Below are 59,930 nucleotides of genomic sequence, written 5' to 3' on the forward strand. Positions count from 1 at the left end.
TTGGGCATACTTTGGCTCAATGTTAGAGGGTATTATTGGTCCAATCCGATGGTAAAAGGAGTCCCGGATCTTAAAATTATATAGACTACCAAAATGATGATACATCGAAGTGAGACTTATAAACTCGCCATTGAAAATGCAGAGTTGTATGATCTTATATTATTCAAATAGTTTTTTGAATGTTTTTTTTTCTTTTGATACATACTTCATTTAAAGTCTATATAGCCCCGTTGATAAGATTTTCTATGAACTCAGAATGTTGATAAGGAGGTAATTTGACTTTCCCCTTGTGGCAACATAAGGAGAATAATATATATGTGTGTCCCTGTTAGTCCGTTCTGACTCTAAATTCATTGATTTGCAATAGTGACAAATCCAATTTAACAACCCCAATTTAAAAAAATCGGCGTTTTTTTTTTTGGAACCTCCAGAGCACATTTTACTCCATCTCTGCTATTTACTTTTTAGTTTGATGGTTCTCCACGTTTTTTTTTTGTTCTTATTTCTTCTTTACGCACAGTTAATGACTTACCTACCTTTTCTTTTTCTTTTTGTACTTTTCACACCATGGGGATTATGATTAAGTTTTGCGTCAACTTTACCTTTAAACATCAAGTCACACACTTTTTCGCCAGAACCGAAATCGTAAGTCACAGCTTCTCAACCGACTTCCCTGTGTACTCGAAAAAAAGTTAGGGCATAGTATAAATCTCAATACTTAGTTCAAAAAGTAAAAAATATCAAGTGGTTGTTCGTTTGGAAAATCGTAGGAGGCCCTTCACTATTTTTGAGATTTACTGAAAAAATGTTTTAAATTAAATTACATAAAACAACCCTAAATTATTTTTGATTCCTATAGCCAGTAAATAAGTTATGCACTACTGAAACTTGAATTGACCAGTTTTCAAATAATATGTGTAATATTATTTTCTATAGCACCCGTAAAGGTTTTTATATTACGATATTTATTTAAGCTGACCACGAAAAAAATGAATCTAAGGAAAATCAGTAAATAGAATTTTATAAAAACCCAACAAGCAATTAATTATTTGATTCAACGTAATCAGTACGCCTTTCCTGACCAGTTAAACTTATCATATACAAACGCATCAAGTTTGTATCATTAAGCCTAGTTTCTTAATTGGGCTAAAACTGATTAGACGAGCAATAAATTGTTATTCAACTTTTACGGTTATGACCGACAGAAGTCCACGACCTTTTTGCTTAATGAATATGCAACATGAGGAATAATTGTTGATAAAAGACGGAAGGGAGATTGGCCGATAAGCAACGGGTAAAACAAAACGTAGAATCCCTCGTAGCATCTGCGCATGAGTTGTAAGAGTTTAAATTACTTCCTTGCTTTCAACTTGACAAGGCTTAAACTTTTAATTGATATTGTAGTCATTGATAAAAATATCCAGTTATTTTTCTTCTCTGGAAACAGTTTAAAAAACAACTTTTTCCTTTGAAGATTTATGTCGACTGATACCTACGCAGTGAAGTTCGTAGTGTTTTGGTAGGTTCTAAAGGTTCTACCAATAATATTTCAACCAGCTGTAATTTGTTAAATTATGTTCTATCTGATTTGCGAACAATTATTTCAAATGCCATATCATAGCGTCAAATTAAAATATATATATATTTATATCTGAAACCAGGCATTTTAGCCATCTAAAACGTGAATACAAGCATAATCTAGATAGGCCCTGGTGTAAGAAAATATTATCATTATTTATAATTTGTAATTCTGCATTAACCATTTCCCAATCAAATCTAATATATAAAATTCTCGTGTCACAGTGTTTGTCTGCAAACTCCTCCGGAACGACTTCACCGATCGTTATGCAATTTGGTGTGTAAATTCTGTAGGTATGCGAATCGGACGTAAACTATTTCCCGTTTCGAAATTCTTAAAAGGGCTCCGCCCCAGTGGCTCTGGAGTTTCCCATGTTAACCTTATGAGAAATGGAATTAATGAATCTTAACAGCTGTTTCAATTAAACAAGTTGGTTCTGTTCTATGATGTTCAATAGCATTAAAGTTACAAGGATTACCAACAGGGTGCAGCACTATTATTTCTTTTACATTTATGACAACAGCTAATTTGCAACCAAAAGGTGAGTGAGCGTAGCGAACGAACTTCAACCTGGAGGCGAGTTAGCGTAGCGAACGAGCTCCAACCCAAAGGTGAGTGAGCGTAGCGAACGAACTTCAACCTGGAGACGAGTTAGCGTAGCGAACGAGCTAACCTGAAGGCAAGTGAGCACAGCGAACGAGCTCCAACCCAAATGTGAGTGAGCGTAGCGAACGAACTTCAACCAGGACGTGATTGAGCGATGCGAACGAGATCATCTTGAAAATTAAACGTAACGGTACTTTCTTTCCATCGGTCTGTCTTAGGGGAAACCTATAACTTAGGCGATACGAAGTTCGCCGGGTCAGCTAGTCTTTATATAGGAATCACTACTAAAAATAGGAAATTTTACCATTAAAAAAAATTCTCAAGGCCAGGTAAAATTGTTTTTGACAACTTATTTCCAAAATATAATCAATTAGTTCCGGTATAGTTTGAGAAAATTTTCACCTAAAAAAGGACGTCTTACACAGGCTTACAGGGATATTATAACCACCCTATTACATGGGAACGACAAAACCAAGCAGGCTAACAGTACCTCAAGATCGTAACGGCACCGAAGATGAATTACTCATTGATATTCAAGGTCTGTGTCTGTGTAGAAGTGAATTGTACGAACAAAGGACGGAAAGGAACAAGCTGTCAAGCAATGTCCAGTGGGGCCAAACTGCATACTATCTGCATATCTTGAATCTGGACTGGCGTGCATACAGATGTCCAAAACTGCGGGAACGTGGGACCAGCTTTTGTGTGGTGGCCTCGGGAATTCGCTTGTTTAAAATGTTTGAAATTTGAACCATTATCGTTCTTGGATAGCTAAGCGGCTGGTGACTTGTGCACTGTGCAGTTTATGCTAACACCAATGAACGTGACCACTGAATTCTTGTGAAAAGATTCTATTAGTTGTGACTAGGCGTGATAGTAATTTTAAACTGGTGTAATTATACTCTGCTTAGCACAATGGACATTGATTCCTTACTCAATTTATATCTTGAATGACATTTCAGTGCCTTGTCACTGTTTACAATAAATCGTGGAAATACACAAACCAGTGTACAATCAATTTGTTTTAAGCTACTTGGATTTGGGATATTATTTTTTATCCTCATTAAAAACTTAATAGGTCTTGAAAAGATGTGGCTGCTGTAGACTACTACAACAATAAACATAATCTTTTAAACCATGTAAAACATACAAATACGGTGCTCTGCCACCTTCTTCCCATTCTATACCATTTAACTTTACTATCTTTGAGGGCAAATAAAAAAAAAAATAGTATAGAATCAATAATAAAAATTAAATGAAAATGAAATAAAAAAAATTACGGGAAAGTTTAGTTTCATCTAGAGGTTAAGTGTAAGAGAGTGGCCCTAACCTTGCCTGTATAAATAAAGAATTTTCATTTCATAAGTTTCTTACCGTTACTGCAAAATCAGCCAAGCTTGATCGTCGTGGGTCAGTCCAGCGCAGTATCGTTCAATGGTACAAGGACAAGTATGACTGGGGGTCCATCTTGAGAAGATGTCACGAAGCATTTTAATATCGAAGGAAGCTATTTACACTGGATAGCTAGATATTTCCTAATTTGGATGTTTTGCTCACTTAGTAGTTGGTTCCATGAACTGCAAGACTGACGGGTTCATTCCCGGTCAGTCTTGAAGGATTGGACATTTTAAATGCCACTGACAGAGCATCTAGCAAGTGGCGGGCCACGGGTCCAGGTGGGTTGGATGACACTTGTGAGTTGCGCCATCTGTAGAGTTGGTCCATGGTCCAGGTGTGTATCTCTGACTCCAGCTGTCCCTCATGTTTACCTGGTGAAGTGTCCTCCACACAGAGCGCCACTAGCCAGTGAAACACTCACAACAAACATTGGTAAATAGGTGAATGGGTTTGTTTGTGTCGGCGTTTACTTGTGCCATCCACGAATGAGAAGTTTCGATGGCTCTCCAGTAGGACTGTTGTTCGGAAATGAGAATGGAGTGTTGTGAAGGAAATGTATTTGGTTTATCTTATCTTTATTAAAAGGAAATCGAATGGCATTTTAAAGAGTGTTTGTGTCAAGTCACCTGCCACAATTTGGAAAGATCAAATCAGTTTCAAAAATCATTATCAGACGTTAATTAAAAGTGTAAAACATTTTGGAAGGAATTAAACAAAGGTTTGCTTTATTTCTTGCTAGTTTAGTGATTGTACTATCCTGGGCTTTGGCAATAAACTGATTATTTATATTATTTTGCTACCTACAAAAAAAAAGAAAGGTGGTGGATGTTTCTCCAAAAAAGTTTGTGTCTACTCTCATTCAAAATGACTCTACACTGAAACAATTTGTACACATATTATGTACACAAGTCACTTTACACATATTGATACAATCGAATAGAAAAATGTTAACATGTTATTTCAGTTAGTTTCCTTATTTACGGCCGTAAACGTAAAAAACTTTTATCATTAACATAGCAATGATAAAGTTAAAAGATATAGCAGGCCAAACTATAGTTCTAACAGTAGTATAGTCTAACAGTAGTAGTAGTACTAACGTACTAATATTCTTCCTTTTTTTCTCGTACTACCTGCTGAGTTATGATTCGTTCCAAAGTAATCTGCCTTCACTAGTGTTCTTCGTGAAGGAACTAGCTATTCCAGAACCATAACTGTTAATCAGAACAAGGAAAGACCTACGAAGAATCACTAACAGTCCAATTTTTAGGAACCTCTCCTCCCACCCAGCTCCAGAGGCGTTTCATCCTCCGCTGGACTTGACAGTCCAAGGTGACGTCTTGTTTTAAGTCTCCAGTAACTCAGTAATGACCGTACAGCGGCTCGTGTCAGATCTTCTTCTACCTTCGAGGTTGTGGAGCGTGCCTCGGCGGAAGTGATACCATCTTCGCGCCTCGTTCACCACCGGAAGACCCTCTGTGCTTGGCTGCCCCCGGGACAAGCTCTGCATATGGCAGGAGTGAATGGACATCAGCGTCGTGCGCCTCCTTGAACCCGCATCCTCAACCTGACTTCATTCAGTGGAAAATTATTCTGGAATTACCTTTTGGCAAAGTAATTGCCCATTAGAGTCCAAGGACAAGAGGAAGATAACATCGAGGATTTGTTGGATAGTCTTAATGTGGAAATGATTCTGTGAAGTTATTTAAGGGTTTAACAATTACAAACGAGGAAGGTCTAACAAATATTTTCATTGCGATTGTTTTAAGAACAATAATCTGCATCTCCGACCTCCTTCAACAACTGTAATACTATAGAAGCGCCAAACCATGCCAAACTCAATTTTCACAAACAATTTTCCTTTTGAGGACAGCATGTTTACTGTTTGGGAATTGAACCTGTTGCAGTAAATGAAATAACCTATAAAATTACGACCAGTCAAGTTCCTTTCTAGCTCTAACTCAACCTTAAGTGGTTGAGTAGTATTTGCGCCGAGTAGTATTTGCGCCGCGTAGCACCAGCGCCGCGCCAGCTAATTAAATGAGGGCTGGCAGTTTTGACAGGTTAACAAAGGCGGAACCAATCAACTGCACTAATATGATTATTGAGGACGTAGTTCCTATCACATTTTACTTTCAGCGTAAAGTGGTTGCATGCAGTCACCGAGTCACCTCGTTACCCATGCTAATGTTTACACATACATAATTTTAAATCTAATAACTGCAAATTGATGCCACCAAAAATATCTGCAAATATTGTTCACTGGTTGACAACAATACACAGTACACTCTGCCGTTTCAGTATAAAGGCTACCTAAAACCAATTAATTACCAATAACTCAAAAGAGAGGAAATTACGAAAAAAATTAGTTTGTTTCTGTACCAGGTTTGGCAGTACTGTATACATCGCGCTTCGTGAAGCTTGGGAATTGAGACAGGCCTTATATAAATTTAAGATTATCTTAAGTCTAGAAATACAAGTACATATTACAAGTACATATTAAGTTTACTAAATAGCTCTCTAAAACTTGTAGTGGCAATTACCACAAAGATACCTCACTTTAGGCGTTTTTCCCCATAAGAATAACATGGGGATCATTTTTTAGCCACTAATTCCAAAAATCCTGATATTTGCCTACATATCCCTACATATAATCCTCATATACTATATTAAAAATCTAGCTAAAAAGCTAATTCTTTCATTTATTGACCCATTTAATGTAAAGTAGGTATAATATAATATGACCTCACTTTAGGCCCTTTTTCTCCATAAGAATAACATGGGTGAGTTTTTTTTAGCCATTTTTTAAAGACCCTGCTTTTGGCCTATACAAGCCCATACAAATGTTCAATACTATTATACAACTCAATAAACATTACAAATCCCCATCCATTCCCACGAAAATTTTAAAAATCATCAACTTGACAGTGCGAGGTTTGCACGTAAACTCGGTCGTGCTCCCGGCCTATGCTTATCGTGCGATTTTGATTAAATGTTGCATGAATGTGTGTGTAAGGTTGAATCACCTGGATTAAGTTTACGAACCAATGATATCGGAATGAAACCTGTTGTTATTTACCTACACATAAAGGTATGATATAAATAAATTAACGATACTTACGTCTTCTGTACCATAATGTTAAATTCGTAAAAAATTGATGTTTTTAGCGAATTCCCTATAGGGAAGTAGCTATTACCGTAGGTGGCCCGTGACCAATTTACTTTTTCATTTTGTATAGATTTATATACGTCCGTGAACGCGATAACTTGAGTAATTTTAGTTTGCTTGTTTATGGATATATTTTGATCAAACTTGGCAAATTTATTTATTTTATACTAAGCTAATCTTAAAAAACAAATAAAAAAATATACTACTAAATATTTTACTAAAACTCCACTTTAATAGTTTCCTTGTCGCAGCTAACCTAGGTACTCGTTAAACCTAATTTTATTTAATACATTCAATTGAAAATCAATTCAGACAAATAGAAATTCGCTTAGTCGGCAGGTTTGCTGTGGCGGAGGTATTGTCTGTTTAGTTTAGCTAAGTGTTAACACACAATGAAACTGTGTACCTGATACCATAAGGTTTTTTTGTGAAATAACTTTTCACCCGTTTTGATTACCCAATGTTTTCGATGTAGGTGTCCTTGTACATTTTATGATATAGCAGAGGGACGAATGGTAGCTAAAAGTGTCATTTTGGACCTGCCCCCCCCCCTCAGTTATTGATTTATTTACATGGTTAACTTTTTTAGAACCTGTAACTATGACAAACCTTTTTATAATGGGGTTTTAAAGTATAAGCCCGTGATCCTTCACTTCGATGTATAACCTTTTAATAGCAAACAAAAGACGAAACCATATGGATCTAAACTATATGACGTTTTTAATAACCAGTAGTAAAAAGCCTTTTTAGTCCCTAGGGAGTACAAGTCAACTGTTGTGAACAGTTGTAAATATCGATTGTAAGCAATTGCATGGTTCGAAATTATTTATCGATTCATTTATTCGGTTGGAGGTTTCAGAAAGGTTTTATTGTAGCTTATTGTTGCATTCTTATCAATTGTGCGACACATCAATGATATATCAATTATCAATTATCAATCATTAAGATGGGGACGCCACTTAGGTGCGTATTTTAACCCAAATATGAGTGAAGGATGAGTGTAGAATGGTGTGAGATGATCTGTGTAGCTTTGTTACTGACTAAGATCAGCTGTTTCATTAGCCAGGATCATTTATTTAAAGCCCAATGATCAGGAACAGCTGGGTCCAGTTTCGAACCATCAAAAAGCTACTGACTTTTCTCAGGATCGAACCGGCGACCTTTTGATTAGTAGGCGAGCACTATAACCACTCAGCTAATGTACAGTAGGTCAATTATTGAAAATTGAGCCCTTCCTTGTGGATTCTACGATATCCATTCTGCTAAATTCTACTCGAAACTGGCAATGACAACACCATTGAGTGACCAAAGGTAACATAAGGGAGTGGGTTACTACGAAAGGTATGGGGATATATACCCCTAGCAAATCACCCTAATACCAATATGCCGAGCTGTTTGCATTCCACATAGCACTGCAGACAATCATGGTGCAACTATTTTCTAAAAACTTCATAGGAAAACTAAAGTCCCCTTTCTCCTAAATTAGTAATGTGATAAGTAGACAATGTCTACGGGTTATAATAATTATGGTTCAGGAAAAATATCTATACTAACTCAATACTGCATGTGGTGGTATACAAGTGTTTAGTCATTTTTTATGTGCAATAGTGCACTACTAGTACAAGTTAATTAGGAGTATGGAAAACGACACTATTTACAAGCAACTCAGTCAAGTAATGTGTAAGTAATTATGACCCTCGTCACTTCTGCATCATTGAACTAATCAAACTCCGCGGCGCTGGAAGCACGATTTAATCCGCGGCGCAAATGCTACTCGGCGCAACTGCTACTACACGCTTTTAAGTGGTGTACACGTCTATGAGTGTAGATAAATAATTTTTCTAAGGAAGTGGTGTTCCAGAAAGTCTGCTTATTTATGTGAAAGTCACCATGAAATGAGAACAGAAAAGTGCCAAACCATGGAAATAGTGATGATATTAACCAAAACTACTGTACTCAGCTCTCCTTGCTAATTAAGCTTGTGCAAAGTTTTACAGCTAAGGAATAGTTGATCTTAGTAAAACATCTCCACAAGAACGTTACCTTCATTTTATACGTATCCTCAACTTTAATTTTGACTTTAAAAGACCCCATTAGCTCTCCACGTTAGTTGTTATTGATCATAAGTAATTACAGCAATACTCCTGCTTAAAACAGTTAATAGTCAGAACACCATCAAACGCAACGAAGTGATAAGTTGAATTATAGTGAAATCCGTCGAACTATTCATTGAATTATATTCTTAGAAATCACCTATGTAATCTTCTTTGGGCTTATTTACAGAAACCTACAAGTTTTATTGGAGGAAGAATAAGTTAGTTGAATTTTGTACATTGTAAAATCACAACAACTCAACAATGAAAACGACAAAATCAGCTGATAAAATATGTTACGATGTGTTGAACAACATTACACAGTATAACTCCCTGCTCAAAATGTGTAGCTATTAACTAAATAAATTGAAGATTAACTTCTACCACAGACTGGTATTACTTGTAATAATGATTAAAAGTGTTTAAATTATGATTCTACAACTTAAATACATTTTTATATCCGAACTAAGTAGAAAATACTAGAAAACTGGAAGTATTATCGTTAAATAAACTAGAGGATGAAGCTCTAGGTTCGGGAGAGTCAAAGAATCGCGTGACAGAAGGTTTGTATCATTGACTAACGTGATTTGTCCGCTTCCCTTAGCAATCTTCCGCATTTACTGAGCCTTATCATGTAACATTGAGTTTTACTTACTGGAGAAGTATTTTGATTTATTTGGTCGAAGTAGGAGTAATTTATTAAACTGGTTTCTTATAAATATACTACTGTATAGTACTTTTAGAACAAAGAGTAGCCACTTGGTATAATATAATGTATTGATGATTTGTTTACCCTTAGGTCTGATCTGACCATATCAGGAGATGGATCTGAGGTATTTTCAGTTGTGTTGTTATTGCGAACAAAAAAATTAACTCTATGACCCAGTATAATATGAAAAAATCTTCATGTAACATCCAAAATGTAAGATCCAATGAGAAATTTAAATTTATTGAAAACTTCCTGCAAATAATTTTACTCTTTCACCAATAAATATATACCATCTAAGAATTTCAATGATAATTAAGTGCTACCTTTGACTATTAATATAACTTCAGTATCAAATGCTACTACTTAAACGTAAATTTTCGCTGAATACTTAGTTAGAAACACTTGCCAATGAAATAGAGAAAAAATGTTTTGACAATTGTATATAATGGAATGAAGAATATAATGGTATACTAAGGAAAACTGGCCAATGAACTGTTGTATTTTGACTTAGGTGGTACTTGTGGGATCGTATTTCCAGTAATACAGTAAATACTATTTAGGTTAAGCTGTTGTATGATTATTGTAATTCGCCTGTTGTATCATTTTGCATGTTAATGCAAAGTGTCAGTATACTATAAAGTGATTGGCTATCACCATTAAGACTCAGGCTAAAAATTAAACACGAACCGTTGTAACGGTTATTACGTAAAGATACCTCTACACTTCCCTTAGTGTAATTCCACCTATAAAGTATAACCCCATGAAGGGCCGCATGAAGGGTTGGTCGTTGTTCAGGTTTAATCCCTGCTATTCCTCCCTTTGTACTGCCTATTACACAAATCCCTTTATAACGAGGTTGTCGATTATCTGTCGACTTTAAAGGTTACACTCTGCAGGAGCAGTTTATAAAAAGGTTTAAAAAAGGTTTTACAAATTAAAATGACAAGACCAGGATATTGGAGTTTCAACATGGTTTCTACATGGTACATGGTACTATGGTAGTTTTCTACATGGTGTTTCAATGGGATTTTTTTACAATCATTCTTTACTATACCTTATAAGTAAAAATTGTACATTGCTTGTCAATAATTGTATACAGAGGAATAACAGTTATTTTGCTTCGTAATCATGTTTAACAGTAAAATAAATAACAAAAAACCTCATCTCCAAAACTGTTAAGTTTGCCTAAAGTGTAAACTGGCCCGGTAAGTTTAAAATACATTTGAGCTTATACTAAACTTCGACCAAAGTAATGTTAACATGCATTAGTTTTATTGCTGAATAGATATCAAATCATAAGAAATTGTCACCTTTAAATACAAAACCATTGGAAAATCCTACTTACTAAAGATTTATTTCAAGTATATTGTTCTTTTTATTCGAACTCAAGTAGAAATTGTCAAAATAAGCTAGGAACAAATTAAACAACGTAAGTATACAAATCATCAAGCATTTTTTTGTTAGAATTTTAAAATTTTAGTTCCCAGCTTTAAAAAATACTGATTTCCAGTCCCGTATCAAGAATAATTGCTACAATTTTAATCAAGATTGTACATTATAATTTTATCCTGACGTGTACCAGTGTGGCGCCTTGGTTGACCATCTGTACGACATCCCAGGCTATATATAGCTGTGTGTCACTAGGTTGTTCAGGGATGAGCCGGGACACGCGCTTCCTCAGGGCCCGTGGACGTCCCCCAGGCAGCTGCTACAGAGGATGTCCGGAGTCTGTGGTCAGGATCATCACCAGATCATCATCAGATTGACACATGGCTTCCTATTCTCGGTGTCTTGAGAAGATTGATTGTGTACAACGGTCTATAAATCAATGTCTAGAATGTTAAATATTTTCACCCTTTATCGAGAAAGCATGGCATTCGTTTGACCATTTGTTTTCCAAGATATGATCTTCCTAGTATTACTAACTTAGTTGCTTTTAGAGGTTTTTCACTTGGCATTGGTTACGATTTTTGATAAGTTCTACTTTGCAGGTTGTACAACTCAGAGTTATTTTATTTTAATTTTTAAGTAAATTTGTTTATCAAATTTGTTTGAGTATCGTCGTTAACCTAAATCCAAGAAATCAAATAAATTGTAATGCCAAACGTTCCACCCTAGCTGTGAATTGTGAATCCTTAGTGGCTAAGCAGAGACTGCGAAAACAGAAACAACTATGGATGTTGTCACCTGAGTCGAAGATTTTTGATTTCTCAAACGTTTTAGCGAACATTCCATTCAAACTCAAAGCCCTAATATTACTAATAATATTACATCAATAGTGCTATTTAACCAATGCTAATGGTGCAATTGCATGATCAAAATACTAAAAAAACTTAACTTTCTTACGAAAATCAACATTCCAAGAATTCACGATGGAAAATCTGTATCAATAATCAAAGCCTACAAAAGATACATCACATTTTTTAATATGAAAGTAAATTTAAATACTCGAAAACCTATTAAAACTTTTGACCTGGAAAAATCATGTTGATTCAGCGATAACAATTTATCGTACTCGTTACTATGTTATTATAATGTATGCAATACTACTTTCGTAGTATAAATCGCCAAACTAGTGAATAATAGTCGACAAAAGTCATCAAAAACAAATAGATTTACAGCTAGTACATTTTTTGGCCCTTATAACCTCTATAGTACAGTGTAACAATGAACATGAACTCAGGATCTAAAAATAACATTCAACTATTATTTTCAACATTTTAATTAATTAACCAAATTCGTTGAGCGCGTAGTGATATGTTTTCAGTTTTCTTTCCGAAATATCGTATCAATTTATCAATTAATGATTGTAAAACACGCCTTCTAAACACATAAAATAATTAACACTTCTTAATATCATCCACAATATGTATGCTAAGTGATCTTTTCTGTAATTATCGGCATCAAACCTCGATGATTAGGCAGGATTAGTATTAAAATCACCAAAAATAAGTGGCTGAACGACCGCGTTTATAGTCAAAACACTGCAAGTCCTCCACAATGTTTTCAATGAATATGCAATTATTGGGCAAATGTTAATTTTACATCGGGTTAACAACCGTGAAGCTCTAATTGGCTGTTATTTGACCAATTACGTCTAGACGAGCAATTAACGGGTTATTGTTAATGAGGCAGGTGTCTTCGGATAGTCGGTCCAAGAGTGTGGCGATTTTTTCGATATTCCTATGTACAATACGGTTGGCCTTGGACTAAGTGTACCAGCATACGCCGAGTTTTTGTAAAGCCGGGATGTCCATTAAGTGCTAATACCAGCTGGAACTAACTGATATAAAAAAACCTTCTTAGTTTTATGAGCGAAGTTCGTTCAATTATTTCTATGGGGTTTTTTTAACTGATTTTAAAGTTGCAATAGATATCGTATCCCGTAAATATATTTTGGAATACGATTTATATTTAAGTTTTAATCATTATGATACTGTCGTGAACTATTACGTAGGTAAAGTGTTATAATCTTGTTTAATAGAGTGCCAAGCAGATCAGTAGGCTAATTTGTTTTTAAATTGAACATGCTGTTTATGTAATAATGCAACATTGTAAACAGCTGATAAAAATCCTTTTAGACATGTTTTTAAATGAAAACATAAATATTTAATTTCCTTGTTATTTGTAGAAAAAAATCATTATTGTTAGTTTAACATTTTTTACCTGACGTTTTGCATGGTGTAATATTTTTCATGTGACTGAAATTCTTCATTAGTATATTTCCAATGCGAATGTTTTAAAACATCAATACATCTTAAGCAATCGAAATTGTTATAGCGACTTGACAATAAAAAATAGAAAATGGCTTCAGCGTATGTTCTCTAGTAACACTAGTATATTATGAGTGCCTTTACTAAATACCTTTACTAAATACCATATGTACTTTATTATAACAACTAAATAATAAATAATTGTTAGAGTAATGGTTAATGCCAACTGATTGTTAAAAGCATGATTGGGCATATGTACTACTACAAATCGCGTTTATAGTGTTGAACTCTACAATATTTGAAAAGAAAATAATCAACCAATCTACCTAAAGCAAAAGCTGTCTCCAGCCAGAACAAATAGCAATCGATGTGAATGCCTGATGTATGGTGTCACCCAACTATAGGCTCTTTGTTGTTCCGTTGAATAAAGGCAGCAATTTAATCACATTTTGCCAATATAAACAACCACAGTCCTGATGGAAAGATTTATCATTGACAGCAGAAATCGTAAGTTTACCCGTTTCAGTGTTGTTCAGTTCATGTTAGATTTCTTATTCGTTGTTGAGGATATGAGTTCAAATACATTGAATTTAGCAGATTTATTAATCAACACAATTTCTCTTGTTAAGAGAATTTTGTAAGTTGTATTTGGATACAGGGTGGAACAAGTTTTATGTAGGTTTACATTGAATACAGTGAAATTTCAAGGGAATAAGAATTGAATGTGAAAATATTGTTCATTGGGGCAGTTGAAGTTAAATTTTAATTTTGGGGTTCTTTAGATTCGAATTAGCCATCGTAAATAAAACTAACTACAAATTTTCCTATAGATATTACATCTTTATTGTGTACAATGTACGCCATAGCTGTATGTTGAACTGTTTGCTAGCTGTAGATGTTGTGTTGTACGATGTTATGATGTATAGAGACGAAAATTGTACGGAATCATCGTGCCGGACTGGACAGTGTTAAAGTGTTCCCCATATCTATGGTATTATATTATGGTGTATCCATGGTGCTATCTTATAGTGTTGCTGTACGCTATGACATTATGCTATGCCATGGTGTATGATGGCAGGTTGTACGTGTGCCGGACTAGACAGGTGTGGGGGCAGCTGCGGCGTGTGCCCGCTCTACCGACGGACCGCGACGTCGACGCCCAGCCACTGGAACATCTACCTCAGGAGGCCTCCACCTCCACCAGACCTTGAGTCAAGTCACAGGCTGAATATAGATTAGGATATGTGTTGAAAATATTCGAAAATCGTCCAAGGGAAAACATTCTTAGCTCTGTGGAGAAGAAATGGTTTCTGATTCTTTGGTATCATCATTATGTCTCCCCTCAGATCAACCCTCCCTCGCTGTAAAAATGCAAGTTCAAAATTACCAAACAATATTGAATCTGTGGGCCAGAGCATAGACAAATTTGCCCATGGTCATAGTTAATAAATGTTTAATCAGATAAATTAAGGAACACTCTGTTTTTATTTTCTGTTTTATTTTCATTCATATTCCTTCCACAACTCTTTTAATTCTTTATTCTTGATCAGTATGGTTGTTTCTAAACGCCCCACACAAGACAGTGTCTTTGGAAAAAGAACGTTACAAGTGGTATACTGATGATAACTTCTTCAGCAATACTCAGATGAAATATTTTACTGTGGATAAAATATTAACTGTCTATTCATGCAAATCTTTCTAGAGCGTTGCTGTACAACTTTGCATCTGCATGTAGACCTCACGACGTAATTGCTCAACAAATAAAACATCTGCAAGGATTTCCAATAGGATGTAAAAGGTGTTGATTTGGCGATAAAACAAGTTATCCAGGAGTGTTTCACCCACCTGCTTCCCAGCTGGAGGATCTTATCCAAGATTTACAATCCTCACTTCCCCAACACCTTCCCGCGCCGTCGAGTTCTATTAAGACGGAATTGCCTTCGACAACCTCTGATGGCAAACTTCCTGGCTCGTCCATTATAAGTATTACTGAGTGGCAATTTTCATTCGAGCGGACATGATCAAATTACATCATTTACTTTCACGCGTCATTACTTTGAAAAATATAGGGTCTCTTGAGCGTTGGTCTCCACAGATTGTCTTCAAAGGATTTGTTTGACTCACACATTAGGACGGGTTTGTATTTTCGAATACTTTAATTGTATGGATTCTGGCCAGTTACTGACCAACCTAGATATACCTTGTAATCACCTATCTGGTAAAGATAAGAGTTCTAATAGGGGAAGTAAACATTTCTTTAATCTTTCCAACATGCTAACATGCTAATTCCAATGTACCGATGTACCGGATTCAGTAGTCGACATCCCGCACTTCCTAAAATTTCTTATCCAAAGTCTCCCAGCCTTAGTATAAAAGAAGCATTATGGAGGTTTTATCGATTAGACATTGTTAATTCAAAGACTTCAAGACCTTATTAAGGTAACGTAGATTATCGTTCCTTAGTTATCATTTTTCTTCAAAATTATCATCTTTGGACGTGATTTCCCTAATAAAATGAAGGTATCAGGGATAATTTTAAGCTGTAGGCGAACTGTGAGATTTGGAAACTGAGATTTGGAAGTCTATAGTTGACAATAGTACAACATTATCAGCAGAGTGATATTTGAGTTTCGCAGGAGGCCGCGCTGCCACCATCTGATGGTGATTGTGCGTCGCGAACATTGGATTGGAAACAGATTTAAGAGGGTATGGCAAAAGCTCTATAGTTACCAACAGTGTTTGGAAAGGGTTTCGAACCGATGAATATTTGAGTTTAGAAGTTGGTAGCTCTGCCAAGACCATCTTGTCCGGTAATTGTGCGTCGTGGTCCGTATCAGACGCGTGTTCTGTCCGCGCCAATGCGTCGCTGGCCGCCATCTTACCTTGCTCCACCGGAAGTTTCCGAACACCTGTCCTCCCTTCGGCTAATTATCACTTCCGTTCTGTCGATGAATTCTTCTAATTCTTCTATTATCATTAGAATAGAAGACTCGACAGGCGTCGATGGTAAGATAAACATTTAGGGGTAGTTTAAGTCTTATTGAAAATGAATTGAAAGGGCGGCGGTTACGTCAAGGAAAGATGTTCGTGTTCCGGCATTTACATGTTATCTGTTTGTTTGACGATTGTGGAGCTTCATCTTTTGTATCTTCGGAAAGTCCGTTAAATTATTTCCAAGGGTGCTTAGACAAAACCTGGTTTCAAATGACTCCACTGGCATTTGGTGCTCGAAGATTGGGGTTAGCCTATTTTACTTGGATTACTTGTTTGGTCTTGAAAGAACCCTACGCAGCCCTTTCTGAGGAACGAAAGTGGATCCAGCTGTTCATATTTGGATTCAACAATAAATGGAATAATTTCCCTACCTGCATCAGCTGGTTTAGTAGAGTTCAAAGACATTAGTTCGACAGCTCTCCAATCTCATTTATTTATCATCATCCAGTACCTCCCGCAATGTCGTAGATACGTTTAGGTATAGTTATGAACAATCCGGAGCATAGAAAAAGTCTATCAAAAGGTGTTTTACTAATTTCTTAAAAACTTTGACTTTAATGTATGAGTCATGCCAGTGTAAATGGAAGCAAACCTTTTGCTTTTCGTTGGAAGAATAAATTTACCTCTTTACCATGGTGTATTACAGGTAAAAAGACTTTGGAGAGACTCATTTGTAATCGAGGGCAGACTTATATTCCATGGAATTGCAGCCAACCTAACCCTAGCTCATTGTGCACCCTCATGACAGAGCATTATCTTTCAAAGTACAAATTGAAGTTTCTTTATGGACCTTGAGATCCTCTCTAGGATACTTCCGTACTAACTTTCTCCTTGATCTCTGGAAGTAGTCGTAAAAGACTTTGGCGACTGGCTTGATTTGAACTTGAGCTCTGAGGGCCGAAGTCCTGCACTCTATACCATGCTTGTCACCTGGACAGTGTTGCTGGGTGCTGGTGACAGCTGCTATACAGGCTGCTCCACTCACCCACTGACACGCTAATAGCTACATAATTTGATGCAACTGGCCCTACACTGGGTAATAGCAGGTTGTACGGGAGACTTGTCGAGTAATGGAACTGTTTTACGCTAGTTCACTTAACACTTGGTACTTGGTGATTGCAGTTAGCCGACGTTTTCCTCCATCGTCTGTGTGAGCGAGTTCATGATGGTTTAATTTTGAAAATAGTACATAGCATTGTAAAAAAACAAATTAAAGTGCAGCGAACCCTAATTGAGGCATCAGCAACGCTTAAAGGTAGTTTAAACGTGATTACCAAGCCTTTCTTAATTTTGTTTTGATTTTGACAATAATCAATTACGAGTAGTAAGATTATAGAAACAAGTGAAGAAGCAGAAGTGAAGTCCTCGATTGCTTCAATGTTCGTGATTTTTTTGTAATTATTATCAATATTTGCGGAAACTGGGCAAAGAGCATAGAACGTCTAAAAGGTGTATGCTCACACGTAATTTTGAGTTTTCAGAATTATTTGAAACTTTGTATCCTCGCTGTAAAGTTTTCCATAAATCATTCATAATTATTAGTATTTGAATAAAATAATGTATTTTACTTTTGATCTGGTTATTTCTTAGGTTATTAGATAGGAAGTTCATCTCAATCTACAAAATCGAACACAAAAGGAATCCAAAATAATAGGTAACGATAAGGAAAAAAACCAACAAAGTTTGAATAATGACATAGATGGATATCTGGAAAACCCGACATCTACAAATCAATGTCACCAAAGACGGAACGATCTCAAAGGTCCCGATGAAAGTAATCGATCCAAATTGCCTCCCACTTAATGAACAATCAGAATGATCAGATGTTGAAGTTTAATAAGGTCCTAATCAGCAACCAGATCCAATCGTGGCCGCCCTCTAACAGCAGACTGGTGACATATCATGAGTATTGCGTCTCCAGGGCGGAGCTGCGGTCCAGGGGCCCGATTTGAGCAACGGGTGACACAAAATCACCGTGATCTAAGCGAACCAGATGACAATCCTGAAACTCACACAGCTGTTTATGAGCTCCGAGTTGCGCCGGAAATGGAGGAAGGCCCGCCGGAAGCTTCAACTCGCTCGCGTTTCTTAAAGAAACCAGAACAACAGCAGCCAGGTGCTCGGCTAATGTCGTATCACTATAATGACACCCTGGTGTAAACATGTAATTGATTATAAAAACACAGGTTGTTTGGACATTACGCGAGAGGAGATACAGTCAGTGGGTTTCATATGGATGGACTTTGTGTACAGATATGTAAAGAGGAACGGTGGAAGAGAAAAGATGAGAATGCTGAACACAATCCCAAAAATTAACCAATACCAAATGATAGCATTATGTAATCTAGTGCAGAGGATAGTTTTTTTTACTAATTTGGTAAACCCATAATCGAATCTAGTGGTAGATAATAGTGATTTTAGTGTTGATCTATTTATGTTTATTCGACTAAAGTAACAATTCCTCAAAAGGTTTTGAGCCCTGTTAGCGTTTGTCTTTTATTTTTATTTATTTATTTTTTTGCCAGATAATTGAATGGTGGCTTTTTCATACATATTTAGATTTAGTAGCGCAGAGAAGTATGGTACATTATTAAAACCTTTACCTTACTTCACCGTGTAGTTACTTGCAACTTCCATAAAACTTTCGTAATGATTACGATCTTTCACACAACTCCGTCAAGTAGAAAGATTGTGTCTGATTTGCTGAGAGGTTATAGGTCTCGCCTTCAAATCTTAAGGTTGGTTGTCCGATCCCAAGTGGAGTGGGGGATGGATACGCGGGATACCATTAATTGGTCTATCAATTAATTTTGCTATCTCACAAAATGTTGGATTAGGTAGTAACTAGACCAGGATTCGAACCGTTCCAGGGTAAAAGCGTAAACAATATCAATGACATCGAAACACACACAAAATAAAATAAAATATGAGAATACATTTGAAAATATGTGTAGTTTTAGGTATACATGCTGGTCTCCCATATGTCTGTAAACGTTTAAAAATATTGAGCCCTGAATGACACCTAAATACTGAGTACAGTATCTGTCACTTCTACACCTTTCCCTCAATTCTTCCTTACCTTCTTAACTCACGTACTCAAGGAAGCGAGAAAAACTAAATTACTCTTCCTCCACTTCGTTGACCACCCTCAAAGGCATCCTGTTTTCAAGAAAATGTTCTTTGACCATCCTGTAATCAAATTGTTCCCCTCGGCTCGCGCCACGCAAGGGACGTATTAAAGAGGAAGCCCTCCACCTCTCCACCCCCTACAGCTCCGGGTCAAGACGTCGGCGGCGGTGGCGTGACGTGGCGGAAGTGGTACCGGACCTGGCCCTGATTTCCGGTTAGTTCAGGTGTCCACTAGGTCTACAATGGCGGTAATTTCATCCTGACCGTTTGTTTGAGTAAGGATTCCCTTTCAGCTGGCCCAATACGGGTGAAATGAGTTATGGTTTCGCAACAAGGGTTTGGTTAGGTGTTGTTTACTGTCTAATTGTAGGTAAACATATTGTTTACAAAGAGTGGTGGTGTTGTCAGTCGTGTGGGCTACTCGAAGTTTTGGAATATCTCTAAGAAAATTGTATTAAGTATACTGAGTCAGCAAAATGGTGGGGTTTAATGTTAATTATTTAAATGGATTGCGTTCAAGCATTGACTTTTAGATACTAAAGTAGAGATCACATCTATATGAACCAGGTGTAGCCATTTTTTTTATTCCAATGGAAATATAAAATAGTTGAACGAGGCTCTCGTAGAGTACGCTATTGTCGAATTTCTTTTTCTCCTTTAGCTTTTGGTACGATGACTTATTGGGATGTCCGGAAGTAACATGGGAGATAACAGCTCTATAGTAAGTTGACCAATCAGTTTGCTTAGTTAAAAGTTGCCACATTCGAAGGAAATTTGCACTCAGTTGGTGGCCCAATTTAACATTCATCGCTAATCTAGACCTGGCTACAGCTCTAACATGGGAGTGTAATGTATACTTCTATCAATAATCAAAGTTTCCAAGTTAAAGATGGACTTAGAAATAAATTACCTACACAGAGAGGTCCACTAAATGCTTTCCTAGAGATCATGATCCGAATAGCTTAAATCATGCAACTGCTTAAGAGTAATTTTTCATCTATAACGTCGAGATCGACAAAACGAAAGAAAAATACACAGGTAAAGGGATGAAAACCAATACAACTGATGTGTGCCGGCGACACGGTGTATTGAAAGCCGACACTTTAAATGTCTTTTGCCACCTTGCGGTTAAAGTTCGTTTGATCTGCCGCGCGATTCATTGCTCGATCTTTGCCGCGATCGCCGGCGGATGTTGTGCTCTAGACTATAGGTAAAGTGTAGAAGGAGGATGTTGAGGGAGTTACCTTCTGGTCGCACCGAACATTTGATGTCGCCGCCGTACAGGTAAATCGGATGTTCTGTAGGATTTCTCTAGCTAGGGATGAAGACGAGAAAAGGATGTACGTTTGGAAAAGTGCATTTTTCAAACAGAGGAAGATATGGTTGGGATTGGAAAGTGAGGTAAATAAATTTAAAACTGAAGGTAGTATAGATGTTTAAATTTTCATAAACTTTTATATTTAATTATATGAAAAAGTTTCATTTGTACTCATTTTGTTTCGTAAAAACTGTACACAGAAAAAAGGGAAGGTTTATTTATTTTATAGAAAGCAATGCCTGACTATAAACCCTTTGTGGCGATAATGTTACAACGATACAAGTAAAAAAACGTTACGGTAAAAGACTTAATACAACTTACTACTACAACTAACATATTAATATCTCACACTTTATGCATTTTCAGAAAACTGCAAATTAAGAATGGGGCCAATATAATATTTATCAGAGTGCAATAACTAAGAATATTTGGGGAGAAATACTGTATGGAGTCCCGTTGAGATTGCAGTACAGTCGATAAGGAAGACTTCTGTTTCGTCGTCTACTGCAGAGTCACCTGTAGGAAACGAAGTGAACTACAGCGGACCTGACTATTGACAGAACTTGTATGAGGTTGAAGAAATAGTGTTTGGTAACATTTATTTTACTGATACAGTATGTGTAAACTATTATTTTTACTAGTGAACCTGTGCGGCTCAATGCCCCGCAAAATAACATATGAATTTAGAAAACAAATTCGTCGTATTATATATTGACTCGACGACGAAAATTAAATAGTAATAATGAAGCCTTGGAAGGGAAGCAGTCCAGCCATTTTCTAGCTGTATGTGTATTATATTTAGTAAATTAATAAGTGTTCAAGTTCAAGTATGTTATAGGCAGCAAGCAAGGTTTTAGGGTAGTTATTTTTAAAAGATTTTTAAAACACATTTAACAAAACATTTTATTATATCAAACCAATAGGCCTATGTAGCATATTTTGAGGGTCATAAAAATGCTGCTTGAAGAAAACACACTTTAAAAAAAAAACACTAAAAAACGATATTTTATCACAAAAGCACTTCCATGAATACTACTATTTTAGCCAGTTAACTTCAGGAAGATTACCCTGGTCAGAGTTTTCTGTAACGAATATGCGTATCCTATTAAAAGATGTAGCCTTACTTAAAACAACATATAATATAGTTGCTCATGACTGAAATTGGTCTGGTAAAGAACAGCGCTGCAAATGCCAAAGGTAACAGAAATTAGCATCTGACAATTAATATACTGACAATTAATTACCTGACTTGTCAAGTTCATGTAGTAATTCATTAATACTGTTAGTTTATAAAGAAAATTAGATAAAAGTTACTTGGCTTGGTGCTTTCATAACTGCAAACTCAAAATACACCCACAAGTAAAAAAGAATCAAAATATTGGCTAAAAAAATCTATGTTTGTGTAACAACATTATTCACATGAAGTAGATGATTTGTTTGATTTGACGATCAGCTGTTTAGTTTCAAATGAATTAATAATGTCAAAGATTTGTGATTTAAATACATAAATTATTATAGTAAAGGTAAAGTTTTCTAAATCATGGTAACTTATTCTCCACTAAATTTTACTATTCCCAGCATTAAAATAAAGCAGTAAAATCCATTATGGGTAAACTTTAAGGTACACAATCCTTGATTGAAATGTAGTAGGTATACATTAAGAGTCATAATACACAGCAATTATTATGTAGTAGACTTTGACTATTTTCAAGTAACAAACATATGTTTCTGTAAATAAAAATGATCTCCCATGTTATCCTTATGGAGAAATACGAAACTTTAAAGGGCCCCAGGGCCTCACTCTATAATTATTTCCCTAAAAAGAAAGTTTCCTGCACAACTTCACGTTACGCTCTTTCCAATGACACCAAAAACATGTCAATCGGTTCAGTAGTTTCGGAGGAGTAATTGTCACAAAAAAACTGCTTGCGTATTAAATAAGTACGAGAGGTCGTCCAGTGGTCGAAACTCGACCAAAAATATGTAATGTACTCACTTAACTATTTTCACCCCACACTGTAAATAAAACATGTGATTGGAGTTTCCTCCATTTGTTTTGATTTTCTGTTTATATTTCGTTGTTATTTCGTAACCAGCATAGCAACGCATAAGATCCATGTTAATTTTTTAAAACTTTTAAACTTATTTTTTGTGCTTATCTTTGAGCCTATTTAAATTTATAAAGGGATTCTGCACACCTACAGGAAAATAGCTTTCCAACGGTATGCGTAGATTTTCCCTACGATGCACACGAGCTGAGAAAAAAGGTTTTAAAGAAACATGCTTGCCTATTAATATATAGATAGATAGATGCTTGCTACAGTTTATCTATTTCTTGGCATTAAGTATTGTTGGCGTTATAGCAGACAGAATGTATTGTACACTGTAGACGTAGACCTATGTGTGGGCTTCCTTGATATCACAGAAAACATACTACTATTACCGTAATAGTAATATGTTTTCTGTGTTGATATTGACATTTGATCAATTATTGTGTGATTAAAATGTGGGTCTCATCTTTTAGTATACATATATTTTATCATATATTTTATCTATCTACGTAGAGGTGTATAGTCAATGATTTCATGTTGTTTCTTATCGAGTTTCTTCGATTTTCTAAAATATCTACTGGTATCAACCACTGCATACAATTGAAGCAAAACTAAACTTCATCTTGTGAGTCTAAATTAAGAATTTTAAAAATCTATTGGTACCTGTAACAAAAGTAAAAAAAAACTTTTCAGAAATATTTGTAAAAATTACTTTAGTCGACCAATTTATTTTAGTTATTTAGGAGATAGATTTCAATGCCGTTTTAAAATAGGCAGCGCTGTTTATTACTTTTGCAGTTTGATCACCGGTACTACTTGTTTACAGAAAATAGTTGCTTTGGAACCACCAGTTAAAGATATAGTTAAACCACTTTTAACTAGAACTCTCGTTTATTATTGATTTAGGAATATTTTATGAACTCATGCTAGAAATATAAATCAAATCTTAATCGTAAGGATCCGCGAATACGTCATCATTCCATTCGTATTTCAGGAAATTATAACGCTTGCATAAAATAAAATAGTGTAATTATATATTCCCCTGTAAATTTATCAGTGTACGGAGCAGGTAGCAAAATAGTTTAAAGTATGGATCTGTGTGATATATTTAGATTGCGTTTTAATGTTTTCTGTTAATGTATCTCATGTTATTTCACGAGCTTCAAATTACTTAAGTCAGATAAAATATTTGTTTATAGGAGTAAACTATTGCGTTACATGAGATCAACCAAACTGGGTGCTCAATGTTGGAAATTGAGTTAATTTTATATAGTATAAATTCAATATTAATCAACATCCAATATAATTATTTATTAGGCTTTGTTTTTAATTAACAGATGGTTTATTTTAATTTATTTAAACAATTGAGAAGAGTTGTGTTAAGAATTTAAGAAAGTGATTATGAACATAACAATTTAGTTAAAGAAAAATGTTATAAAATATTTGTTCTTTATCAGAATTAAATCAGTTCTTTATTATAGATAATATTTTGTAAAAGTTATTTATTTCACACGAGTTCTAACATAGTGGCGACCGTGACAGGATATTTTTATAGTTAAAATTCAGATTTAGGACTAAGCTTATATTTTACTTTACAATGGATAAGCTGAAGTCATTAAAGACAAAAAGGACTCAACTAAGAAGGACTTTTACAAAGTGTAGTAATGAAATGGATAAATTACTGGCAGAGGATATTAAAGATGAAGCAGCAATTAAAAGTAATCTAAACAAGTTGCAAGATAAAGCTGATAGGCTTTTTAAGCTAGATGAAGACATCGAGGAAGCCTTGTTTGAAGATCCTGCAACAACGGAAGAGGACTTAGAAGCTGAGTTTGATACTACAGAATCTTACAGAGACATGTTATCTTCAATGAGAGCTAAGTATGACCATTTCATTATTCAGGTTGGCCTAAGCCAACAGTCAAGAAGTGAAGTCGGGGATACTGTTCACAGTCTTAAATTAGTATCTAAGAAGGGGTTAAGTCTACCTAAATTACAATTAAACCAGTTTGATGGAGATGTAAAAAATTGGATAGGGTTCTGGGGGCAGTTTAAGAAGGTCCATGAGGATCCTGATCTAGAACCTGAGGATAAGTTCCAATACCTCATCCAATCTTTAAAGCCAGGATCATCCCCTAGGGAATTAGTAGAAAGTTTTCCCCCATCTGGAACTAATTATGTAAAGGCCCTAGAACAATTAAAAGCAAGATTTGGTAGGGATGACTTTTTAATAGAAGTATATGTGAGGGAACTGCTCAGTTTAGTGCTCCAACAAGTAACACTAAGTCCTAATACCAAACTGTGCCGACTGTATGACAAACTAGAAACACAGTTAAGGGCACTTGAAACTTTAGGAGTCACTTCAGACAAGTTTGCTTCAATGCTGTATCCTCTTGTAGAATCTGCTTTGCCCGAAGAAATATTACGAGCCTGGGAGCGGCATCGTTCAAGTAAGTTACCACACACACTCTCGACTTCTGCATTGTCAGATGATAAATCAAGTAATTTTTTACAAGAACTTCTTGATTTTCTAAAGGCTGAGGTGGAGAGTGAAGAGAGGCTGGCTCTTGCTCGTTCGAGTTTTAAATCTGCCACTTCAGGAGACAACAGCATATGCAGCAGCCCCAGGAAAATGTCAACGGTACACGAACCTCATCAGAGTGAACCTACGGTAGCAGCTCTATTGACAACTGGTACAGAGGGTCCTAGAAGGTTGGTGAGTAACTGCACTTATTGTTCTAAAGGAGGGCACAATGCTCAAGATTGTTCCTATTTTCAAAAATTAACTTTAGATGGAAGAAAGGAGCATCTGAAAAAGAAAAATTGCTGCTTTGTGTGCTTGAAGCAAGGTCACACAGCAAAAAAGTGCAAGGTGTTTGTCAAATGTCTCTTCTGTGGTAAAAGGCATTATGGGATCATGTGTAGGGACTTATATGAAAGTAGACCTCACTCTAAAATTGATGTTGACAAACCAGACTTACTGCAGCAGAGTATAACTAAGCCTAAGTCAGAGGTTCTCAGTAATTTTGGAAATGGTACAGGAGAAACTCTATTACAGACTCTATTAGTCAAAGTTGCAGATGAGAAAGGTAAAGAGTATTTGGGCAGAGTACTTTTAGATCCAGGTTCACAGAGGTCCTACATTACTAAAGACTGTGTCACTAAATTAGGTCTAAAAGAAACAGGTAGTGAAGTCATTAATCATAGTTTGTTTGGTGGGGTAAATCTAAAACAAAAATCTCATAAAAATTACCTAGTGACTCTTCAGAATGTAAATAACTCTTTCAAGATATCTATTCCTGTGACAGATCAAGAAACTATTTGTAACCATGTACCTAGGCTTAAGAGTGAAGAGTATTTTGACATCTTGAAAGAAAAGAACATTATTTTAACTGATGTAGGTGAAAATGTACCAGATGTAAAGATTTTACTTGGTGCAGATGTATTAGTGGATTTGTATACAGGAACTATCCAGAGGATTGACGACAAATTAGTTGCTATTGAAACGTACCTTGGATGGACCGTGATGGGGAAACAACCACTCAGTGGAAGTCGTAATACGTCTCTTCTAACTTTATTTTGCCAGAGTAAACCAGAATTCAGAGATCTAGGGAGCTTGGAGACAATCAGAATCAAGGGCCCTATTGAGGTGAAGCAGAGAGACTCCATTGATGCAGAAGTATTCCAACATTTTAAAGAAAATGTAAGAGTGAATGTTGAGAATAGGTACAAAGTATGTTTGCCGTGGTTGGAGTTTCCGTGGTTGGAGGGTCATCCTGAACTCCTAGACAATCATGAAATTGCAGAGAGACGTTTAATGTCATCAACTAGAAGATTAAATACCCTTAACAAATTCAACGACTATGATCAAGTCTTCAAAGAATGGTTAGAAGAAGGGATTATAAAAAATGTTCCAGAATCAGTAGAGTCAACAAAGATACATTACCTGCCGCATCACCCAGTCATAAAAGAGAGTAGCTTAACTACTAAAATACGTCCAGTGTTTGATGGGTCTACAAAGAACAGAAGATGTAATTCTTTAAACGAATGTTTTGCTCCAGGACCAAATTTGGTAAATTTAATTCCATCTAGTGTAATGAAATCCAGGAAGCAGTTGGATCGGAAAACCATGAAACATACATTGGAGATCAATCAAATATCCTGGAAGCTCGATCCTCAGAGCACCCCATGGTGGGGAGTTATGTGGAAACAACTTGAGAGAATGATGAAAACATCGAAGAGATCAAGATTTAAGAAAAGGTATCTTGCAATGCTCGTATATGTTGAAACGCAAGATAATTCCTCTTCCTCAACCTCTACAGAAACAAGAAGAGGGAAGAAGATCAAAATTCCCGAGGAAAATGGACTTGTGAACTTAAAAGAAATATGTAAATAGTTTTGTTTGAAATTTTGATCATGTAAAGCAAAATTCCAAGGTGGGGAGGATGTTGGAAATTGAGTTAATTTTATATAGTATAAATTCAATATTAATCAACATCCAATATAATTATTTATTAGGCTTTGTTTTTAATTAACAGATGGTTTATTTTAATTTATTTAAACAATTGAGAAGAGTTGTGTTAAGAATTTAAGAAAGTGATTATGAACATAACAATTTAGTTAAAGAAAAATGTTATAAAATATTTGTTCTTTATCAGAATTAAATCAGTTCTTTATTATAGATAATATTTTGTAAAAGTTATTTATTTCACACGAGTTCTAACATAGTGGCGACCGTGACAGGATAACATGTAAATAGTTTTGTTTGAAATTTTGATGAGGTAAAGCAAAATTCCAAGGTGGGGAGGATGTTGGAAATTGAGTTATTTTATATAGTACAAATTCAATATTAATCAACATCAAATATAATAATTTGTTAGTCCTTGTTTTTTTGAACAGATGGTTTATTTTAATTTATTTAAACAATAGAGAAGAGTTGTGTTAAGGATTGAAGAAAGTGATCAAGAACATAACAATTTAGTTAAAGAAAATGTTATGAAATATTTGTTATGTATCAGAATAAAATCAGTTCTTTAGTATTTAATAATTGTAAAAGTTCTTATTTCACCTGAGTTCTAACACTCAATGTGAAATGAACCTTAAAAGAAGAATAATTAATTGACATCATTAACATACTCAAACGTGGAATCAGGTATTAAACATTAAATACCCCCGCCGCAGCAAACCTGCCGACTGAGCGAATTTCCATTTGTCTGAATTGATTTTCAGTTAAATATATTTTAATAACATTAGGTTTAACGAGTGCCTAGGTTTGCTGCTACAAGGAAACTAATAAAGTGTGTTTTTGAGTAAAATATTGATAGCTTAGTACAAAATAAATAAATTTGCCAAGTTTGATCAAAATATATCCATAAACAAGCAAACTACAACATTTGACAATATTCTCCATAAGAATAACATGGGAATTTTAAATTTACAATTTCTTTAATTTTCTCCGTTACCAATAATCGAACAAAAATACTTTTATATACTAAATTATTTGTTTTTTTAAGCTCTTTAAAAAGGTCTAAAGAGAAATCGGGAAATTTTGTGTTTTGAGGGTCAAAAGTGAGAAAAACCAATTTTTACCCCATAAAACCCCCCGTAAAGCCCCGTTCTCATGGTCCGATCGTGCTGGTTCGCGAACTCATTCAAGTTTATCCCGCTTTACACCTTTAAACCAAATTTCATCAAAATCGGACAAAAATTACTCAAGTTATCGCGTTCACGGACGTATATATATATATATATATATACACACATATATAAAAATTTGAACGAATGGTGTTTTTGGCCTCTGGGGACATCAAAATGAAAAAGTAAATCAGTCCCGGGTCTAGGTCTTACCGTGCCACCTACGGTAATAGCTACTTCCCTATAGGGAAATTCGCTAATAAAAAACAGGTTTCACGATGACGGCTCCTTTCAGTATCTCAATGTTTAAGCTACTCTTCACTTAGCAAGGCGGATTCAGAGGTTTGATTATTCATCGACATTTTTTCAACAATTGGTCACACTACTTCCGGAACTAGTGACGAGGGTGCTACTTCCGTCACCGTGGCCCACATATCGAGGGTGACACTTCCGCTCACTTGTCGATAATACAAGAACAGCTGTTCGCTTCTTGTACTTCTCGGGTTGTATATTCTGTTATTACAAGCTGCTATACCCGTGCTTTGCAACGGGAATAAAATGTGACCTAGAGAGCTATTAAAGTAATTCTGATGTGTGTTTTAAAATATAGCAACTCTATGATTTAGTTTGAAAATATAAACTGATTTAAAAGTGTAGGCTAAACCTACTTACTTTCAAACCCCTACTTTTTATGTTAATAGATCCAAAAGAATATGACAACATACCTTAGTGTAGCAATAGCATTAATTGCTTCATATTGATGCTTCACGAATTACATGTTTTACCATCATTCTTCAACTTTAGTCAAACCTCTTTATTTGTAGCTTTACTATATAAATTACAAAATGAAACTTTGATTTGAGCAATACTTTACTAAACGTATACAACCTTTCTTTAAAACCAAACATAACCCTCCTAAATCTACATAAAGCATCACAAACATATTTTTCGAGTAAATAAACAAACACCAGTTCATTGTATTGACCAGCTGTTTCATTAACTAAAGTAAATTAAATCATGTAAACTCTGGAAGCATGCCAGGCTTAGCCCTTTAGAAATCAGCCTGTGGGGCAGAGCCCTTTGGTAATTCGTCCATATCAATACTTTTAGGCAAATCTACACACTCTAAGCTTTATTTTTATATGCCATGTGCCTGTATTTTTATTTGGTAAATGGCCTTAAACGTTTACACAAAATTTGATTGTATCACTTTAATAATATAATAGATAATCCTTGTGAATTCAATAGCCCGAATATAGGTTATACCTTTGAGTATTGACAGAAATAAAGATCCAGTAGAGAAAAAAGTAATTTAGCCAGCACCCCTAAACAGTGCACTGGTGTCAATTATACTGTAAACACTAATTTGTTAATCAGTCTAGCACTATTTATAGTACTATAAATCTTGACTGTAGCATATTTTGTGTCACATAAACTATCACAGTAACAAATATCATGAAAGAAAATATAATTTTGACTAAATCGCACTTTGTAAACTGCGTATATCCGCCAACAAGCGGATCACTTTGAACATCGACTCAAATACTGATAGATCACTGTATTCAACACTATGATTAATCAAACTTATCGTCTAGCAAGCTATGTTCCCTACACCGCCCATCATCAGTCCTCAGTTTCAATATTTACGACGTTTTCCATCCTCAAGTGTCGTCACAGTTTATGGATTGTTTGCAGTAAATACAGGCGTGACTATTGTGTCGTGTTGACAATCTATCGCAATCCTCCTAGTCATCAGCACCAGTTTATTCATCCACCTTCTAACTGCAACTAGCATTACAAATACACCAATTGTTTAGGCAAGCCAAACTAGAAAGACGACGCATTTTTAAACTATAGCATTTTGATAAGAATTTCTGTGAGTAGTTCATTCAACCATGTTATTTTTCCAATAAAACATTGAATACATCTGGTCCATACTGATGGGATGTCAACTTCAATATAGGCCTACAAGTCATTGATTACACTAAACACTCATTACTGTAAATCTAATCTTAAATATCTTTGAAACAAACATACCGGTGGGACATGAACAAAGAAATGGTGAATTTATGAGAGGTCAAGTAGGTCCTATCTAAATAAAAGACTTATTTGCCAAAATCTTTTGTTGTCATTTTTTAAAGGTACATCATTTAATGTAAATGGACAAATTCAAACACTGACATAACAAGGTAGCTTAAGTCAATATGGTAACACTGAAACGAGGCTGTAGGTGTAATAAATGTTGTCGTAAAGCTAGCGGTTTTTATGATAACCCTTTAAAAGTGCGTAAATGTAAGTGTGAGTTGTTTTCGTTTTATATTAAATCTTGGTTCACTATTTTTTACGGTATCCACAATACACTTCATAGGTACGGTGTTACTGTAAAATAATTTTTCTAAGCATACAGCAACAAAATGTCATAAACAAAATACCTCTATACCATAGAAAGTGCGACATAATTATCTTCAGATAAGTATTTGTCAGATTTATTTAGACGTATAGCCAAAATGAATCTTCAAATCTTGCCAACTAAAAAAATTACAAGCTGTGCTAAAGCTTTTGCAACGGAGGGACTAAATAACATAGTTCAATGTTTACAGTAACTCGATATAGCTCATATTTACAACACTGTCTTCTTTGGTTCATATTAGAAAGTACGCAGTTTACGGCAGTGTTCATTACCATACACAAAGAAAACTCACAAAGAAAACTCTTCTGAGATCCAACGGAAGGAAGAAGCTCTTCGAGTTCCTCCCTAAAAAAGATTCATTTGCAAACGCAGCTGGGCAAGATCTGTTTTGCAAATAGGAGGAAGTATCTTTTGCCAAATCCTTTGTAGAGGCCAATGAATGGGCAAATGAATGAAATATTTTAACCCGGGTCGTACTTGGGGTAGTTCGGTTTCAATAAACAGGGCGGAAGAGAGGGAGGCCCACGTGCCACTTCCGCCCCCCTCCCCCACCCCCACTTGGGTGGCAAAGGGTTGGCCTCACCTGGGGTACCACATGTCCCCCAGACGCTAAAAAACTCAAAAAACCGCATCAGTCAGTCGTATATCAAACGTCGGGCCCGCTGTGCCAAATTCATTAAGTCGCGAGGGGGGCTTCTTAAAACAGGGGTCCGAGTGATGAATTCATACACACCCTCTCACTTTGTGGGGGAAGATTAATAGATGTCTATTTTTGGATAGTTTGACAATATTTTTTAAGGTTTTATTAATATTTTCAAATGTGTGATAAAAAAATATGTTTATGCTAGTTACAGTATTAAAAATGTTCAATCTCTTAACGAGTCGACGAATATTATTACAATTATTATTATTGTATGATTATTGTTACGATCCAAGATATGAGTAAACTTTGTATATTTATGATTTGTGTAATATTACATGTCATTCATTCATCATTTGCATTAATTTATCTATTATTTTGTATATTTTCTCCCATAATGTCTGTTAATGCCCCTGATAATGTGTTATTAGTTATTTAATATGTTTCCCCTTGTTAATGTGTTATTTTATCCAATTTTGTTAAATGTTATATAATATCCCATCACCCCACAGAAACATCATCCTATTTTATGTTACAATATAATATTTATGCCAATTATCTCCATATCTATCCTGTACTTATCAAAAACCAACAATAATCATTTATTTATAATAATATATAATTGTAAGAAAATTGCAATATAATAATAACATCTTAAATATAGGGCCTAGTATTACTTTTCAAAATTATCCAAAGAAAATCAAAATTACTGTGGCAAGTGTCTTTTATGTGAACTAACCAGCTGTGTACATCATTTCAACAATGGACATGACTTCCTGAGCTTCTACCATTGCCTCTGCCCAGATCCTGCCAACTCTTCACAGTGTGAACATCATTTTATTGGACATTGTGTTTGATTTAAATTAAATTCATAATCCCAAAGTATAATCTAAATTTTAAATTTCTTATCATCCAAAAGTATTCGGGACAAGTGCATTGAAGAGTACCAAAATTTAACCAACCCCTATTTTATTTATTACATATGATACAAAGGTGAAGATAGACACTCCAAATTTGGTAACCATCATCCATCTTGTTTAACTAAGGACAAATGTAATCTTCATTGGACATTTAATCAGCATAGCCTAATAGGCCCAATTAACTTAACTCATCAAGATATACATATTTCAAATTGAACTTTTATTCAAAATTTAATCTTCAAATTTTATTTTATTTTATTAGATTCAGTGAAACCATTTGGAATCTTTCTTTGGACCTTAACAAATTATATTAATAGCAACATGAACCTAGCATATTTCAGAAAAATAACTTAATTAAATTATCTACAGTTTAAAGAAGCCTAATATATCATTCGAACCGGCACGACCACCCCTCCCTGAGATTAAAAGGTCATCTATTTAAATATTAATTAGTACTTTAGAAGAAACCAACCCAATATAAGCCTAGAATCTTTTCATCCACTTTGGAACCCCCACCATTTTGAAATTTTACCATTGTTAACTTACCCTGTAGCTAATTCAACCAATAACTTATCTTATATTTGTATTTCATTAATAAATTTTATATTGTAACTAGCCAAATTTATTTATTCTTAAAATAATTCATATATTAAAAGATTAAGATAAGGACTTACCAAATTAGACAGAAATAAAACACAAATTAGGAATTATCTTTATTAGGAAAGAAATGACTTTGAGTTCAATGTGGGCTAACTTAATAGCCAAAGGAATTTTGCAGGCCTAAGTTAATGAAAAGCCTATAGAAAGCTTTATGGTGAGTAGCATTTGTTATATTTCTCTTATGATGGGTTGGAAAAAGGGTAAAACAAATTGGGTGGGAAGGGGAATGTTGAGGAATTTTGTTACAGAATTGCTTTAACGCTTTAAACAATGTTCCAATGTGCTTACCAATACCAATAACCAATTACTAAGAACTTCTGGAGAGTTCGGAGGGTACCATTAATAAGCCTAAGATTGATTGAACACCTAAGTTAGTATAATTCAGTATAAAAGAAAAATGCTAGAAATATACAAATTTAGTTTAGTGTGGTGTGGTGTACTGTGTTTCACCATTGAGAGTACGTTTATATTAGGATTAAGATCAGTAACCTACATACAAGCTAACAACTTCACCCTTAAATTTAATAAAATAACATAGCCCTTTAAAATTAATTGATCACCTATAAGTAGGATTTTACTACTGCCCTTTGACATTCAACCCATGTGCGTCTATCTTACTTTTCCTTATGGATGTCGGGGGGTATGGAATAACCCCCAGTAAAGAGGGGGTCCGGTGAGTCCTCCCCCAGAAAATGTTTAAAATGTAGGTACGAAATTGTTAATGTTACGCGTCTTTGTCTATCAATTTGTTTTGTCAATTTAATTTTATGTTTACCTGCACTATTTCAACTATTTGAACAAATGTGGTTCTCGTAAGGTCTCGTAGGGGGGATTGATGGACACCTATGGTTCAACCTTATTAACTTAATTCATGTACAATGAGTCTAAATTTTTCATCTCCATTGGGCAAATTAGTTAAGAAATAGCAACATTCATATACAATCATGACTATATAGAATAGGTTTTACAGCCTAACAATCCGATTTCAAGGATACCGACACTTATTTTGACTATTGCCTTATCAAAATCCAAAATCTCGGATTCCAACATACGTCTTACTACAGAAACTTGAAGATTAACCATATCTTCGCCCAGTTGCATTTCCTGTCCGCCCCAAGACACCCCCTCCCCCGCGGGGGCGCAGCTGCCCCCACATCTGGCCGGGCACGTGCCCCGTCTCGCCCCAATTATCAAAACCTTCCCTTCCGTCTTGTTCTCACCAAGATCCTCAAAAGACCTCCACCTCGCCTTATCCCGGGCAAAACAAGCCATTCTCCCCGCAACTGTCGATCAGACGTGTTTGTCAGGCCTTCAACATGACGTAGACATGTGGCTGCGGCCGAGCTGGAGTGGAAATAATTCTTTGTAGCTTTCTGGATTTTTTTGTGTAAATGAACAATTTCCTATGAAAATATCACTTTTAAAATTCGACACGGTACAATAATTTGCCACCCTAATATTTCTACAGAAATAACAATGTTACCTGACTGCAACAGAAGAAAATAAACGGTATTAGCAATCTGACACAGTCTTTCTCATTAGCTTTTCAACAAACCTTATCATGAAAAAGCGGTGGGAGTAACTATGGTATTTTATGTGTAAAACCACAAAGGTTGCAATAGTTTTTGAAACGAAATGTTTACGGCATTGGGTGTTGTACCATTTTGTTAAGAGTCAAAATGACCATTACTAAAAACAGTTCTGGCCGTTTTGGGGAAAATCCAATGTATCTGTTATTGTATTGGGGAATCGCCATAAAAAATCTATATTAAAAAAATGAAAAGACACCTACAGATACCATGGAGTAGTACGTACCAAAATTCATGTTGAGTATACATAAATATACAACTATACATAAATAACAATAGCGTTGAAAAAGTGGAGGTTTGTTGCTTTAATTTACGATATGTTACTTGTATATTTGAATTCACCATTATTGATAGAGCGAGAGAATTTGGAGATAATATGTAGTTTTACAAACATAAACACGAGTATTCCAAAACACTTGGCGTTTCAAGCGTTGCGTGCCAAGCCTTGCCGAGTACATATTAGCCTATTGTGTTTGATAATGATTATACGTTACATTACATTACAACAATGCGTTTTATCAGGTACACGTTACAATGTTTTGTTTGGTGTTTGATGTGGTCAATAAGAGCTGATAACAGCACAGTTTTATGCATATTTTAAAGAAAAAATGGCAAACGCTAGAGACATTTGAATCCTAATATGTACTACGAACAAACAATAAATAGCTACGCTACGGTACTCAAAACAATACCTAGTAAAACACAACACGGTACAAATTTATATTGGCAGTATAAAATGTACTGTAGAAGTGCTGTGCACGCTAAGTAGTCCTATAACTACTGTATACAAATGTACTATTTAATCCTGCGATACTGGTTATATTATATGGAGATATTTCTTTAACAATAATTATTACGGAAACGAATTGAATAACTGTTTTTTACAATTCAATACACACATATATATTTCGGGATCGAATACCGATATATTGTTACAGTTACAATACACATCTTTCTCCGTGATATCTCTCTATCACGCCATGGTCTATCTTATACCAAGAACAGCTGTATGGTGGAATTTCAAATGTCACCTCAGTTATCACTGGACCGAAAAAATGTTCGGTGACAAGTTTCGCCGATTCCGATCTTCAGATCTCCAAGTTTCTGTCTTTGTACTGTGACTGTGAGCCGCCCGCGCCACACTCGGTTTTTGCACAGCCATATGTTCCAGGCACAAACATATCTTGAGGAATATTCGGCTGTTTTTTTCCAGCGCGCTGCTACTGGGGGTCCAGATGAGCAAGACTAGGACAACTACCATCTGCCCTTAACCCTTCCACGGTGGCCATTTAAAGGGCGCATCTGGCCCAGGTGTAGGGCGCAATCACAGGTGAGACATTTGCATCGTTACAAAAACTCCCCTAGAACCCAACTGCCACCAGCCTGCACCGAGCCTACTTGTTGAAACTGCGAAATCAACAAATGGCTAACAGGTCGCACATGGCAAAGGGGACTGAGGGTGGAGGTTTTCAAAATTATTTTGTACTTGAGTATCTTGGTAGGAATTTCAGTTTTTTATTACCGTCAAAATCAACATTGAATTAAGAGGAACGTAAAAAATAGAGAAAGGACAAAAACAACTGTTTAGGCCTAGGGCTTGAGTGAATGTAAATGGGGTATCTTCTTTAGACAGGAAATCTCTTTCCTTGTAGCAATAACACCTAACAAATCATATTTTTCACAGTCAAACTTCTCATTTTTCAGTGTGTTTTACGTCGCCGTTATTTTTTACGTTTTTAACTACACGGTCTCCCTATGGTTTCAACGTATATAACATCTTGTGTTGTGTATCTAACATGGATCCAGAATATAACTTGACCTGGAACAAATCAGCAAGATCCAGATTTGAGCTTTGCTCGTACCTTTTTACTACGAATATGTTTATTAATGTAAGCTTACTAACAAAAATGGCAAGGCTAAAGTAGAAATAGAACTGGTGGTTCAAGATAGATCATGATCGAGATCGAGTGGATAGCGGGATTTTGCTTCCAAAGTTCTATTAGATCTATTATTACTTATCGATTTTAATTGCCTCGACCTTTTGGACCACAACAAATTCTTGTCTATTTATTATCACTATCTGTTTTGTAAGTCGGTCTAAAATAACTATGCCTACTTGTTCTGCATCTACGCTGCATGGATTAGTTTTATGAGGTGTATCGAAGTGGAAAATGGTTTGTTTGCTAGACGGGCCAAACAAAACCGTTGACTATCGGATACTGAAGTTGTATTAATAGTCAAAGATACAACCCAAACATCAATTAATTACTGTACGTTAAATTGTAGCCAATGCCAATGCTATTGTTTTCGGCAACCGAGCAGTGGACCGTACTGATACACGCGACGCAACTCCGCTGGCCAGCATATTTTGCAATTACAGTACATAGATTTGTTTGTCAAAAAGTATTCTGTACATATTGCTTCTTACTAAAAAGTCCATCTTTATATTTTCTAATTTTGTTTTCTCATAGAAGTTGATTATTCTAATACAGAATTTACCTCGTGATTTATTCAACTATTTATTACTCTATCTGTTTAGTTAGTAGATCTAAAAATAACTACTTGTTCTGCATCTACGCTGCATGGATTAGGTTTATGAGGTGTATCGAAGTGGAAAATGGTTTGTTTGCTAGACGGGCCAAACAAAAACAAAGCTTAAAGAAAGCAGGGACCATCAATTTGAATAGCTGCCGCGTGGGGGCCCCCTGCCCGCTCCAACACGTGGTTGTGGACGGGGTAATGGTTAAAAACTCTGATCAGGCCTTACAAAATAAGCCGTTTTTTACGAAACACTGAAAGATGCACAGCTGTTTGGAGGTGTTTACAAGGTCAAACCATAGACTAACCAACACAGTCAAGGGGGTACGTTTAATCTATGGTCAAACACTCTAAAGTTAGGTGTAAACTAATTTAAAGTTCTTAGTTGAATGAATTTAAATTAGATTCATCCTATTATAATTCTAATTATAATCCCTTAAACTATGCAATTTCGATAATACAAACACGTTAAAAACAATGAAATAAAAATAAAGCAAAAACTTAATAATTTTTGGTAGGCCTAACTTAAAAAAAAAAATATTTAATACCTAATTGAAGTAAGTTGAATTCCATCTTTGAGAAGGATTATCTTTTTAAATTCAAACCAGATTGAAATTTCGTTTTAGTACAACTCGCGTACCTACCAATCCAGAATTTATACAAACCAGTTGGTTACATGTTGATTTTTGATGTTAGTTTGACATCGTGAAAGTGCTGATTTGATAACAACAGTCTTCAAGATTTTGTTGTGGTTTGGTGGGCATTGACATTTTAAGAATAATAGCTGATATCAATCCATTATGTAAGGGACTAAGGGACAGCCTCACATTGTTTCATTTTATGAACTGTCCTAAACTTATTCATCCTATCAGAGAATTGAATCCCCAAATTCCAATGCACACTCTTTTTTTATTAATAAAATTAATTTATCATAGAAGGTTTAGTGTAGAAACAATAAACAAATAGCATGGTTTGTGATTATATAAACACAGTGTCTGTTACAGCAGAACTAAAGAGAAATAAAGTAATTGGAAATGTTCCTTGATTTAAAGTCTTTTGATAACAATGATTTAGCTCTGCAGTATTGTTACAGTAGTTTTCTAATTTGTCTGTTTTAGTGATTATTTATTTCTCTCAGGACTAAGAAAAACTGTGTTTATGTCTGGCAATTTTGGATATTTCTGTACCAGAAATTATAATTACAGTAGTATATTTTACTACAAAATATGCGAGTCGAAGACGGGCATGGGAAACACTATCTCGCCCCGAAATTGGACGTTGACTAGTATTGAACGATACTTTTTATCACAACAAAAAACACTACTTCATCAAACTTAAAAAAAATATCTGATATTTCATAATCTATTCATTTTTCTAATCAAAACACGATACAGCTGTACAGTTAATTTTAGTATAAAAATCAGATGATTGAACATCAACTAACTGTCAAAACAAAGGCAAAGTTTGTGTAGCAAAAGAAACTATGTCAGGAAAAGTCAGCTGATCACTATTTGTTTTTGGTGTATGGAAATTGAAGATTTTTAAAAATCTCAGCTGTGTGGAAATGGACTATTTTCAAATACAGAGTGATGAAGAAGAATTAACTTGACCTATGTGTTATGTAAAAGTTTTAGTTCCCACAACCTCAAGTTCAAAGTTTCTCAAGTAATTGCCCACCAAAAAGCTGTTCATGTCTGAACTTGTCGAGAATCAAACCCAGACTTGGTGAGAAGCAGCTTGAAAAAGTCGACCTAGCTCAACACATATGGGTGGCAGAGCAATTAAACAGGGGTGCCCACAAGGGGGGGCTGTGACGCAGACTGCGTCATTGAAATTCTTGGGGGGGGGTTTCAAAATTTCAAATGGGGGGGGGTTGGCTAAAGTTAATTAATTGCAACAGAGTTCAACGTGACGACAGTCAAAAATATATTACGAAGTCACCAGATAGAAAGTCGATTAATTATAATGACAATAGTTATATTATTAAATTAAATTAGTTAAAATAGGATTTTAGGATAGTTTAGGATTTGTGTAGGAAGTTATTATTCAACATTAGGAAGACGTGAGATCTAGAGGGAGGGCACGGAATGGCTCAACTGCTGTGATAGATAAAGATACGCGTGGTACAGACACGTCCAGCTACACCGCGACTTAGCACAGAACGCTTTGTTGACATAAAACTCGTTGATACAAACAAGTAGCATAGGCTACAATACTTTACACTACTGCTTAGATACTCGATTACCTGAGTTAATAGGGGTAGGGGGGGGGGGGGTATTGAAAAATACGCTTAATCGAATATAGTATAAAAACAGATGACAAACCCATTAAAACGCAGTAAACAGCCATTACGTCACGATTTGCATTTTTATCAATGAAATTCAATATTTCACAACCATTATTATTGTGCAATAATATGACATTTCAAATAATTTATCTTGGTTCAGTTGTACAAACGGCAACGTTTAAAATTATAGCTAACTCAAACTCAACTAAAATAACTAGCCAAACACTGCATTGCTATAAATAACGTAAATATTAAACCTTAGAACGTGGTATAAGCTTTAAGCTACTGCTCATGATAGACAGATAGGCTACTCGTAGGTGCTGTATCAAAACATAGGAATTGATAGTAAGTCATAAAAAAGTGTAAAATTATATTTAGAGATAATAAAAACGATCTTAAAAAAGGATGTAACGAGAACAATCTTGCTATTCTTTTTCTTTGTTCTTCTGTCCTTTATTAGGTTTCTCTTCAATTTATACACTTAATTCAACAAGTCGCCATATTTAGGCCTACTCATTGCCCAATCACAGCCTTAATAAAGTTACCATGGTTACTAATCACTCAATCACAGTTTTTATCGTCATCATTCCCCAGCTGTTGGATCTGAAATCTGTTGCAGCATATAGCGCAAAGCAGACAGAAGTGTAAAACGGAGCAGATGATAGTTGGCGCAAGCGTAGAAGTTGAAGTCATTTTTTCATTTCATTTTCATCAAAGGAGCTGTGATGTTTCCAAAACGAATATGTGGGAGGGAGAGGGGGTCGTTATATCAAGATAAAGACGCTGACAAATCGTTAAGTAGAGGCACATGTTTTCTGTGTGGGCCGGTTACAAACGCTATGTAGATATTCTGGCAATAAAAAAATTCTTAATATAAAACTCTAATTTTATATACTGTATAGAAAGATAAGATAGATAGATTTTCCAGTCCTGTATAAACACTGATTCACGGTCTTTTCCCGGTAATCAAAATTCAAGTACAACTAGATACACACAGAATCTCCGGTTCCCGATCTGGATGATGGCTAGTTATTTAATTTAATTTACAGTTACATATTAGTACCCGTGATAAATCAAACCCGTTATGTAAGCCACACGGTTATTAGTCTCTCTTGGTTTTGGATTTGCTTACAAACGTGATCGGAAATGGTTAGGACCTACACAGTATTAGTAAACAACATTTATGTAAACATGTCAGTGACAGCTAGAAAAAGGAATCTTTATCAAAACATCTGTTCATAATTTCATATATGACGTGTTCTCTTAACAGATTATTAGTATTTAATAAATGACTAATAGTAAACATAGAGAAAAAAAACTTGAATAAATCACACAAAATATGGTTTTTGATCCTCTGTTAATTTTATTTCCAAAATAGTGAGGCCATATTTTAATGACTAAGGACACCCTCGCCAATCCTGATTAAACCCGTGCTATTCCCACATATTCTGACGTCATTCGGATTGCAAACAAAAGATCACCTGATTGTAACTGTCAAATTAGGATATATATTTGTTTTGATTTTGTTGTTATTGTTTTTATTATTATAAAAACAATAACAATAAAATCAAAACAAATACATACTAATTTGACAGTTACAATCAGGTGATCTTTTGTTTGCAATCCGAATGACGTCAGAATATGTGGGAATAGCACACCTATGTTTTTCCTTCCACCATGAATTAAACCATTAGAATCATAATCGGTACTTCCGTTTCCTTTAGAGTAAACTGCGTAAAATGCCTTCTGGGCCGTGACGCGGACATAAATTAAGATAAGACATGTTTCTACTTCTTTAATGTAAGCTTAAAAATGACCCAAAATATGTATAATTCTGAGCAACGTACAGACAAAACTATAACTTTATTTATATAGATTAACTAGGTTTGAAATTTCAATATCTAAAAGATTTATAAACCTTCTTTAGTTTTAAAAATAATGCTGGGCGGGGGAATAATGTTTCTCATTTATGGTGGGGGGGGGGCTGGTGCTCAATTAGGGGGGGGGGGGGTGCGTCATGAGTATAGGGGGTGATGGGCACCCCTGAATTAAACATTCACATCTGCACTGAGATAGCAAAATTAATTCACTGATCTGATCATCTGGACAGAAGAGTAGAAAACGGTTTTTTTTCAACAATGTGATTTATTTAGCGTTCATAAGGATAACAAGATCTTAGTACAAATGTTTACAATTATGATGTGTGGTAATATTTTTGTTGGGCTAGCTTATAGTTAGGCCTAGTTGAATTCTTGTTTTCTTTGTCTGCTTACTTGAAGATTCAAGGTCAGCTGAAGATGTCATTTTTTAACAACAACAAAAAACATTCATTTTTCGGAGAATTTTACAACAATCACTTCTTACTTGATGGACAAAGTACCTCCAGGACGTATAAAAGTGTGTCTTTTATATGCCTTGAAGTGCCTCCACATCTTAGGTGACTGGGAGTCTTTTCATGGAATAGGTTCATGCTTTCTTCGAATGCTCTCGGATTCGGATATTTGATCCATGGAAGGTAGCTGAACAACTGTAGCAAGTACAACGCACAAAGAGTTGTTGACTATGTTTTGAAGACCTTTAAAATACTGAGGTTATGGATTCAGAGAGATACAGTATAGAACTATGTGGCTACTAATGATTATAAGCATTAAAGGAAAATGCATATTAACATCAACAAACCTCATACTTGTCAACATGTGAACTGATTGCAGTGTCTGACTTGTTTTTATTTTGGTTTAATTGCCAATGTTTGTGATCAATGGAAAGGACAAGCAAAGTGCCTTAAGCATCTTGATAAAGCGGGCCTGAATTCCTTCTTAGAATTTTGTTGGTGATATATCAACACAACGTGATGATTTATAGAATGCAATTATTTGTTATTTTAATATTTAATATTTTACTATTAATTAATGAACTGTCATTAATAAAGAAAAAGGTTTTTCTTTTTTTCATAGTAAAATGAAATCGTAAATAAAGTTTTTTTTTTTGTTGTCCTGGGAGGTGAAAAACCTAGCCCCCAAAGGGGAGGTAACTGCTCGGTGTTGGTATCGGCTTTTCAAGTGGGCCATAGTCATGGACGTCTGGTAAGCGCCAGCCCCTTAGGGGGAGCCTCCAGTGACATTCCTCCATCCAGGTTGGTGGGGTGTTTAGCTCTCGGAGAGGTGGAAGTGCGCCACCAATCTCCCATCTACCTGTGACTATGGTTCTCTGGGCTTCGGCCTGCTTGTTCTGTGCGACCAGCATTCAGTGTGGCAAATCCTCGACTTTGGAAGTAGCCTTTCCTGGAGGTGAAATCGGGCAAGTACCCGTAAGCTCACGGGGACACTCTAGGGGAGCGTAACTTTCCGCAGAGTGAGGGCAACGGCTGGGCGCACTCCATCAGCCAATCCCTGTCTCTGAGACCGGAAGGTATGGTTATCTAGAGTGTGGGGAGTTCTTCCTGGAACTTCAATTGAGCAAAGGGTGTCGCCACCTTTGGTGGATAGGTTCATCCGGGTGGGACCCACTTCTATTCCTGCCTCCTTTTGGGAAACCCTGATGGCCTGGCAGTGATGTTGGGCTGGACGGGCAAACGAAGTAGATCGGGTGCTGGGTTCAAGCCCGCTAGGGGTGTTCAGGGATCTATCGACTTGGCCACCTCTGGTTTCCCAGCAACTGGGTAAGGCCTCGATCGGGTAGTGGTGCAAAAAGGTGGTTGGGGTTCCCCCCATCAGCTTGCTGGTGGTCCCCTTCTTCCTGACTTTGATGGCGGGCTCTGCCTGTCAGGGATTGGATAGATCCCGAGTGTTGCTTGCACTAAATGCGTCAGGGCATTCCACTATGGTCCTTCTGGGTTTTGTACCTTGTACCTGGGGGAACCCAGGTGGAGTGACGCTTAAACAAGTAGCCGGTATCCCTGGTTAGGATTGAGGGGAAACCCTCTCTCTGAAGGGTGTGCTTCGAGCCTGATGACCTTAAGTCATCCTCCCATGATGTACCAAAGGTTGGTGCATTAGCTTCGGCCTACATCATGGGGCCCGGGTATGTTTAATTATGGGTACCGGGTTTGCAGTCAGGGAGCTTTATGCTCTCATGACAAAACAAAATGGAATGGAAATGGAAAAAATGGAATGGTGATATATCAGAGTAATTTTTTATTATAACAAGGAAATACTGATAAAATTGTTGATAAAAATTTTTTTTATGTGACATAAGCCTACTTTCAAAGTGTGAGGGTAGGCCATGTAATGTTAGTTTAGTAAATTGTTTCCATTATACAATGACTATTTCAAAATTGTACAGGTTTAAATAACTTGTAAATGTCTTGTCAGCGATCATGTATAGTATCGGATGTTATATCTCTATTTGAGGCCATTTAAGATTATAAATATCAGTTTATTTAAAATTAAAAGGCCTTAAAAGTTCCGTTGTGGCCGGCCCGAGCTGCGGGGCTACCTTCAGCGTTGACAATGCCGCATCATTCAACAAAATGAGAGGACCACTGAGTGTGGCCTTTCTGATCTTTAGCGATTAAATACGACTGCAAAGGTTTAACAATCTAAAATTTGACTTAGGACCTATCTCGTTTTTTTAAAGAGGTTGAAGATTTGTCCATTATTACTTCTTGCTTATTATACCCAACAACATTTCTTTCCAGGTATAATTGCATTAAAAATTGTTGAACTACTTTGAAGTTTGCGCCAGTTAAAGCACTTCCTTAAGAATTTCTAACTCGTCGACTGATTTTCTAGCTTGGAAGAAAATACAGTAGGATGTTCGTAGTTTAGAACACCTTTGACAGCAATCAAGTAAGCCAATTACATTATTTTTCTAATAGCTTCTTTTATCACTATCAGACACTGGTGGTTCATCTGATGATGTTGGTTCATTCCTACATATTACAGATATTCGTCTCTTCTTTTCAACAACTTGATTTTGAAATTTTGACTCCTCTTTGGCCAATATTTCATGGGTGTAGTCATATCTAACAGTGTCTCTGTAAAACAAGAATACAAGTCTTAACTCTCTCATATTTGATTTGACATTTCCCAAGCTCTTATTTATACTCAATTCGACATTTACAGTGTAATACAGGTCTAATTGGAGATAGTTGTGCTGTAAACATTACTGAAAACATTATGTAATATTGTCATGCAGGTTGTGTCATCCTTGAAACTCTTGTGAAGTCGCTTATAGCTGTTTTATTTCTATAGCTTTAAGCATTTTACTGTGATCTATTTACTGTGATTAAATGGTATTTTTTGACTTAAGTCCAAAATAGTTGTAAAATGAATTTTGATGCTCTTAGCACAGCTAGTATCGACAAAACTGCCATTTGAAATGCACTACAGTACATGGCTTATGGGCTCTACATACAGAACAGTGAATGTTAAATAGAGTATAGAGCTTGCAACATTTTACAGTATCATTCGTAACTTATAAGGATAATTATTTTTCTGACACTTCATGCAACCTAGTTTTGACTTGGGACTTAAAATGTGGTTTACTTAACCAGGGGTGCCCAGAAGGGGGTACAGTGCCGCACTTGCGCCACTGGAATTTTGGGTGAGGGATTTTTGTGGGGATATTTTTTTGTTAGCTGTCTTAATGAATGTATCATTTTGAATAAGCAGCCTAAAAAAGTGTTTCTAAGTAGTTAACTATCAACACCAACAACATTTTGCTATTTGTAATTAAGATTAGGCTACTTCTAAAAATGGTAAAAAAGCACCTTGTCAAACAATTATTAACATGTACAGTACCGGTAGTGTCAAATTTTACTTGCTACATGTTTTGGCGGTTCTTTAACTCCACCATCGTCAGGCTTACAAAAAGATCCACTTCTGGAGTTGTTGCAACTTATTCATGCACTTAAGTTGATTGAATTCTTAAGCCCTATAAAAATTTACGCCACCTAACATATTGTACAGTAATCTGAACGTTTTGAAGACTTTGTCTATTGCAATACTGAGAACATGTTGTCTGACAATAGGATTCTGAATTGTAAATTGAAAAAGTTTAAATTTGTCCATTAGTTAGATATAATTTTGTATCGTTAATTGATGTTTCCTATTAACATTTTATTTCAATTATTAGCAAGTTTTTTTTTACCCCCAGTTTACAAAATACTTGAAAAATGCTCGTTTAATGTGGGAAGGGAAAATTGCCAAGTAAATAGGCGGGGGGAGGTTTAAATAGAGGGTAGCATAAAATGGGAGAAACTGCTCCTCTGGCTTGGGGGGGGGGGGGAATTGCGCCTTTGGCTTTAGGGGGGATGGGCACCTCTGCACTTAACATATTAATAATGTGAACTGGAAAATGCCATTCTACTTCTTGTAATTAAGCATACTATTCCATAGCAATGATATTTTTCATTCATAACATAGATGGCAAAATAACCATAAACAATTAGCCGGCTAACATTACTGTTCTAAAAGTTTACTCACCTCATCACATAAAGAGAGCGGCGCTTTAACAAAACGTCAACCACCTTAGTCTTGTCTTTATCATGCACAAGACGCATAACAGAATCAGTTAGAAGGCTCAGTCCTGCGATGGTGTTTCCACAAAACTGAAACAATAATAGTTTAATTAAAACAAAACTTTCAGACTCAGATTTTGAGAATCAATATTGACATGGAGAATTTATTTAGAACATAAGGCTTATGTGTAAGACAATGTCTGCTACTTAAAGGCAGAGTTTTTTATGGATAGGTTTGCATACTGATACTGAACATCGACTGTGATACGGAAGTCAAGTTACCCTGAAGCTGACACTTCACATTGAGGCCAAAACCCAAAACGTTGTTAATACAAGTCAATCAATCAATCAATCAATCTTTATTTGCCGTAAGGATACATAACATAACATTGACAAAGTCAGGATTTACAGTTTTCAAACCAAGTCTTAACATAACAAAATGTTCTTATAGGTTAAATATTTACAACACATACTATTCACAATCTGTACAGAAATGAAAACAAAACTAAAGAAAAATTTCTCCCAGTTTAAAATATTCATCCAGACAAAAAAAAAAAGGGTTTGAAGCAGATAATATATAAAACAAAGCCTTAAATTTGTTAATTGATTGAATATTTATTATTTTTAACTGAATTATATACTTAAATTGATAAAATTATGTGGCAATTACTAGTTTTACAAAGGTGATGGGATTCTAACAGCGCAGTATTTTTTAAATGAGTCTTGTGACTGAGATTATTAAATTGAAGATATTCAGGGGTTTTAAATATATAAACAATGAGATCATAAATGAACAAATTTACTAAAATATGAATTTTCAGATCTAGGCCTATAAAAAGAGGTTTGCAATGCTCAGGGTGCGTCTCAGTCATAGCTCTTAACGCTCTTTTTATGAGAAACAACATTTCTTTTATTCTACCACTACCACACCGAAGCACCAATCCATATATCATAAGTCACTGACAGTATGCAAAATAAGCCGTGCTTACATATTAAATTTCTTAGGAACTTGATTTACAAGACGAAGATATACAACACGAGACAATCTTAGAAGATAAATAATCTATATGAGCATTCCATGTGAGTTGATTTACCAATATGCAGGCCCAAAAATGCCACAGCTGTGGTATTATTTGTATGGCAGTTAGTGGGAATCTGTTTAGTGTAAAAATCTTGTCTTGGGTTTTTTTCTTCATTTAGTAAAAAGCCATTAGCGTTAAGCCAATTTGATGTATTTAGCTTTGTTTCATGGACAAGATTTTTCGAGTTCTGTTAGGTTGGGATTTACTGATTTACATGAAAAAAGTTTAGTATCATCAGCATAAAGAATATTTTTAGTGTTAACTGCCAGTGGAAGGTCATTAAAATATATTACGATTAAAAGTAGACCAAGGACTCAGCCTTGTGGAACACCCCATTTATCATTCTTTTCTTGCAGAGTGTTTCATCTATTTTAACAACATAAATGGAGATCTTTAAAGTACCATATTTTAGATAGGTAATTTAATTACTTTACAAAAAGAAAACAAGAGTAAATTGCAACGAAGATTTGCATTTGCAGCTTGAATTAATTAAAGCAGTAATACAACACAACTTTTAAATCCAAAAGTGAAATAAATTACAGAGGAAGTATAAATTATAGTAGCCTATATCATTGTTGATGAAAATTGTATTAGCCTAAATTCAATAGCAAACAAAAATAAATATCCTAAGTTATATCTTAAATGGGTAACCAATAAGCTTGTTTAGGTAGTGATTTAACAGAAAATCACACAATTTGATAGTGACAAGACAGGGGTTTGGTTTCTTTACAAAACCCATACAAAAAAAAAACAATGATGTAAATAAACATGATAAGACTTATAAAACAGATTACCCGAACAGCATCTATGTGTGGTTTTATATAACCATTCTCAGCAAGATCTAGAATGTGCACATAATGAAGCTGAGCACTGCCAGGCGGAAACGCAAAGTTTCGTACACGATCTATAATTTTAGTATTCTCTTCATTCCATTTCAGTCTTTCAGTCTCTCGATAGCCATGGATAGCCTGAAATTAAAAATGTTTTGTTTGGCATATAGTACACATAATGTTGAAAATGTGAACCTCACCAAATGGTAGAGAAAGGTAGTACAACATATGTCATTTGGGTTAAGTCATACATCTATCTAAATATATAAAAGGCAAAGTCCTCACTGACTGACTGACTGACTGACTCACTCACTCACTCACTCATCACTAATTCTCCCACTTCCCATTTACCTAGGAGGCTGAAATTCGGTACACCGATTCTTTGGGCATTAAATAGGAAAACTAAGTAGTTTTTATTCTGATCGGGCTTTCGGGCTCCGCCCCAGTGGCTCTGGAGTTTCCCATGTTAACCTTATGATTTTTCATATTTAAAAGGAATTAATCAGCTGTTTCAATTAAACAAGTTGGTTCTGTTCTATCTTTGACTATTAATACAACAACGTTCTATGATGTACAATAGCATTAAAGTTGCAAGGATTACCAACAGGGTGCAGCACTATTATTTTTTTTTATTTATGACAACAGTTAATTTGCAACTAAAAGGTGAGTGAGCGTAGCGAACAAACTTCAACCTGGAGGCGAGTTAGTGTAGCGAACGAGCTAACCTGAAGGCAAGTGAGCGCAGCGAACGAGCTCAAACCTAAAGGTGAGTGAGCGTAGCGAACGAACTTCAACCAGGACATGATTATGAGCCATGCGAATACTTATGAAGTTAAACGGGGCAAAGCCCGCGGGTACAGCTAGTATATATATATAAGGCAAAGCCCTCACTGACTCACTGACTGACTCACTCACTCATCACTAATTCTCTTACTTCCCATTTACCTAGGAGGCTGAAATTTGGTACACTGATTCTTTAGGCATTAAATAGGAAAACTAAGCTGTTTTTATTCTGATCAGACTCTCGGGCTCCGCCCCAGTGGCTCTGGAGTTTCCCATGTTAACCTTATGAGTACTCATATTGAAATGGAATTAATGAATATTAACAGCTGTTTCAATTAACAAGTTGGTTCTGTTCTATGATGTTCAATAGCATTAAAGTTACTAGGATTACCAACAGGGCAACAGGGTGCAGCCTTATTATTTCTTTTAAATTTATGACAACAGCTAATTTGCAACCAAGAGGTGAGTGAGCGTAGCGAACGAACTTCAACCTGGAGGCGAGTTATGTTGCAAACGAGCTAACCTGAAGGCAAGTGAGCGCAGCGAACGAGCTCCAACCTAAAAGTTAGTGAGCGTAGCGAACGAACTTCAACCAGGACGTGATTGAGCCATGCGAACGAGCTCACTTATGAAGTTAAAAGGGGCAAAGCCCGCGGGTACAGCTAGTAAGATCTATAAGGGAAAAATGGGTTTACTGTTCATTGCATTATTTAAAATTATCATGGAAAAACTATTTAGGTACTCATTAATCATTCTATTGTAAAGACAAACGCTAAGGGCTTTACTACTTTCTTTGTTTAACGGACTGTTAACTGCATACATTAACATTTTAAGTTACCGGTACCAAATATTGAAAGGTAAAAATAAAAATACTGAGTGTAGCTTATTAATTATGATAAATAATGTGGCATTTGGATTAAATGAAAGAAAATTTAATTTTTTTAAAGCCATCATTTTACCATTCATTGTTTATGGGTAATCTATGATAACTTAAGTTAAGATGTTTAAATGAGCTACTTAATAAGGCTGGTTTCATTTGTAATTGAATGTGATGTGATTAATGTGGTCTCAAGATTAGCTAGCAATTTGAGAATATTACGTACGGTAGCCAAGACGTTAAAAAACTTCCAGTAGTTTACAAATCATTATCTTAATTAATAGCATGAATTCTAGGCCCCAGTAACCAACAACACTTTTTGGCACGTCTTTATTACGATAACGGGTGACACAGTTCCACAGAGAACCTACGATATATTATCAGATGAAATATTAGTTTGAAATATTAATTGAAATATTTCAATCAATATCAAAATTATAAGTTATGGGAATTTTTACGGAGAGTACCACCCGCCACTCTTTTACAGTGCCCTGTGGCGTTTGGTTATTTTTGGTTAGTTTATGGAACTCGTGGAAAGAAAGAAAAAGAAAAATTTACGTTGTTGTAAATTTATCTCTTTAACAAATTACACAAAATATTAACTTTAGTTTTATCAATGAACGTTACCTTGTTTGTTGTTATCAAAAAATTTAAATTAAATTAAGCAGCACAGCATTAAAAATCTTCTTGAAAAACACAAAATCAATATTTTTATTGCATGAAACCTATAGGAAGCTTGCAATATAAATAGGCCTATTGAACAAAAATTTCATTTGACAATATATCGTAAACTGTACCTACAATAACTGATCAACAAAAGAATCCTTTTTTGGTATTTCAAAACATACATACAGCGCAGCGCGCTATGAGGTATGACATACTAGTAGCGTATTTTGGCATAGCGTATTTCAGCGTAGCGTACAACCAAGGAACAAACTACTACCGAGGAGCGCATTCGGCTGCAAACATGCTTAAAAAGTTAATACTAGTCTCTTTTCTGTACCAATTGGTTTCCTCCAATTAGTTGTCAGCTTCTCCAAATCATCCTTCACCAAACTAAATGTGTAATCGAACGTTATAGTTGTCATTCTCGTGTAATCCATAAACCAAGATCCCTAAGGATTGGAAATAAGTTGTGATGTTCACCATGTTTGTCCCTGCCTTTACACACTTCATGCACCCCGACACTTCTCCTAATGATCAAAAACTGCCACCTAAGGTACAAGGACAAGACTACATAATACGAGCTGTCTTCGACAGAGCCATCCTCTATAGTTGATGTACCTTATTACAACCGTCTACAGCCTATGCACTACGTTACGCTGCGCTCTCTGTGTGTATTGGACTACGCTGCGCTGCGCTACGCTGTCTGTATGTTTCTACCCTTAGACTGCATACAACTTTTAGCCATATTTTATTCATACTATAGACAAAAACAATTTAATATAGACTGTCAGCCGTGCTACGGTTAACATGTGGTTACTATAGGTTCTGGCGCACACCGATGGGAGTGCCATGTAGTTACGTAGCACGTACGCCGTAACTACAAGGCGCTCCCAGCGGTGAGCACCAGAACCTATGGTAACCGCACCACAGCTGACGGTCTATATTTAAGTTAGTTCTTTTTGTCTATGTTAATACTCACTAAAACCTCGGACACAAGCTTGGTATTCGGACTGTGCGGAGAAATCCTGTAACTTATTTCTGAAAAACCCATCAATTTAAGATGTAACTCAAGAAAACCTAACAAATTTATTTCAATACTGACATAAATAGGCTATGTGTGTGTGCGTAAAGACTTCAGCAAACTTACATTGTCCCAATGACTAAATTCATATCGTAGACGTTTCATGTAAGGCTCAATTTCTTTGAGGAGGCAATCTTCTTCTTTCTCATTAATGAATGATTCAACAACTATCATATTTTTACAAATTAATTGCTTTTCTTCTTCACTAAATTTGTCGTTGCAGTCAACATAGCTTACGTCACTGACATCATTATGAACAAATCTCTCACTACTAGCAAAATTAAAAGTGTACTTCGGATTACACGGTGTTTTAGATGTTTCAAAATGGTAAAAAATGCCTAAATAATTGTTTAAGTTGAAATTACTTGTAGATGCCATTTGACAGAACTGCAGATTGAGGTTAGGTCGTGTATAACATGCCGTATTTCTAAGTACAGAAATAAAACCCATAGCAAATATGATTATGAAAACGAAAAAAATTATTATTTTAAAATAATAGTTACTGAATATGTAAGAATCATAGTAAAAAATAATTAAAAATGTATGTTATCTTGATCCCATAACCTCTAAATATTCAGAAAATGAAACCCAAGTACAGAACCACAGAACCCAAACCCAAAAAAACAAAAATAATGAAAAGAGCAGTCGATAAAATAATACAAAATACAAATTTTTTTTCTTTTTAAGCCGATAGTTTAGCTATGTATGACTGGAAGAAATCCATGCAGCATGCAGCCTCAAGGAACACTAGCTGCTTGGCTGCTTCCTCTGTATTCGAGATAATAGAGACCGTTTTAGTGTTTCGCAATACTGTAGTTATTTTCTTATTTATTAGGGCAAGGCCAATAGAAATAACTTCAGAATAAAAACTATACCATTTTAATACTGTATGTTGTAACATGACTTAGCTAATGCAATATTTACTGTGAATATCAGCTCAATAAAATTATTTTATTTTATTCTGTTTCTAGTGACCGATGATTATAGTTTAGTGTTTGTTCCATGGCCACCTTTAACTTCATGCCTAAGTGGCAACGTTGCAATGCAAGTAGGGTTGTTTAGTGTTAGACGTCCGGTAAGATAACATGGCACTAGACAGGTGACACCAGTTCATTAAATCACACTTTATACTGTATTGATTAAATTTTAAATTTATGAACATAAATTTATTGAAATATTGAAAATAAAACGTACAGAATTGAAAACCAAAACAATATGAGAGTGAAAATGTGGAAACGTGCGTTTTAATATCTCTGGCCTTTTGTTTCGTAGATACAGTACTGTATTTGAAGTACCTTTATTACTATGCGTTTTAATATTTTTTGGGACGGGGGCAACATGTTACAAACATTTATTTGGTTTTAAATAGATCCTAGGTATTTTTTCTTAAAGTCTCAAAATTCATGACCATCACGTGTCCCTAGGGTACATTTTTCAACTTTCAAGCTGTATTTAGACTAATAACTCATGCAGAAATGTGCAATATTTTTATGTAATCAATAGTTATTAAATTTACAAAAAAGGAGCATATAATAATTTTGTATTTATTGCGAAAAGACGAAATAAGTTTGTCCCTCTATTTGACGTCCCGACCGTAATGGCAAAATTTGCAGCTTTGGAACACTACAGTGGCAAGCATGGCGGTGATAGTGTCAGTTAGTTTTAGAGACTGGTTCGGGATGTGTGTTAGTTTGTGTGTACCGGTGGTTTTGCAGTAAAAAATTGAAGTACAAAATTAATATAGGCAAGTTTGGGCTTTTTGTAATTTTGGTGTGTCCCCGACCGTACGTAGTAATATGATGAAGAAGACATGGTGTTAATTTTTGTTGATATTATATTTGAATTGCTATGTTAACCTAGAAATCCACTTTGCCTCCTCAAACATGAGGTGTAGGGCTGCCACTAGAACAGAGCCAAAATAATACGTGTTTTCACGACCGGGGCATCACGACCATCACGTGTTTTTTTTACGACCATAATTACCTTTATCGATTGTACTATGTTACGGTCGTGAAAATAAATTTTAACATTTATTTATTTATTCTCTCAACGGTAACTAAACACCATTTTTACATTGGAATATACATTAAATAGGATTAATCACTTTATAAACATAGCATAATTGGTAATAAATATGAGCAATAATAAGAATAAATTAGAAAGCAGACATGAAATGCAAAAGACATAACCAGTATAAAAGACAAACAAAAATACATACAAACATCCTTGTAAATTGCACATGCTTAGTTTATAATTTAAACACAAATCTTTGTTATAACAGTACGATAATTGAAGGATGTAAAAAATAGATTTTAAAAAATGTTTACATTGACAGGTATTTTTATTACCTTATATAAGGTAACGCTTATATTTTATAGAGTTATATATATAACTATAACGTTTTAAAAATAAATTATGGTTTATCAAGTCATGTGGAATATTATAGGTCTAATTTTCAGGATAGTACTGCGGATAGTCGTAGTACTCACTCGTGCGGACGTTAATCCACACCAGGGAGTATCGCATCCACAGTGCATGCCTATAAATATCCACAATTCGTAACCTCCTAGTACTGCTAGGTAATGCTTAGGTAATACTTAGGTAATACTTAGGTAATGCTAGTAATCTACTGTAATGCTAGTTGGATTACAGGACGACACCACCCGTCCCCAATTTTTTTAAAAAACAGTCAATAGTTTAGTGTGTTGTTTTGATGAATGAAATAAAGAAGATGGTTTTTGTTAACATTTATTTTGTCATTTCTAATGTTTGATATTAAGTAATCGTCCGTGATATCAAAGTATTGAATCACGCATATTGACGATATCAATTGGCTATTTGTTATATATCTAAATACTGTGTACTATCCTAATACCTATTCCATAGCTACCTTAATATATAATATACCCAACATGTGCTAAACCTGGGAGTCAAGCATAGAACTAGGCCCTACTCAAATAGAACGATGGATTAAACAATAAGTGAATAAATAGGTCTGATCATTGGCAAGGAGACAACACGGAATCAGGTTTTGAATCCTGAGGATCCTAGTTTGTAAACTAATGAAAAAATTCGCCTGTTTGTAGCATAGGTAGGATAGAGGCCCACATAAAATGAATAACGGACAAACTAGGATGGAACTAAGGATGGTAGATACTTAAGTTTCAAATACAAATTTTTTACAAACTTTCCTCATATACAAATTTTACCACTTGTATCTACTGCGAAGGTAATTTATAAAAATTTATTTGTTTAAATTTAAGTTGTTAAAATCAAAAAATAAAGACCTAATACACATAATTAGTAATGAATAATCCTTGGTTTGCATAGGGTTTATGGCATTATTCCATGAAAACTTTGTTACATCATATTAATCACAACACAGCGTTGAACTTACGGTTAATAAGTTATAGTATATTTCACGAATCCCGGGCTTACACTTCACACTATCATGAAATATTGTTACAGCGGTTGACCTTTCAACTGACATGTGGTCCATACATTCTGTTTAATCCTTTTGTGATTCGTTTGTTCAGACTAACTTATGATTCGGCTTTCTAGCTTCCATTACTACTGTTGGATTTGTGGAGTGGTTTTATTGATCGTTGCGTTTTGAAAGAAGATTTATGTAAAATTTGTATTTGCAAATGCTAAAAATGAATGTAACAACTGGTGTATTTGCTGTAACTATGCAGATTACCACATCTACTTCCTCCATCCATCTCTTCCTCATCTTCTCACCGTTGCAATCAAAGCACAGGTGAAACAGTAACAATCACAATCGAGTTACAAATCCCACGTGAGGAGGACGGGTACTCTGGTAGTAACATATATTTTTATCGTTGGAATATATTCTAAACAGAATCATAATCAGCTCTAACAATTAAGGTTGAGGTTAACTATACGATATTAGCTTCATGGAAGTCACAACCACCACATATTCATCTATTAAATTATTAATGTGATACATTCAAATTTGTGGTCATCGTTTAAGGTCATTTACCAGACAAAATATAGGAATATGACACATCAAAATTAAGTCCAGAGTGCGTATATTTGCCAAAGATTGGTATGAACCAATTCCCTTAACGCTCTGACTCAAAGGCCGATTTATAAAAGCATCTACTATAATTTCTACAGTATTTATTAAGTTTTATTATTGAATGGCCTTAACCTCTTAAGAGAAAAAATTCAAAAGAAAACTTAAGATTCATTATTTAAAACTGTTTATTAGTGAAAAAACTCTGAAATTCATATTTGCCCTCAATCATCAGTTTCACATTGATGAAAACAATTAGATAGTAACAAGACCAGGGTTTGGACCCCCTCAAAGTGTGTGTAGTCATTGTGCTTGTAGTGCGCGAGTTCTTCCTCAATCTCTAGTGTGTAGTAGATAGTAGCCTGGTCAGTATTGTAGGTCGGAGTCATGTGATGTAGGCGGGCTTCCCATAAGATGTTACGATGGTGTGAGGGGATCCTGGGTCATCAGCCCGCCTTCTGGTCAAGTAGTCAGTAGTCATTAGATAGTAGTCAGAAGTCAGCAATCAGCATCCTGTAGTCAATAGTCCGTAGTCGGCATTCTGTAGTCAACAGTCCGCAGTCGGCATTATGTAGTCAACAGTCCATAGTCGGTATTCTGTAGTCAACAGTCCATGTCCGTAGTCAGCATTCTGTAGGCAACAGTCCTTAGTCAGCATTATGAAGTCAATATCCCGTAGTCAGCAGTCAATGTAGTCCGTAGCTTGTGGCTCATGCCTGGTAGAGTCTGGTAAATTTGCACCTCAGCTAAGCTATGTTGTCGTCTGGCATCTCAGGAGTGTTGTAGTATTTGCTCACAAGCTGCTTTAAAAGGTCCCACAACTTGGCAGAGATCCACTTGGCAAACGGGACTGTAGGAAAGAAAAAACACAAGATGATACCTGTTATGTAGAGCAGAGCACGGACAAGGTCAGGAAGGATGACACGCATCCTCGAGGGCTTCCTCTCGACGAGAGATTCAACGTCAAACACAGAACACATAATTAGACTTGTTTATCAAAATCAAATCGAATTCAGAGTGAACATTTACCTTGTTGCTATGGAAATCCTTATAAGAGTCAAAGTTAATAAACGGTATCAGCATTCTGACACATACTTTCTCCCATAAGTTTGTCAACAACCTTTATCATGTGTAAGCGGTGAGAGTAAATATACGGAAATGGGATTTGTACAATTTTGTTCAGAATTTAAAGGACTATAACATACTAAATTGTTATCTAAATCGTTCAAACCATTTTTGGAAAAATCAGATTTTTCCGTTATTTTATGGGCTTTTTATGGGAAAATAACATAATTTGAAATAACTTTTAAACCGTAATTTTTACAGAAATGGGATTTGCACCATTTTGTTCAGAATATAAAGGACCATAACATACTAAATTTTTATCAAAATCGTTCAGGCCGTTTTTGGGAAAATCCTATTTTTCCGTTATTTTATGGGGATTTATGGGAAAATCCCCATTAAAAATCAAAATTTCTAAAAAATTGAAAAAAACTATCAAAATTGTAAGGACCATAACATACTATGTTGAATAAAACCGGATTTTCTTTCCAAAATCCTATTTTTCGTTATTTTATGGGGTTTTTATGGAAAATAATATAATTTACCATAACTTTTGAACAGTAATTTTTAGAGAAATGGGATTTTCACCAGTTTGTTCAGAATTTAAAGGGCTTCAACATACTACATTTTTATCAAAATCGTTCGGGCCATTTTTTAGAAAATCCGATTTTTCCGGTTTTTTATGGGTTTTTATGGGAAAATCCCCATTAAAAATCAAAATTTCAAAAAAATGAAAAAAACGCCTGGAGATACCATGGATTAGAACCTACATACCAAATTTCATCAAAATCGGACCACAGGTGTGGTCTCTAGCTCTGTACACATCCAGACACACAGACACACACACACACACACACACACACACACAGACATCACTTCGAAAACCACTTTTTTGGGTCCAGGGGGACCCAAAACGAATATATCCACTCAAAACTCAAACTCGAAAATTTTGACGAAAACAATACTTTCTCCATATACTATGGTATAGGGGGAGAAAGTAAAAAATCAAAATACTGTGTTCTATCCTAATACCTATTACCACTATTACATAGCTCTCTAAATGTTATAATAGGGCCTACGTATGGCTAAAGAACAGAGCACAACTAGAACTTTATGGTATTAGTTAATAGTAAATTATTGAATTTACTTTGTTCCTAAATTTTAAAATACAAAATGCATATTTGACACAAATATATTTGTAATTTATATTTAATAAATTACAAACCCACTGACAGCATTTTAATTAAACGAAAAAAAAAATACTTTCAATATAATCAATTTGCTTCAATATCTCAGTTTTATCATACTATAGTCCAAATACCAATTGTTTTTAGTTGTAGTGAACTCATTCAAATGATTTTGGTTTACACTGGATAGTTTTTACCATGGTTTTTACTCAAGTTGTCGTGCTCACCTTATCGTGGGGACCTCAAAACAAAAGGTTAATTGGTCCCGAATCTAGGTTTAACCATGACACCTACAATATCAAATATTTTATGAATGTTATGCAACTAAAACACTATGACAAGTGATTAAAAATACCCAGACTGTAAAAAACTTGAAACAATACAAACTCTCTAAATGAATATAAGATATACATTTGTTTCCAATATAACTCAAAATAATTCAACACAAATAATTTTACTATATTAATGCCATCAGTTCATTTGTTAACTCTCTTTGCTTTGCTGAATCAGAATAATATAAAATAAACATAAACCTAGCTCTACATCCCTTACAGAAAATCTCAAGACTAATGAAAATTGACTGATACAAGGCACTGCACTTTGTATTGTCAAGTAGACATTAATATTTCATTGGATTCTAATGAATAAATAATATTGGGAGGTCTATATATATGTCATAGTTTTGGTTTATTGTTCATATTTAGATAAGTATATTAAATAAAATAATTGCCTTTTTGTTTTACCTAATGGCAATTAAGGGACCTTCAGTTTATAGTGAAATCCGAACCACATATTTCCTTGGTATATACGAATTGGTCTAATTATCAGGATAGTACTGCGGATAGTTGTAGTACTCACTTGTGCGGACGTTAATCCACACCAGGGAGTATCAAATCCACGCCTATAAATATCCATAATTCGTGACCTAATAATAGCTGGATTACAGGACGACGCCACCTCTGTAGTATGGAAGATACTTTTAATGTTTCATAAACCTATTTGAGATTTAAATGGGTCGCATCCGTACAAGCTAGGTGATACTACTTGTCGGTGGGATACACGTCTAGTTGTACCTACGTCTACTTGTACCTACGTCTAGTTGTACCTACGATCCATAGTTGTACGATCCATATATAAATCCCAAAGTACCCATAAACTTTTGAGAAAACTACAAGCCACACCCCCATAAACCATATATTTAAAATGTTCGTCATGACGAGAAAACATTATTTCATAAATTGTCCTTTAAGGTCGTAATTCCATTTTAAAGGTTGTGACAGAATGTTGTGTTTTTCCACTAAGGATGCCATATTAATAAAAAACACCAAAGATATTGCATTACGATGGACATTTTATGAAACTTTAAATGTCAATAAAATAAGATACCCCCGCCGCAGCAAACCTGCCGACTAAGCAAATTTCCATTTGCCTGAATTGGTTTTCAATTAAATGTATTTAATTAACATTAGGTTTTATGAGTACCTAGGCTTGCTGCTACAGGAAGGTTAATAAGTGTGTTTTTAGTAAAATATTAATAAGTTAGTATAAAATAAATATATTTACCAAGTTTGATAAAAATATATCCATAAACAAGCAAACTACAACATTTTACAATATTCTCCCTAAGAATAACATGGGAATAAAAAAAAAACAATTTTTTTCATTTTCTCCATAACTAATAATTGTACAAAAACACTTTGATATACTAAATTATGTTTTTTTAAGCTCTTTAAAAAAATCTCGAGAAAAATTGAAAAATTTTGTGTTTAGAGGGCCAAAAATTAGAAAAACCAATTTTTACCCCATAAAACCCCCGTTTCCATGGTCCGATCATGCTGGTTCGCGAACTCATCAAGTTCCTGCAAAATTTAATCAACATATATTCATAAACAAGCGAACTACAACAGTTTTCTTTTCCTCCATAAGAATAACATGGGAATTTTAGTTGTACAGCTTTTTTTACCTTTCTCCGTTACCTTTAATTGTACAACACTTAAATATAAAAAAAATGAGCATTTCCATGTTTTAACCCTTACCGAGTGTTGGCCGTATATATAAGCCAACGACGCTATTCAGTTGCGAGCGTTGGCCCTATATACACGCAACCACAGAAAACTTATTACTATAACCCAGAATGCCAACCGCGTGGTAAAAAGCATTAAGTGTTTTGAGAGAGCTTTGCCCGTCAATCGTAGGCAGCGCCACCAGCGTTGCCATGCACTCAGCATAGCAACGCTGGTGGCGCTGCCTACGATTGACAGGCAAAGCTCTCTCAAAACACTTAATGCTTTTTACCATGCGGTTGGCATTCTGGGTTATAGTAGTATGTTTTCTGTGACGCAACTCAATCTGACGTATATATACGACAAAACATATAAAAGTCATATAGGTATTTTAAAGGCTTTTCTGGCCGTCAGCAGTTACCTTAGGCC

At 35.3% G+C, this 59,930-nt stretch overlaps 2 protein-coding genes across 2 annotated transcripts; one reads left to right on the forward strand and one right to left on the reverse strand.

The window, feature by feature from the left end:
- Nucleotides 1-24,350: 24,350 nt before the first annotated feature.
- LOC128992925 (uncharacterized) lies at nt 24,351-27,149 on the forward strand. Its single transcript, XM_054416669.1, has one exon. The coding sequence runs from the start codon at nt 24,351-24,353 to the stop codon at nt 27,147-27,149; it is 2,799 nt and encodes a 932-aa protein (XP_054272644.1).
- A 16,578-nt stretch (nt 27,150-43,727) lies between these two features.
- LOC128992311 (alpha-ketoglutarate-dependent dioxygenase alkB homolog 7, mitochondrial) lies at nt 43,728-51,799 on the reverse strand. Its single transcript, XM_054415814.1, has 4 exons — nt 51,277-51,799; nt 47,768-47,941; nt 45,857-45,981; nt 43,728-44,406 (listed from the first exon to the last, which is right to left on the reverse strand). Exons 1-4 carry the CDS (start codon nt 51,658-51,660, stop codon nt 44,241-44,243), a joined length of 849 nt encoding a protein of 282 aa, XP_054271789.1. The 5' UTR covers nt 51,661-51,799; the 3' UTR covers nt 43,728-44,240.
- Nucleotides 51,800-59,930: the final 8,131 nt, after the last annotated feature.

This window comes from Macrosteles quadrilineatus, unplaced genomic scaffold (genome assembly GCF_028750875.1).
Source record: "Macrosteles quadrilineatus isolate MER2022 unplaced genomic scaffold, UCM_ALF_1.0 Scaffold_4__1_contigs__length_99947679, whole genome shotgun sequence".
Taxonomy (NCBI): Eukaryota; Metazoa; Arthropoda; class Insecta; order Hemiptera; family Cicadellidae; genus Macrosteles; species Macrosteles quadrilineatus.

What these genes read in the sequence shown, in the direction of transcription:
- LOC128992925 (XM_054416669.1), top strand. Translation starts at nt 24,351, where the DNA reads ATGGATAAGCTGAAGTCATTAAAGACAAAAAGGACTCAACTAAGAAGG.
- LOC128992311 (XM_054415814.1), bottom strand. Translation starts at nt 51,660, where the DNA reads ATGGGTTTTATTTCTGTACTTAGAAATACGGCATGTTATACACGACCT. An exon ending in AATTTAGTCATTGGGACAAT is followed by an intron (nt 47,942 to 51,276) that starts GTAAGTTTGCTG and finishes TTTTAATTTCAG; the next exon opens with GCTATCCATGGCTATCGAGA. An exon ending in CGCTCTCTTTATGTGATGAG is followed by an intron (nt 44,407 to 45,856) that starts GTGAGTAAACTT and finishes CTTGTTTTACAG; the next exon opens with AGACACTGTTAGATATGACT.